General features: G+C 37.0%; 1 protein-coding gene, 1 long non-coding RNA gene and 1 pseudogene across 2 annotated transcripts in view; 2 read left to right on the forward strand and 1 right to left on the reverse strand.

Moving 5' to 3' along the window:
• Nucleotides 1-7,647: 7,647 nt before the first annotated feature.
• Nucleotides 7,648-9,390, forward strand: LOC122303444. The gene is made up of 2 exons (XR_006240682.1): nucleotides 7,648-8,346; nucleotides 8,975-9,390. It is a non-coding gene; the product is annotated as an uncharacterized LOC122303444 (long non-coding RNA).
• An 18,028-nt stretch (nucleotides 9,391-27,418) lies between these two features.
• On the reverse strand, nucleotides 27,419-32,200 carry LOC122304539 (annotated as a pseudogene).
• Nucleotides 32,201-71,902: 39,702 nt separating this feature from the next.
• Nucleotides 71,903-72,089, forward strand: part of LOC122304540 — a 2,809-nt gene continuing 2,622 nt past the window's right edge. The window contains exon 1 of the mRNA XM_043116812.1: nucleotides 71,903-72,089. This exon is cut by the window's right edge and continues 607 nt beyond it. Coding sequence (XP_042972746.1) covers nucleotides 71,903-72,089 — 187 coding nt within the window.

Raw genomic sequence — 72,089 nt, forward strand, 5'->3', positions numbered from 1 at the left:
AAAGAATTATTTTAGGAGTTTTAATTAAAATATGCTAGTTGGTTTTATGCAACAAAAGAATTATTTTAGAAGTTTTAATTAAATATGCTAGTTGGTTCCATACAGCAAAAGAATTGTTCTAGGAGTTCTCATTAAGTTTGTTACCTTAATTTATTGCAAGAAAGGTTTGGTTGTAAGCTTTTGTTTTTGTTTTTGATTTTTCTGAAACATGATACATGAGAGTAGAGCGAATTGAGCTTTTCATTCGTAAAGTGAAGTGAGTCAGTTTAGATTTATTTTTCTAGAGGAGATTTAGTTGGTTTGAATTATATTTTTTCAGAAAGTGAAGAAGAGAGCTTTTGTTTTTGTTTTAGTTGGGTAATTTATTTGTTGTTTACTTATTTCATGTTATTTATTTTTATTGTTTCTTTAAGCTTTCATTTAATAGTGATTACAATTGTTATGTGTTATTTTGAGAATTTGTAATTTAAATACAAAGACGAATTCTAGAATCTTGGTTTTATGCATTTTCAATTTTCAATGCATGTTTTGTCAATTACTTTCTAATTTAGTTTAATTCTTAATTTAGTCATATTAATTTCTGAGTTTAATCTATTAGTCCTTTACATTCCAATCCGACAATCAAAATCTAAAAACATAAATCTAGTCTATGACTAGTAATCTCTTCCATCCATTGCACATATCATCCTCTTGTTTTCTCTTTGTGAAGTTTCTCACATTTTTTAACGAGTTTAATTTTAAGTAACTTTTCCTGAGGAGACGATCTAGGAATTTATTCCTAATTATTACACGACATCCTCCTGCACTTGGGATAGCATTAGTGCTACTCATTTTTGAGTGAGTCATTGACGGCGGCAGTCTGGGCAGGACGAAAAACTGGCAGAGAGGGAGGTGGAGGGGGCTGGGTCGCGCAGCAGAGAAGCAGGGAAAAAGAAAGGAGAAAGAAAGAAAAGGAAGAAAAAGGAAAGAAGAAAAAGAGAAAAGAAAAAGAAGAGAAAAAGAAAAAGGAAAGGAAAGAAGTGAGATCCAGAAATTGATCCAACGAAAATAACTTAAAAGCTATAAATTGAATAAAATAATTTAAACACAACATCTAGGTAAAATATAACAAATAACTAGTAAAAACTAAACTAAATTTTAAATCTAAAAACAAATTAAAATAAATTAAATAGTAATTTAAAATCAAAACGATAATTAATATTAAGAAAGCTCTACAAAATAAATTTCACAACTAAATAAATCTAATTAAAATACGATAATTTAAAATAAAAGAACCAACATTTTAATTAAATTAAAATACTCCTTCAATAAAAACACATGCAAAAAGGGGATATCATAGTCTAAGCCTAAAATCCCATACAAAAGATTAAAGAAATCAAAACACAAAGTGATCATGGGTAAAAAGGGTTTATCCTTTCTAGCTTCGATAGAAAAATTCTTTTTATTATTATTATTGTTGTTTTTTTCATGTTCAAAACTCCAAAAGGTGCTTTTCCAACCACTAATTTCCACCGTGCAGTAGTCTGTAATTCTACTGCTTTACTACTGAATCTTGCAACTCAGTTTTATTTTGGTTTCAGCAATGTGGGTGAGTATTTTGATGTTGTCTCTATCTTGTTAATTGATGATTCTTGTGAACTCTTTCCTATATTCCTACAATCATTTTAGTGAGTAGTGTCCATTTGTGCTCAGTTTTAATAGGTTTTCTTGTTCGGCCTTTGAATTTGAGAAGTCTTTTACATTTAAGGGGCAATAGTCATGATTATTAAAAAAAAAAAAATAAAGTGGTGGGTTTAGTAGAGTGAGGTAAATAAGTTCTTTAGAATTCACCAGAAAAGTGGAGAATAGAAAATGAAAGGATGGTGGGTTTAGGAGTCTCCATCACTGATAGAAAATGTCAATTGAGCATAATATTCCAAAGGTGCTATATCTGGTTTGCAAGACACATGATGCAGCAATATCATGACCTATGGAAAAGGAAAATGCAATGGGTCCGACACAATGTCCAAACAATGTGTTCCGACTATTTGTTTTTTAATTTTTGCTTACGTAATGATTAAGGAAATGTTTTATAATGATGTTGTAATTTTTTTTTTTTAAAAAAAAAAGTTTTAGGGTAAGAAAAAGATGAATGAAAAAAAAAAAAAAAAAAAAAAAAAAAGCAAAACAAGAAGTGAAATACACTTCTTACTCATTGTATGGAAAATTCTCTTATTGCAATTACTCATTTCCCTTCATAGATTAACTAACTAGCTGCAATTTTCCTTCTTACTTGTAGTCCCACCAATTTTGTGAACTTCACTGTAACTTTATATAGCTTTGTACGCCTCGGTACTATATGATGTAATTGTATATTGAAAAAGTCTACTTACAACCGATGGGGAACTGTTAGACCCTCTAGAAAAGTGGCTTCGGGCCAAGCCACAACACGCTCACTGACATGCCTAGTCGGCACCACTGATGAGCTACCAGCATGCCATGGCCCATGCCATGGCAAGCCCACACAACAGCCAGCCAATGAGCCATGGGCCATTTTCAGCACGATCCAGCACCAATCAAGCGGTGGGCCCCACGGCCAGAATAATAATATTATTTAATTATTTTATGTTATTTCCTTATTTTAGTACTATTAGGAGTTATTTCCTTATTCTAGTATTTATATATTTCCTTATTTCCTTATTTTAGTACTACTAGGAATTATTTCCTTATGCTAGTATTACTAGGAATTATTTCCTTATTCAAGTATCATTAGGAGTCTCCCCATTGTAAGCCTATATAAAGGCCACCCTAGCCCCATTTTTATTATCTTTTGACAAATTCCTTTGTGGATGGCTTATTTGTTCATGAGATCTTCTTTGATGCTTGACATTTGGGCTATTTGGGTGCACCCAGTGTGAATCCCAAATAGAGATTCAACACCTTGATGTTTGTGGACAGGTGTTGATTCAATTATCAATATTATGAGCAAGTTTGTTTCTCTTTTCCATTATTGAGTTGCATTATTGTTATTTATTTGTTATTTGCATTATTCTTATTGTAATTGACACTATACATCAGACCCCATCCATTCCATTGATAGATCTACTATTCCAACACACGAGATCTACTTTTTCGAGAAGATTTAGCTTTGTTGGACTTTTCCCTTCACTTTTCCTTCACTTTCCTACCATCCAAACACTATATTAGCCTCCATACAACCTTCCATAATCCTAGATCTAATTCATTTAATCATAAAACCCTAGATCTAAACTAGATCTAGTGCCTCCATATTTCCTACACAAAGCCCTAGCCTCCATAAAGATTTCCTATATTTTAGAAAACCTTAAACCCTAGCCTCACTTCCATAATTACCAAATATCATCACCCAAGGGGCGCCTACCATAAACCCTAGATCTCACCATTCGGCCATCATCATCCCATACCCCATACCATTCCATCAAGATCCCAATTCACAAACCACAACACCAATCATCCATATTCACCAAATATCATCACTCAAGACTAGTACTCAAGTAAAAGGCAAGCAAGGCATAGTGTTTAGGGACTAGACCAAAGTCCCTAACATTAATTGGTTCTTTCATTGAGAGTCTTGCTTTGCTCGAAGATCAAGAGAAGTCCTTACCATGCAAGAGGGTACATCGTGGCCCGAGAGGCCAAGTGGTTCCCATAGGGACCGAATTGAAGTGCTTGAAGGACAAAATACATGGATCCATAGCATCCTTGATGAGGTCATGACTACCTTGGCCGAATTAAAGATGGCCATGAATGTGAGCAATCGAAACAATGAGGAAAATAGAAGGACCATTGAAAGTTTGAGAAGATAAAGGCATGAAGACATAGAAAGATTTGAAAGGGGATTAGCCGAAGGGCGTGGACAAGGACTACCACCTAATCCCAAAAAACCAAGGCACGATGCCTTTGTTGATGGGGTTGAGACAAGTGTTACCGAGTCCATGCATGAGCCACAAGGGGGCGAGTTTAGAAGAGGTGGTCGTGTTGAGAATGACCATTTAGTAGTTGAGAGATGGATCCTGAATCCAGAACAACGCACTAGATCCCCTAGTGTAAGAGAAGTACCACAAGATGTGAGATTTCAAGGGCCACAAAGAGAAGAAGGCCATAAGGCCGAATATGCTCATGAAAGAGAGAGGCCTTACGATCGTGGAGATCACCATGAGAGAAGACGTCATCACCATGATAGAGATAGAGGACATTACGGGAGACGATATGATAATGAGTATCATGATGATAGAAGAGGAAACCGGGCTTATGACTGGGGACCAAAGAGGCCAAAAGTGGACTTTTCCAAGTTTAATGGAGGAGATCCATATGAGTGGTTGGACAAGGTAGATCATTACTTCCGCTCCTATGAGGTACCTAAAGAAGAGAGGGTATCAACGGCTTGTTTCTATTTAGAAGGAAGAGCAAGCAAGTGGTGGCGTTGGATCTGGGATCAATATGAGAAAGAGAGGAAAAGATTGGGATGGACGGCTTTTGAAAGAGAATTCTTGATACAATTTGGTCCATCGCCCATCATCAACCATCATGGGCAACTTGCTAAGTTAAGGAAAGAAGGCAAAGTGCATAGTTACATTGAAGAGTTTAGGCAACTACAAACTCTTGTGAGAGGGTGGTCCAAGAAGGCCCTTGTGGGCACATTTATGGATGGGTTAAAGCCTTGGATAGCCAAGGAAATTAAGTTGAAGTAACCCTCTAAGATTCAAGAAGCTATGAGGATTACGAAGATCCTAGAAGAGAGCACTAATATAGAGAAACGTCAATCTAAGGAAATGGGGAGTAAGGTTACTATACCTTTGCAAACCAATGTTCCTTGGAAAGGCAATGAGGAAATGGGAACTGCTTTTAAATCTAAGCCACTTGAAGTAAAGAAGCTTTCAAGAGAAGAGGTATAAGATAGAATAAAAAAGGGCCTTTGTTTTAAGTGTGGAGAAAAATGGGGCATAGGGCACAAATGTAGGTTGGGGCAAGTGTACATGTTGATTGATGAGAGAAGTGAGGAAGAAGATGATGGTTATTTTGTGGAATCCTCTAGCCAATAGTACAACCAAGAGGAGACCAAACTGAATGAAAATTATAATGAGGCCGAGTTGTCCCTTAATACCTTGATGGGGACCCAAAAACATACCTCCATGAGGGTAATGGCATGGATAGGAACAATTCAAGTCCCTTTGTTGATAGATAGTGGCTCCACACACAACTTCATCAACTCCACCTTTGTTGCCAAGGTTGGGTTGAATCCAATTGCTATAGAGCCATTTGAGGTAAAGATGGCTAGTGAGGACAAAATGAAATGTGAAGGGTTAGTGAAAGAAGCAAAAATAAATGTGCAAGGAGTGTCAGTAGTGGCAGATTTACATATACTTCCTTTGGTAAAGCTTGATGTTGTATTGGGCAATTCATGGCTCAAGGGCCTGGGAAGGGTAGTGCTTGATTACAATAAAATGACCATGGAACTCAAGTTAGGGTCCAAGAAGAATGTATGAGTAACTTTAGCATCAAAGGATGCCAAGTCGAGTGAGGTCTCAATGATAGAAAAGTTGGGCAAAGGAGGGGCACATTGTTTTGCCATGGAGATGGCTAAGGAAGAGAATGAGGAGAAGGTATGGACATTTCCTCAATTTATCCTCGAGGGCAAGGATGTGCTTGAAGGGAGGGGGAATGTTAGACCCTCTAAAAAAGTGGCCCTGGGCCAAGCCTCGACATGCTCACTGACATGCCTAGTTGGCACCACTGATAAGCCACCAGCATGCCATGGCAAGCCCACGCAGCAGCCAACCAACACCCATGGCTCATGCCATGGGCCATTTTCAGCACGAGCCAGCACCAATCAAGCCGTGGGCCACCCATGGGCCCCACGGCCATAATAATATTATTATTTTATTATTTTATATTATTTCCTTATTTTAGTACTACTAGGAGTTATTTCTTTATTCCAGTATTTATATATTTCCTTATTTCCTTATTTTAGTACTACTAAGAATTATTTCCTTATGCTAGTATTACTAGGAATTATTTCCTTATTCAAGTGCCATTAGGAGTCTTTTCATTGTAAGCCTATATAAAGGCCACCCTAGCCTCATTTTTATTATCTTTTGACAAATTCTTTTGTGGACGGCTTATTTTTTCTTGAGATCTCCTTCCGTGCTTGACACTTAGGCTATTTGGGTGCAACTCGTGTGAATCCTAAATAGAGATTCAACACCTTGACGTTTGTGGACGGGTGTTGATTCAATTATCAATATTATGAAAAAAATTGTTTCTCTTTTCTATTATTGAGTTGCATTCTTGTTATTTATTTGTTATTTGCATTATTATTATTGCAATTGACACTATACATCACGCCCCATCCATTCCATTGATAGATCTACCATTTCAACACACTCGATCTACTTTTTCAAGAAGATCTAGCTTTATTGGACTTTTCCCTTCACTTTCCCTTCACTTTCCTATCATCCAAACACTATATTAGCCTCCGTACAACCTTACATAATCCTAGATTTAATTCCTTTCATCATAAAACCCTAGATCTAAACTAGATCTAGTGCCTCCATATTTCCTACACAATGTCCTAGACTCCATAATGATTTCCTATATTTTAGAAAACCTTAAACCCTAGCCTCACTTCCATAATTATCAAAATATCACCCAAGGGGCGCCTACCATAAACCCTAGATCTCACCATTCGGCCATCATCATCCCATACCCCATACCATTCCATCAAGATCCCAATTCACAAACCACAACACCAATCATCCATATTCATCAAATATCATCACTCAAGACTAGTACTCAAGTAAAAGACAAGCAATAATGATAGGCTCATCGGTCATAGTTGGGTGAAACGGATCTAGAGAACCATAATATTTAGGGACTAGACCGAGGTCCCTAACAGGAACCCCCGTGTCACCGTGTCCCACACAACGCCGTTTTTTCAGTTTAATTCAAACGAATTCACACGAGACCCTCATTATCAAATAATCCCATTCGCATCGTCTTTCCTCCCTCTTCCCCATTCCCCATTCCCATAGTCTTCCCTCTGAAAGCCAGCCTTCCTAGGGGTGTAACCGGTCCGGTTTGGTCCGGTTTTGAACAAAATTTAAGACCGAATCGGTATGTACCAGTTTTACATTTTTCAAAACCGATTACGCACTGGTTACCCTCCTAAACCGGTACTCCAATTTTACCGGTTTCCAGTCCGGTTCGGTTTGATTTTAATGTACTATATTATATATTATATATTATATAATATATATAATATAGTATATTATAGTATATTATAATATATATTATAATTGTATTATAGACTATAATGATATATTATAATATATAATATAATGATATATTATATTATATTATAATATAATATATAGTGATATAGTATAAGTATAACTATTAATATGCACTATATAATATTAGTATAACTATAAATACGATAAGCAAAATGATATAAGATTTTAAAATTTAATATTATATTAATTAGTAATTTATCATATAGTACAAAACTATTTTATATATAATTATATATTATATATAATATTTATATATAATATATATAATTAAAAAATATATATATATATATAAATCGATCCGGTTCGGTCCGGTTTTAAAAAAAAAAAAAAAATAGAACCGAATCGATTTTGACCGATTTTAAGAAAACTAAAATCGATACCAGACCAAACCAACTTCGAAACCGGACCGTTGCCACCGATTTGGTCCAGTCCGATCCGATTTACCGATTTATCGGTTCTTTTTTACACCCCTAAGCCTTCCATCCCCCTCCATCCCAGTCGAAACCATCATCCCCATTCCCAACCATTGTCGTCCCCAAGAACCCAGTGGCTTCTCTGACTGAGCTGGACAACGAAGCCAGTGATTGGTTGTGGTGATTCGTCGTGACAAATTTCTATACGAAGCCAGTAGCTATTCGTGTTCTCCACGAAGTCTCCGTGGGTCTTCGTCTTCTCCTCGAACCCAAGAGGCATGAACCATGCTCATGGGTTCCCAAGGGCCATTAACCCCATTTGAACCCACGAACCCCTTTCATCTTGTCCACCCAAATCGCACCGAAACCCTAGAAAAGCCTCAACGACCTTTCCTCATGTCTAGTTGTTTTCCTCCCTACCGTTTACTCCTTCCCCTCTCTCCCTCTCTCTGTGTTTCATGGAGACAATGAAGACTAGTCAAAACTTCCTTCCCTATGTGAATTCTTGCGAGGGGAAGTAGGTTTCTCAAATGGGTTGCTTTCTTGTTTGCTTTGGTCATACAAAAGATGGGAGGAAACAACGAAAATAGAGCCAGAACAAGTTTCATCCCCATGATGACGTAGTAAGTATTTTTTTCCAGCTTAGGTTCCAGTGTCCATTTCGTGTTTGTCCTTAACGCTTTGTTTGGTTGCTGAGGATACTCCAGAAAGGAACGAGAAAAGGGTTTCGGCATTTTGAAGCTTCCTTCGTTTACGTTTGTTTTTTGGGTCAAGGAAATATAAACAAGGCCATAATCAAAAGGAATCAATTTTATTGAAGCTTTTTTCTTGCTATTATTATTTTTTAATGGTCTTTCTTTTTGTTAATAAAGTAACACAGTTGAGTCTTTATGCTCATTTTCTTAAAGATTCAAAAGATTGGTTCCTTCTAATTTCCTATGTTTTCTCATCAGCCAAACGGAGCTAGAGTTGATAATTATTCTTGTTGAATGAAAAAAGAACTGAAATTGAATTCTGAATTTTTTTGGCAAAGAACTGTAGATTACAAACCCTTGCAATCTGCTATCTCTTTGATACAGGGCACCTCCGAAAATCCCAACACCAAACAGATTTCACCAGTTTGGTTGGTTATCAAATCCCAATTGTTTGGGTTTTACTGTTTCCCAATTGTTTCAATTTGATAGCAAAATAACTTTTTTGCGAATATTTCTTTTTGTATTTGATATTAGTTGTGATGGGGTTTGTTTGTAGGGGTAGGGGTGAGTCTGCAAAGGAGTTGAGCTTTAGGGCCAAAAGAAAGTAACATTTGACTCCAATGTCAAGACCCATGAACATGTTACCTGCAGAGAAGCTCCGGACCTTTTATTGCAAAGTGAAATCGGTGGGAAGGGGGAGGAACTTTTTTAGGCTCTTGTATTAAGGGAGGGGCATCTTGGAGTGTTGTCATTAAAAGATGGCATTAGTGTTGTGCCATCAGGTTGGCATTGGGATTGTCTGTCCTTGGAGTGTTGGTTTGATGTGGAGTTTGGGATTTTATGTACTTAGATCCATGGTCCCCTGAATATTATAAACTTATTGGGGGAGTATACTTTTGATATGTGTTGAATTTTGACTACTACTTCATTAACCTTGTATTGATTAATTTCTATTGGAGAACCCTTTTTTAATTTCTTTCTTTGTATTGAATTACTTTGGACGCACACCAAAATGACAACCTAGAGGTGATAGTTCATGACAATCCCAACCTGTCCCCTAAGCATTGTTAGCTGTTTGCTGAATTGGAATACTTTTATGCAATTATATGCTCCTCTCATCTTATGCTCCAGATTGGCAAGTGGTGCTTTTTCACAGGATTGTGGTTCTTAAGATATTTGAATGAACAGGCAGTTGAAATCAGTTATGTGACGGACCATTATACTCTTTTGAGTGATGGAGAGCAAGGGCAGAGGGATGCAGCAGTACATATTCATAGTGAGAAATTGGCAATTGCTTTTGGACTTCTTAGCCTATCCAATACAATTCTCGTACATGTGTTCAAGAATCTCTGAAAATGAATTCCATAATTGGATAAAGTACGTGTCTAACATTTCAAATCGAGCTATTGTAGAAAGGGATGCATAGAAGGTGGTATTTGTTCATGTAGAGATTACTGGTAAGTATGACTGCAGAAAATTGATCAAGAAAAGTGAAAATTCATTGGAGCCTACAAAGTAAATCTTTTGTTGGAGTATGACTGTGTAGACTCTTGTAAGAACTCCAACCACATTTTTTATTGCTACTTTGTACGGAGTTTTAAGGACTATGGCTCTGAGGTTTTTTCATCTAGAGGCCATAACTTCTCTAATGAGGTTTTACTGGACAAATTATCAAAATGCACGGCACCATAAATTGCCAAGAATATATATTCCCTGTACACCATCAAAAAATGCTTAATATTCCCAAATACATCTTGAATGAAGGCAAAATCTAAAATATATATTCCCTATACACCATCAAAAAACGCTTAATATTCTCAAATACATCTTGAATGAAGGCAACCACAACAATATATATTCTCTTTGTCATAAGCAGCAACCGCCAACCAGACACACCACGGCAACAACCTACAGGAAAAAAAAATACATTAGCACTTACTTCCATCTATATTTGAGCTCTATTCCGTCTCTTTTTCCTGCATACTTTAGCACTTAGTTCCTTCTCAAAAGATCTTTCCAGTGATAATGTTTCTCTTTTCTATAGAAAGAGGTTATGATTCAGTTTCCTAGCGAACAGAGCCAAGAAGCCCATAGAAATCATAATCACCACTCCAATTCTGGTTTTTCTAAATGGAAAAGTGAGCTATTCACTGAATAATCAGTTACATTTTGGTCACTCTGCACCAATCAAACAATTGGAAAAATAGAAACAAAGTTGTTTATTTCAGTTAAATTGTATTAGTAATCAATAGTAACATTGGATTATCTGTTTTGTTGCTGAGAAAATTCATCAAAGAGTATAAATGAACGATTTTTATAGAGAATCTCTGGTTATGGAACCAAAAATACACTCTTTGATTAAAGCAAGACAGAGACCTTGAAGCTGAAATTTGGTTTAAATTATTTTGGTGCATTATGCTGGTGAACTAATACAAATTTCCAGGAATATTTTGTTGGAATTGCTATGTTTGTTGACGTTTTGGTGGGAAAAATCTGTTATAAATGGTCAATTATATGGATTTTTCTGTACAGCAATGGCTAATTACTAAAGGGAGTGTGAATTAGAGTAGTAAGTCGCAAGGATATTAGAGTTATGCTGGAGAAAAAGTTTCTTTTTCCTTATATTATGAAGCAAACTCAGAGTTACAACATCTTTTTGATACCACTATTTCTTGTTGATTGCAAACAAGAAAAATATCGAAAATCAAAGGGAAGATTTTCCTATCAATTGGGATATTTAGCTAACTTGCCCCCAAGATATATAATGCCAATGACAATATTGTGTTTCAAACCATTTATCTGTCAGCTTGCATAAGTAGTTTAAATCAAGATCAATAATAAATTAATAGATGTAGGAGAAAAACTAGTAAGACACAGACGGAGACATGACTAGAAAAAATAAACCAATGTCTGGGACTCAACAAACCTTTTGAACCATTCAGCAATATTGACCATATATATAATAATCAACACTGCATGCAATTAACTAGGTAATTTCAGGTTGCAGTTAACTTTCTGTAGTGATGGTACATATGCAAGACAGAAAATTCAAAAAATCCATAACAACCTTTAGATCCGCACTGCCTTGTGGCTACAAAACTGGGATTGTGACAATTTCAGACAGCCACATCCCACATAGCAACAAGAAAATGTGTAGAAACTAATGGGAACAAGAAGTTGACTAGATGTGGTCTAAAAAACAGGATGTAAAGGAAAAACTATTAGAGAACATGATTAGACAAAATTAGTGCTTTCCAGCTTTGATATTTGCCAAAAAGACGTCGCATTTTTAGATCAATGTGTAACCAGCAAGTATTTTTAGATCAATATATAAGTACAAACTTGTAAAAAAAGAAACAAAGTTGACCCCCAACAACAAATAAAGAAATCTATTACGTACAGTTCAACTGGTGACATTTGTTTTCTTCCTATATTTCACAAATATAATGCATGATCTTGTCATGAAGAACAATGGCTCCACCAAAATATGTTCACCAGAACACTAATTAATGAACATGAGTTTGTAGCGTATAAAGAACATAAAAACAGCTTGCAGGTTCCATGTCATGTTTTGAAGTCTTTTAAGCTATAGTTGTCAAGAAGTTCATTTTTTTTGTAAGTATCAATGCAAAAGGAAAAACCATTAATTCATGATGTTTTTCAAACTTTATGAGTTTGCATAGCATCTGGGGAAAAAATTTACAAGATGAATGCATGCTAAATTTTTCAAAACCACTACACATAAATTAGCAAATGATTACAAGATGAATGCATTCTAAAGAAGCTTGATTTTGTTATCAGTTTTTGGTGTGAGGATCAATTTATTAATCAGCAAAGGTGATGACTATTTTATTCTAATGGCTGGAAAAAAAAAAAAAAAAAACAAGAAGTTAGCAATCCATGTTCATCTTCATGATAAGTACCCGAGTTGTCATGAAAGCAAATAGCAATTTCTTTATGGTTGAAATTCCCTACTGTGTGATCTGAAATAATCGTTTACAATAGATATATAGTTTCTCTTTAAATCATTGTCCCAAAAGAAATGGTTAGATATTGAGAATAACACAATATATAAATCCTACATCAAAATTCATATGAGAAGCAAATTTATAGCCAGGCTGTATTTATATTAAATAAGCCATAAATTCTGATGGAGAATTTGAAAAAATCTGGTTCTTCTTTGATATATAAATCATTATCGAGACATCAACTTAATTTACAAAATTAGACCATTAAGTTTATATTATTTTATAATCACCCCTCCACCATTTCAATTTTCAACAAAGTCTAGGAGAACTCTCCTTCAACTATAGCTTCTCTCCCTTGTGCCATGATGCTCTTTTTGCTGATAAATGATTGCAATCAGCATCAAGGTATGGAATTAACATTATCTTGCTGCTGATACCATTGTAGTTGTCTCTCAAAGCACCCCCAAACACTTTGTATTGAAAAATGGGTAGCATGCACACATAATTCATTTCACATTCCAATCTAATCACTTCTAAAAATATAACAAGCAAATTGCTATGTTTTATCCTAAATGAATACTATCTATTTCAGAATAAAAATGGTCATCCCAACACGATTGGCTTATGGCCAAGGATCAATTGTGTCAAACCAAGTTTTTGGTTTTATTTTTTAAAATTTTTTTAATTTTATTATTTTATTATTTTTTTGGTTTAAGGTTGTTTTGGATCAATTATATCAAACCAAGGTATAGGTCTCACATTTGTTTTAAACAGACTGGTTCTATAGAAAGAAATAGGTCTCACATAAGGCATGCATTTATCGCCATGGCAGACATGTTAACCAAGCATAAATTCAAACGTCTAACAAGAAAGACATAAATAGCAAAGCTCCATTATTTTGGTGCATGTCATTCAGGAGCAAAACATGAAGCAAACTTGATACTTTCAGTTCAATAGTCTATGAAAGCAATAGTTAACATAAGTCAAAAATCAATTAAAAGGAAAAGAAGAAACTATTCGAGTCTATAAATGTGACTAAAAAAGACAAAATTTAGAATAAAGAACAATATTTTCTTGTGTATTAACTAGTGGAGTATGTTCTTTTTATTTTTCTTTATCAAAAGGCTGTTGGAGTTTGGGATTGAAAAACCTCAATCCTTTTTCTGCATTTCTGTTTATAAACATAACTTATAATACCATATACTACCAAATGCCCTCAAGTTAGTTTATTTTTCCACTTTACTTGGGCATGCCCTAAATTTATAGCAGCAAATGAACAAACGGATGGGATCCACTTTCTTTTTCTTTTTATTTTTCCTCCACCGACAGACGAGATACCTTTACAACTAAACTCAAGCTTAAAAAACACCCCAGCAAAGGCAAAGATGTCAACCCAGAAAATGGTCTCTGTATAACAACAAACAATGTCTAGTAAAGAGCAAAAAAGAATAACCTAGAAATGAGCAACAAAAATGCGCAACAACCCAGAAATGAACAACAACCCATATATGCGAAAATGGTTCCACTAATGTCTAGTGCAAGAATAACAACAAACAAGAAAAGAGCTCCTGTTCTCTTACCCAGAAATACCGATGAAAGAACCCAGCTAAAACCAAGAAAAAATGTCGGCGACAACGACGGAAGAAGATTCCCCACCACGAGGTTTCTCTGGTTTTGGTGGTTTCTGCTCTGTTTCTTCAAAATGAACGAATTCCCTCCCATCCCGCATTTTTTTTTTCTCTATGTTACGGGACGGTTGTCCCTAGCACTATACTTCTATGAGTTTTGCTATATATAAGCACAGTCGCGTATTAATCTGTGTATCAATACTGATTCATTCATACTTCAAATTTAAATTAATACTATTTTTAATAAAATCTACTTTTTAACCAATTACATCACATTAGTACACAGATTAGTGTATAATTATGCTTGCAATTATATTTTTCCTACTTGTATATAACTCTATAATCCTATAGTTTTGTTTGTTTGCATATTCTTTTGTTGAGAACATTTGGGAGGTTAGAGAAAGAGAAAACAAAAAGATAATGCGAAAAATATGGTTCCTAATCAGTTGGCCTGGGTGACTAAAACCCCATTTGAGTACAAAACTCATCTCACTTCATTTCATATAATCATTATAATTTTTTTAAATTCTAAAATAATAATAATATTAAAAATAATATGTTATTCAATTTTCATATCAACTCACCATTCAAACCTCACTAAATAGTTTTAAGCACACACTAGTAAAACTTGTGAATCTGGCCTTTTTTTTTTTTTAGCTCACAAGCCCTATTACTTTTTGGACCTTTTGATATAAATAAAAATCAATATGCTAGCTACATGCATGTTTACAGAGTATAACACAATTTTCATTCATACACATATATGTATTAATAATATTCTAAATCGAGTAGTAATTATTGTTGTGGGATTAATTTTTGGTGTGTAAGAAGTGAGGAATCCTGGCCCAACCCATGTGCTGGTGAGCCCACAACAAAAGCAAGCCCAACCCCCTCTATTGTTAAACACTATGTTTTGGACTAAGGTTTTAACCCTAAGTCCATCTCTTTCTCTCCTCCCCTTTTGTGCGGCACAATGCCCCTCTCCCCTTTGAAAAAATTTTTTCTTTCATTTTCTCCCCTGCAGACCACAGCTTGCATTGTCACCCACCTCCTTCATCGAACCACCATAACGTTTGCACAAGCCTGAGCTCCTTGTCCTCCACCTACAACCACCATTTGGCTCGCCTAACCCGTGCGCCACCACGTTGTAAACCCGTAAGGCTTTCGGCATGGTAGCTGCGTTGCCGCCATCCATCACCAATGGGCCATCTCCACGTGTCGGCATGGTCCCCTTCCTCCAATATAAGCCTCCATTGTTGCCTCCCCCGTGAGTCTCGCTTCCCTCCTTTTATATTTTTCCTCTACTTGCCGCCGCCGCAGGCCAGTCGATGTTGGCCTCGTGTGCTCAACTTGGTCTTCCTCTACTACCCATATTCCCCAATCACAATTGTGGTTGCGTCCCCCGATCACTACCCCAGGGCCTATAAATAGGCCTTGCATCCCCTCGCTCAACTCACCTCCAAAGCATTCTCTTCCTCTCTCAAATCGTATCCTACCATCTTCCTCACCCTCAAATCTCCCTTCCATGGCCTTAGGAAAACTTCCCCTCTAGCGCTGCCACACGCCACCTCTCTCAGCCATTGTCACAACATACATGTCATCCTCTAATTTCTCCAAGTTGTAAATCTCATTGTTTTGACCAAAACTGCCACTGTCTCCGCCGTGCCACCACCGTTGCTGCCACCTTTCGATGTTCATGCATGTGCACTCACGGAATCTGTTTGACAACATGTGCAATCATCCAGAAATTTTGTTATCCATTGTAAGTAAAATTCTGGACAAACCTCAGATTTCTAACTCCGTGATAAATTGTCTTATGTAGCTTGGATGTGTTGGATTTGTGGGCTGAGGGCCCTGTGAAGTGTTGAAAAATTTCTATTATAGTTGGTGATAGAATTGTTGGCCAAGGGCCAGATGAAGCATCGGGAACCACGCGTAGTTGGAAAACTTTGTATTGGATGAATTTGAGACAATGGCGATATTTGTTTGTGAGCCGTGTGTTGTTTGTAAATTGTCATGCCATCCAATATTTGCATATTCACACATTTGCATTTTTATATTGATATTTTTTTTTTTGCATATTATTGATAAATGCTCTGCATTTTTTGTTGTGCTGTGAAATTGAAAAAATTGTGTTTTGGTGTAAAAGGATTAAGAAATTATTTTGTGGGTGCGTGCTTATTACAACCCCAAGCCTAGATGGGGTATTATCTTAGTGGAGCTCCTCTGGTCACTCGGGAGCATATAAAACTGAGTGATGTCCCCTAGGCTGTCGTTGAGCAACAGTAGGCTTGTACAAGATGATAATGCTCTTGGTATGACTCTATAGTCCCTTTGCTGGCTGGAGCTAGAGGATGTCTGGTTATATACATGCTAGGCACGGAGCTAGACATCGCTCGTTATGAAGTCACATGCACGGTAGTTACTCGTGGTGTGACAAAGGGAGCTAGAGTGTGCAGATGATCCCTAGGGGATGAGACCATGGTGCACATCGTAATCAAGTGTTTACTATCTAAATGGAAATGTGATTTTTGGCATGACTGGTTAAACTGCTGTCATTTTTTGTGTAAACTTATAAAAAAAAAAAAAAGGTATTTTGGCCTTTTTGCATTGTTGCTGTTCTTGTTGGTTGTATGCCTTGTGTTTGAAATGCTTGGTTGTGGACTGTGTTTTCTTACTGAGATTGTAAAATCTCATGTAGTATTTCCACCTACAGTTCCGTTTCATGGAACCGTACATTTCGATGCAGAGGGCGGATTTGAGTACGATGGACCGACCCCAACAGAGGAGTGACGACTTGGTGTATTCTTATTTTGTGATTTGAGAGATTTGCCTTTATTTTACTTAGATCAGTTGGATAACTATATTGACTTTGTGAGGATTTGCTTTCAATTGGGTTGTAGACTTTAACTTTTTGGTACTTAGGTTGAATCTGCCTTTAAATTTTTCCAATGCGTATATTTAACTTGTACACATATTGCATGTTTACAGACACTTTCACTCTGCGATGGGATGGGATGTGTGACCCATTTGGCCATCACCCCAGTATAGAAACTCTTACCAAATCACACGTGGGGGTCGAAGGCGCCACAGGTGGTATCAAAGCAATTCAGCTATGAGTAAAACCACAAGTCACTTAGGTGCAGTACCAAAAATTTAGGCTTTATTCTCCAAGCATGTTTGGGCTATGTTTTAGGAGTGGAGGAATGAGTTGGAATAATGGATTGCATTTGTGCAAGCGAAGATGGTGCGACCTAGCTTCCATCCTGACAACTCCTTTGGTCAAGCTCCTGAAGACGAACTACCACAGGGTGATGGAAACTATGCCATGGCCAGCGCATTGAACCGCATGATGGAATTTCTTTAGCAGAACTTCTAGCTCCAAGTCCAAAGAGAAACAACGAGGGTGCACCTATGAGTGTTTCCTTGCCCATAGGACCCCTGGTTTTACAGGTGAGGAAGACCCGCTCAGAGCTAGAAGATGGATAAAAGATCTAGAGAGCACTTTTGAGATTTACGGGTGCACCGAGACCCAAAAGTTTCTTTATGCAAGCTACATGCTGCAGGGGGAGGTTGCCACCTGGTGGGAGACTAAGTGGGAACTCCTTGAGTTGGAACTAGGATCCCTTACAGTAGTGACCTAGCAATGATTTTAGCAAGTGTTTAATGATCACTTCTTTCCTATCTCAGCGAGGCATCAGAAGGCCAGAGAGTTCAATAGCCTAGTGCAAGGTGACATGTCGGTAGAGTAATATGCCCTTAAATTTATGAAACTCGGTAGATTTACAACTCACCTCATTGCCATTAAGGAGATGCGGGCCGAACAGTTTCAGAAGGGGTTGTGCTAGTAGATTCTCCGGCAGGTCGCTTGTCTGCAAATCCATAACTTCTAGAGATTGGTTGAGGTGGCCTCTATAGCTAAGCAAGAGGATGGTAGCGTAGTAGGCTCCCCACCGGGCCAGAAAAGACATAGTTTTCCGAAGAAGGAAGCAGTTTTGGGTCACCGCAAAAAGTAGTTTTGTGTCAAGGACTGGGGCAAGACCACAGGCATCTAAAGGTATGCATATAGGGGGCCAAGCCCTAGTATGTGGAAGATGCAATAGATCTCACCAAGGTGACTATCACCAGGGTGGGACTTAGTGCTTCAAGGACCGGGCGAGACCACAGGCATCTAAGGGTGTCCGTATGGGGGGCCAAGCCCTAGTATGTGGAAGATGCAACAGATCTCATGAAGGTGACTGTCGCCAGGGTAGGACTCAATGCTTCAATGGTGATCAGGAAGGCCACTAGGCATGAGATTTCCCCAGTACTGTGCAAGGAGGTAAAGGAGGACAGCGTGAAGGAAGGCCAAACCAATGGCAGGCTGTGCAAGCTCGAGTGTATGCTCTGACACCCGAGAAAGTCGATGATGAGGCCCTAGAGACCCATGATGCAAGGGTCATCACAGGTATGAGCTTGATCCAACCTATTTGATTGTGGTGTGTTTTAAATTCTTGAAATTGCATTGAAGTAGTTGTCTCTTCGAGAGTTTGCTTGCATAAATTTTATGCTTACACCTTGTTTGATTCGAGGGCATCCTAATCCTTTGTATCCGCTACCTTTGCTCTTATGTGTAACTTAATCACAGAGCCCTTACTGCAGTCCATGGCCATAAGGTTACCGAACAGAGAGAGAGTATTATGTTTGAAAGTTTGCCTAGGCTGCCCATTAGATTTTGGAGAAAGGGTTCTTGATGCTGACTTGATAGTATTCAAAATGCTTGGATTTGACATTATTCTGGGAATGGATTGGCTATTCCAGCATTTTATGAGTATTAATTGTTGGAGTCGGGGTGGATAGTTTCCATCTACCTGGGGAAGATTATATATAATTTGCAAGTAGCAAGCTGAAGTCAAGACCTACGGTCATATTTGAGATCCAAGCGAAGAAGGATTTAGCAAGTGGGGCAAACATCTTTTTAGTTCAAGTGGTAACTAAACCAATAGGGAGGAAGTTTGTAGTAGGGATTCCTATTTTTGAAGAATTTCTTGACATTTTTGCAAATGACCTCCTTGGGTTACCTTCTGTTCGAGACGTCGAGTTTGCAATTAATCTAGAATCTAGAATGGCTCATGTGCATAAGGCTCCCTACATGTTGGCACTGACCAAGTTGAAGGAATTGAAGACTCAGTTGCAAGAACTGGTAGACAAAGGGTTTATCTAGCCCAATTCTTCACCTTGGGGAGCACCCATATTGTTTCTCAAAAAGAAGGACGGTACCCTCAGAATGTGCATTGATTATTAGGAACTTAACAAAGTGATTTTAAAGAACAAATATCCACTACCCTAGATTGAAGATTTATTCGATCAGCTTCAAGGCTTGGCTACATTTTTTAAGATTGACTTGAGACCGGGTTATTATTAGCTGAGGATAAAGGACAAACATGTACCAAAGACTAATTTCAAATCTAGGTATGGCCATTATGAGTTCAAAGTAATTCCTTTTAGACTAGCCAATGCACTTATAGCTTTCATGGACATCATGAATCGGGTGTTTCGGTCTTATTTGGATTCCTTTGTAGTAGTCTTCATTGATGATATTCTGGTACATTCCGAGATTTGGAGGATCATGCTAATCACCTACGGTTGGTACTGGGTAAGCTGCGAGAGCATCAGTTATAGGTTAAGCTCAGCAAATGTGAGTTCTGGCTTGATAAAGTCAGGTTCTTTGGGCATGTCATATCTCTAAACGTCTAGAGGGTGTGGTTGTAGATCCCAATAAGGTTGAAGTGGTGTTGGCCTGGCCGCATCCCACAACAATGCATGAGATACGAAGCTTCTTGTGACTTGTAGGTTACTATTGAAGATTTGTAAAGGGATTTTTTAAACAGTCTGGACCACTCACTGCTTTGACCAAGAAAGATGCCGAGTTCATTTGGACTGAGAAATGTGAAAGAAGCTACCAAGAGTTGAAAAAAATATTGGCTTTGGAACCTGTATTGACAATTCCAGAACCACATAAGCCGTATACCGTCTTCAGTGATGCTTCCAAGTTTGGTTAGGGGTGTGTTCTAATGTAAAAAGGGCAAGTCGTAGCTTACGCGTCCCACCAACTGAAGGATCATGAAAAGAACTATCCCACTCATGACCTGGAACTTGCAGCAGTGGTTTTCGCTTTAAAGATTTGGGGGCATTATCTGTATTGCAAGACCTACGAAGTTTACACAGATCATAAGAGCTTGAAGCATCTTTTCATGTAAAAGAATCTTATCATGACGCAAAGGAGATGGTTAGAGTTGATCAGTGATTATCAGTGCGAGATTAAGTATCATCCAGGGAAGGCAAACCAAGTTGCTAATGTGCAAAGTCAAAAATCCCACTTGGCGAATATGGCAAAATCATCTGAGATAGACTCTCTACTCTTTGAAATGAGGAGGCTTTTAGTGGAAAGCATGTAGCAGGAAGAGATCTTAACCTTCATGCACAAAGTCGAAACTGTGGACTTTGAGGAATTGAAGGTTCTTCAAAGGTAGGATCCGAAGTTCTTAGATATATGGCGGAAGGTTAGGAAGTTGAGAGGACCTGAGCATTTTAGTTTGAGTTGTGATGGGATTTTGTTATTCAAAGGTCGTAGGGTAATTCCTACCAGTTCAGAGGTTAAGGAGAAGATTTTGACTGAGATGTGTGTGACCCCTTACTCAGTTCACTCGGGTTGTACGGAGATGTACCAAGACCTGAAGAGAAAATTTTGGTGGGAAGGAATGAAGAAGGACATAGCCATGTTCGTTGAGAGATGTGCCACCTATTGCCAAGTTAAGGTAGAACATTAGAGATCTGCAGGTAACCTTCACCCCTCTCGATACCAAAGTAGAAATGGGATGACATTGCGATGGACTTTGTACTGGGTTTGCCGAGGACTCCCAGTGGGAAGAATTCTAATTGTTGACCATCTGACCAAAAGTGCCCATTTTTTGCTAGTCATGAACACAGACAACTTGGAAAAGTTGACATGACTGTATGTGAAAGAGATAGTCAAGTTGCATAGGATACCCAAGTCTATTGTATCAGATCGAGACCTGAGGTTTACATCCCACTTTTGGAAGAGTTTGCAAGCTGCAATGGGCACTAAGATGAAGTTTAGCAGTGCATATCACCCTTAGACTAACGGTCAATCTAAGCATACCAGTTAGACACTTGAAGATATGCCAAGGGCTTGTGCTTTGGATTTCAAAGGTAGTTGGGAAAATTACCTACCATTCATAGAGTTTGCATACAACAACAATTTTCAAATTTCTATTCATATGGCACCCTATGAGGCTCTATATGGGAGGAAATGCAGATCGCCATTGTACTGGGATGAGGTCAGTGAGAGCAAACTTTTTGGACCAAAAATAGTTCTAGACATGAAGGATCAGGTTAGAATTATAAGAGATAAGATGACAACAGTTCAGAGTCGTCAGAAGAGTTATGTTGACACTAGGAGAAAAGACCTGTCTTTTGAAGAAGGTGAATGGGTATATTTGAAAGTTTCACCCATGAAGGGCGTTAACAGGTTTGGAAAGAAAGGGAAGTTGAGCCCAAGATATATCGGTCCATTTCAAATATCATATAAGGTTGGTCATGTCAGTTACAAGATTGCATTACTGGAATATTTTTCAAATGTGCACGATGTGTTTCATGTGTCGGCACTGAAGAAAAGTTTTGAGCAAAAAGAGCCAAGGCTTGTCGACCCTGGTAGCATCTAACTACAGCCTAACCTTACCTATGAGGAAGCGCCAACTCAGATTCTGGATTGAAAGGAACAAAAGTTAAGGTCCAAGACAATACACTTGGTGAAGGTTTCATAGGGAGACCCGATGGCGAGTTCACTTGGGAGAGAGAAGAGGACATGAGAGACCAGTACCCACATTTTTTTTAGTATTATTGATTGTATCTCTTGTCTCAAACAAGTGTTGGGTTGTATTTTGTAACTGTTTTGCATTTATTGGATTAAGAATCCCAAGTTTCAAGGGAAAAATTTCTCTTAAGGGGGTGGTTGTGAGTACCAAAGTTTGTGTGTTTTTATTTAGTCGGATTTTTGTATTATTATTGTGGGTTTAATTTTTGGTGTGTAAGGAGTGAGGAATTCAGGCCCAACCCATGTGCTGGTGAGCCCATAGCGGAAGCAAGCAAAGATTTAAATATCATATTGTACCGGCCAGTATGGGTGGTATATGCCTTATCGGCCACTAGTCCGGTATAGGTATTATACCTATTTTGTACAGTCCCAAATACCGGCTGTACCATCCGATATTTCGACCTGTACTGGCCTATGTACAGACCCGTACAGGCCAGCATTTCGGCCTTTACTCTTTTTTTTTTCATTTCTTCAAACTGCAAACTCATTTTTTTATCCCCACTTCAAACCAGGCTATTTATAATATATATATATATATATATGTATTTATGTATAATTTTTTTCATATATAGACTATTATTTTAGAATATAATTTTTCTATAAATTTATTCATGTATCAACTATCTCGAAATGGTACACGAAACGATACCGATACCGAAATATTTCATTCCAGTGCCTTGACAAGTACAACATCCAGTACAGTATTCAAAACTTTGGAAGCAAGCCCAGCCCCTCTATTGTTAAACACTGGGTTTTGAACTGGGGTTTTAACCCAAAGTCCATCTCTTTCTCCTCTCCCCTCTTGCGCTGCGCAATGCCCCCCTTCCCTCTGAAAATTTTTCTTCTTCCGTTTTCTCCCATGCATACCACAGCCTACATCACCGTCCACCTTCTCCATCGAACCACCACCATATGTACGCTAGCCTGAGCTCCTTGTCCTCCACCTACCACCACCATCTCGCTTGCCCAACCCATGCCCAACCACGTTGCAAACTCGTGAGGCTTTCGGCATGGCAACTGTATTGCCTCCATCCACCACCAGTGGGCCACCTCCACATGTTGACATGGTCCCCTTCTCCTACCACCATCTGCAGCCACCTCCCCTTCCCCCAATCCAAGTCTCCATTGTTGCCTCCCCCATGAGTCTCACTTCCCTCCTTTTATATTTTTCCTCTGCTCGTCGTCGCCATGGGCTAGTCGGTGTTAGCCATGTGTGTTCAGCTTGGTCTTCCTCCACCGCCCATATTCCCCAATCGTAGTCATAGTTGTGTTCCCCGGTCACCACCCCACAACCTATAAATAGGCCTTGCATCCCCTTCACAACCTATAAATAGGTTGTGCATCCCCTCACTCAAGTCACTTCCAAAGCCTTCTCTCCTTCTTTCAAATCGTATCCTACCATCTTCCTCATCCTCAAATCTGCTTCCCGTGGCCTTAGGAAAATTTCCCCTCCAACGTCGCCACTTTTAGCCATGTTCCAGTGGTCATTTGACCAACCTCTGGGGCTCCCCCAACCCATTCCCGACTTCTTCTTCCCCGTTATTACCCAACTCGTGAGCTAGATCCCTTTATGGCTACTGCCGCGCCATGAAAATCCCCTCCTCCACCCACTATCACCACATACCTTCCGTCCTCTAACTTTTCCAGGTTGTAAATCTCACTATTTTGACCAAAACTACCATTGTCTCCACCATGTCGCCACCATCGCCACCACCTTTCGACGCTCACACGAGTGTGCTCGCGAGATCTGTTTGACGGCACATGTGATCATCTAGAAATTTCATTCTGCGTAGTAAGTAAAATTCTAAACTGACCTCGGATTTCTAACGCCGTGATAAATTGTCTTGTGCAATCTGGTTGTGTTGGATTTGTAGGCCAACGGTCTTGTAAAGTGTTAGAAAATTTCTATCATAGTTTGTGACTAGGGGTGTAACCGGTCCGGTCCGATCCGGTTTTAGACAAAATTTAGAACCAAACCAGTATGCATTAGTTTTATATTTTCCAAAACCGATTACATATTGGTTACCCTCCTAAACTGGTACTTCGGTTTTACTAGTTTTCGATTCGATTTTTCGATTTTAATGTAGTATATTATATAATATAGTATATTATAGTATATAATACTATAGTGATAATATATTGTAGTATATTATAATTGTATTATAGACTATAAAAATATATTATAATATATAATATATTGATGTATTTTAGTATATTATAATATATAGTGATATAGTATTAGTATAACTATTAATACAATAAACAAAATGATATAAGATTTTAAAATTTAATATTATATTAATTAGTAATTTATTATATAATACAAAACTACTTTATATATAATTATATATTATATATAAAAATTATATAAAATAGAAAAAATTAAAATATGAACTGGTCCGGTTCGATCCGATCCGGTTTTAGAAAAAGAAAAATAAAAACCAAACCGATTTTGATCGGTTTTAAGAAAAATAAAACTGGTACTGGACCGAACCAAATTCGAGACTGGACCGATCCCACCCGTTTGATCCGGTCCAGTCCGGTTTACCGGTTCACCGATTTTTTTTACACCCTTATTGGTGATGGAATTGTGGGCCAAGAGTCGAATGAAGTGTTGGGAATCACGCGTAGTTAGAAAACTGTGTATTGGTTGGATTTATGACAATGGAGATATTTGCGTGTGAGCAGTCATGTGTTGTTTGTAAATTGTCATGCCATCCAATATCTGCCTATTCACGCATCTATATTTTTGTATTGATATTTTTTTGGCATATTATTGATAAATGCTCTGCTTTTTGGATGTTCTGTGAAATTTGGGAAATTGTGTTTTGATGTAAAGGGATTTAGAAATTATTTTATGGATGTGTGCATATTACGACCCCAAGCCAAGATAAAGTATTATCTCAATGGAGCTCCTATGGTCACTCAGGAGCATATAAAACTGAGTAATGTCCCCTGGACTGTCGCTAGGCGATAGTAGGCCCATCCAAGACAGTAATGTTCTTGGTATGACTCTATAGTCCCTCTATTGGAGGGGCCTAGAGGATGTTTGGTTACCTATGTGCCAAGCACGGAGCTAGACATTGCTCATTACAAAGTCACACACACGGTCGTTACCTGTGCTATGACGAAGGGAGCCAAAGTGTGTCGATGGTCCTGAGGAGAGACCATGGTGCACACCATAATCAAATGTTTGTTTTCTAAAAGAAAATGTGATTTTTGGCATGAGTGGTTAAACTGATGTCCTTTTTTGTATAAAATTATAAAGAAATGGTATTTTGGTCTTTTCGCATTATTGTTGTTTTTGTTGGTTGTTTGCCTTGTGATTGAAATGCTTGGTTGTGGACTATGTTTTCTTGCTGAGATTGCAAAATCTCATGTGGTGTTTTCACTTGTGGTTTCATTTCAAGAAACCTTTGATGTAGAGGGCAGATTTGAACGAAGGACCGACCCCTCTAGAGGAGTGACGACTTGGTATATTCTTATTTTGTGATTTGAGAGATTTTCCTTTATTTTACTTCAATCAGTTAGATAATTGTATTAACTTTGTGAGGATTTTTTTTTATTGGGTTGTAAACATTAACTTTCTTGTACTTAGCTTGAATTTGCCTTTAAATTTTTCCACTGTGTATATTTAACTTATACACATATTGCATGTTTACACATAGTTGCACTCAGCGATGGAGTGTATGACCCGTGTGGCCATCACACCGGTGTCGCGACTCCCACCAAATCACACGTGGGGGATGAGGGTGACACAAGTAATTGTCTGATGCTTATGTATGATTTATTAAAAATTTGAATGAAGTCGATTGAAGATTACTTATTTGGTGATTATGAAGTTCCTTAATTATGGTGTTTCACAATTTTATTTAGAACTTTATTTGGCTGTTATCTTCTTTAACTTGATAATTTTTTCAGATAAATATGGATTTTTTTAGGTAAATGTTCTGGCTGTTATCTTCATGTTTGACGCTGGAAATGTCGTTTGTTTCCACTGCTGACTGCTACTGCTTTGTGGGACTTGATTACTTCAACCAATAAGTTGTGGATAAATGAGGTGGCAATATCAAACTAATACTTCAACCCTTTTTTGATGTGGCTGCAGTTGCTAGAAAGAAGGCGATCTTCATGAAGTTGGTTTTTGGTGGTAGGACCAGAATTTCCCTATAGGAACTATAGTTACGGAAAATAGTTATCTATTCAATATGCTATTGTTGACAGTAGATTTTACTTATTGTGTTTGTCAAAAGTATTGGACTGAGAGTAAGATAACCAAAGATCTCATGTTTTGTGTTGAACAGATACATCCACTTAATTAAGTGAAATTGAGAAGATCTTACTCTGATCATAACTGATGAGTTTGTGAATTGTGTCATCTTTACTCCTAGCTGCTACCCTTTTCGGGATGTGGGATGTTTGTATTGTTTGGTGCTTGTCCAAGTTCGGATATTTGGAATTGGTAAATTGTATTATGCAGCCTTTTCTTTAACTGTAATGATTCTTACAAACATCAGTCCATTCATAGGTAAATGCCACAACAAATTATTCATCTTGTCAAAAATATTATAATGGCCAACATGAGAGAATTCTCAAAGATTCCTAAATTGAAAGACATGTCATCTCAATTTAATCCATTAAAATTGCTTGTCACTCGCTAAACTAATCAATTCTAAGGATAAATTAAATTTCCACCAGCTAGCAGCTTTGTAATGGCTATATATGTTAGTACCATTTTTAAAGTTTTACACTCTAAATCAGAAAACAAAACTAGTCGAAAGGGAAGAAGAAAAGAAGTCGGTGTGATCTGTGCTTCATTTGCCATATTTTTGTATAGAATTATAATCAAAATTTTCTAGCATACTGATATTGAATTTATATCATCATCGTCGTCATCATAAAATTACTTTTAATAAATAAACGGTTTGGGTCGGAAGAACTGATTTTTCAGTGGTATATTCGATTCTCGTAGTAGGGTATTAATTCATCGGAAAGTGCCTTTCCCTATAATCTTATTTTCGGGTCGGGTAAGTCATTGGGCCCGGGTGAACAGGTCCTAGTTTTATTGATACAACTCATAGAGGCATCGTCGAGTACATGACATTGACAACAACCACTTTTACCATGCAGAATGGAAACTAAAACTAAGAATTAAGAAGAGAAAAATGCAACTAATCGCATGGAACAAGAAAAATGCAGCAATGAAAAGACTTGTGCATGTGACCTAGAAGTAAAACTTGTAGGAAAAGCTACACTTCAACGTAGAAACTACGAGGCAAAGTTCGTGAAATGCTACCCTAGACTAGATCACACTGAAAAAAGAAGTAGGGCTAGGAGGGGTTGGAATATCCACAGTTCCTTCCAGCATAAGTAGAACTTTCTTCATCGATGGCCGGAGTGATGGCTCATCCTGAATGCACCAAAGTCCTAATTTAACCATTCTCTCCAACTGTTTCTTGTCAACCTCATCATCTGGCCCGACTAATTTATCCAAATCGCTAGCCTCGAAACAGTGGTAGGCCCAGTCTTCAAGAACAGCTATATCCTCTGGTAGACTCCAATCCACACTCTTTCGTCGACTGATGATCTCCAACAACACAATTCCATGATGGCTCATCCTGAATGCACCAAAGTCCTAATTTAACCATTCTCTCCAACTGTTTCTTGTCAACCTCATCATCTGGCCCGACTAATTTATCCAAATCGCTAGCCTCGAAACAGTGGTAGGCCCAGTCTTCAAGAACAGCTATATCCTCTGGTAGACTCCAATCCACACTCTTTCGTCGACTGATGATCTCCAACAACACAATTCCATAGCTGTAAACATCTGCTTTGACTGTGATGGGTAGTTTCCGATGCCACTCCGGTGCAACATACCCCTTTGTCCCTCTAATGCCGGTAAAGATCCTGGTTTGGTCTGGTTTCAGCAGCTTTGCCAACCCAAAGTCACAGATTTTTGCACTCCCATAATCATCCACGAGAATGTTCTGGGGTTTTATGTCACAGTGAATGATTTGTCGCTCACACTCTTCGTGGAGATAAAGTATTCCTCTTGCTATGTCGCGAGCAATTCCCGTTCTTTCTTCCCAACAAGTTTGTTTTTTTGGCGGGAAGAGTATATCTGCGAGTGACCCATTGCTCATGTACTCGTATACTAAAAGTCTATGAGGTCCATCATGACAGTACCCGAGTAGACGGACCAGATTTCTTTGATGCATTCTCCCGATCACTTTCATCTCAGTCTGGAACTCTCTTTCCCCTTCAGCCAACACTCTCTCTAGCTTCTTGACTGCCACAATCTTTAGGCCATTCAATATTGCCCCTTTGTAAACTGTGCCAAATGATCCTCTTCCAACCTCTTCCCTAAAACCATCGGTCGCTTTCTCAAGTTCTAGATAAGTAAATGATCGCGGAGCGACATCGTCGCTCAGCTCCACATTTCAATTAACCGGGAGCTTTTTATACCAGAAATGATTTTTATAGAACACAATTCCAGAAATTACCAACATCATACCTCCAAAAGTAAGAAAGACAGCACCAATAATTAGAATTTCCAGTCTAAAGCCTTTCTGGTTGTCTTTTGGCATATCAGCAGGTGTCGATTTCCCTACCTTGATGAAAGCAATGCTTGAATCAGTCAACCGCCTTCTCCCGTATCTCAATGGGAGCCTTTGTTTTCTACACTCCCTGTCCTTGAATAGCGCAGCTTCACAGTTACAGTCCTCCAAGCAAGCTGTTTTGCAAGCTTCTTTGAGTGGAAATGACAAAAACAGAATACGGCATATCTTCCCAAACGGTATTAGCCAGCTCGCGCATGGTGTATGGATTGTATTCATCCTTACTATTGCAACCTGCAGCATTGAAACTTTTCTCACAGCCTGCAGTCCAGTTCCCCTGGTGTACCATCTCGAACCCTGGAAGACATTTGCATTCAACTTTATTGTCATTTAAAACACAATACCCGTTTAATCCACAGAGACCCTTGGGATCACACAAATCATTGGAAGATGACCATACATCTGACCAGTTTCCATTCTGTTTCAACTCATACGAGTACAGTCGAAATATCCCATCTGCATCGATTCTCATAAGATAAATAGTTTCCTTTGTAGGATATCCTCCATCGGTTAGATTCTTAATGTTAGCAGTTAACACCAGTAGCGTTAAGCAAGTAGAGATGGCCGTCAGGACTAAAGTTTAGCGTTACGTTATCTCCCCTTCCAGGTGTCCCAGATTCATAATAAGTATATGGAGTGATGTCGGGAGTGTCCAAGTCATAACAATCTTGAGAATTAGGTTGTAACTTGTGGGTTCAAGCATGCAGGACCGTTGACGGATTCAAAATCAGACATTATTACTTTAGTAACTAAATAAACTTTTAATTTCTTAAATTTGGAAAGAAAATCTAAAAAATATTATTAGAATATTTTTCCAGATTTTCGATATTTTAAGAAATTGAAAGCTACTATCCAACCAAGAAATTAAACCATGAAAACTACGTTCAGTCAATATTAAAATTTCAATGCAAAGAAATAGATCCAATGCTTAATAAATATTCAAGTCATTAGAAGAAAATACACTGATGTAAATTGTAAATTTTCAAAGTCAAAGTCTTTTGTAAATAAATACACTCATGATGTAAATTGTAAATACGCTGAGTCAATAGTCAAAGTCTTCCATGTAAATTGTAACGGAGGTCAGCAATCCAATCCTTGAGAGCCACGGTGATCAATCTGCTGGCTAAGCTAATTGTATGGGCCTTTTTGGTATTTAACTTTTACAAGAAATCTTTCATCTTATCGTGAAAAAATTATACTCATTATCTTTATATTACATATTAAATATATATATATATATATATATATGTGTGTATTTTGTTTCCTTATCAAATATATAGTTATTTAAATATATAGTGTATAAATAACGAGTAAAAAAATTCATTTAATTTTACAAGAATAAAATATAAATAAATAATCAAATATAGCGTGTGATATAGAAATGATGAGTTGAATGACTCTTGTTGGGTGATTGTCTATAATGGGATTGGATTGCCACTCATAAGGAAAGAATGTTCAATGTTGGATGTCTTTCACATGGTTGTATTTTTTGTCGAAAATTGAATGGTGTTCAAATTCTCAAATTGTATTACTGACAACAGACCCTCCATTTTAAAGCTGTAAATGAATCAGTATGTTCGATAACTCGCTCAATACTTGCATTTTTAAACTCGAATCGAACTCGACTCGGGAAAACAAAAAAGCTTACCCATAAAAGTAGATATCTGCTTGATTAGTAAATGACACATACTGACTAAACTCAACTCGATTAGGTCAAAGGTTGTTAAGGCCCGCTTGGTTGTACCCGAATCAATTCGTTAGCTAAACCCAATTAAAACTTATTCATATGTTGATAAATATATACACACGCCTATGTACACACATATATATATATTAGCTAGTAATATAAACATAACACTTTTATAATTAAATATATGATATGTAACCTAATTACTTATGTCTATATATTGAATATGTTTCATAGTTATATGTTATAATTTGTAAAATAGTTAATCAATAAGATTTAATAATTTTATATACTAATATGTAAGAACTACATATGAAATAGATATATGCTATCATATTATATGTATATATTAATAATTGATGTATGCATATAATATATTATTATTATGGATAAATATCAACTAGTTACATATTAATTATTTATAAATTTTTAAAATCTTATAATTCAATAGTGGTTATACTTGTTAGTTGTACAAATTCAATATTTGATTTTTTATTTTTTATTGATCTAATTTATTAATTATTAAGTTTTATTAAAATAACAACACCATCTAGACTTGACTCGAGCTCGCTTTTAATTCTAGCTCGAATTTGAGTTAGGAGTTTAGCTTATTGAGTCGAGTTCGAATAAAGGCTAAATAAAAATTTCGAGTTTGAGCTTGAATTTTTTGAGTTTAGTGGAACTCGGCAAGCCAAAAATTGGCTCTGCTCAAAAAATTAATCGAACCAATTTAATTGAGCTGAATTAGGCCAATTTGATCTGGTTCGGTCGAAATCGAAATTGATTGAAAATTGATACAATCATGATTTTCATGATTAAAAAATTGAATTGGACTGAATTGAATAAAAAATTATATATATTATATAAAATAGATATTATATGCTATGCATATTATACGTATTATAAAATTAATATGAAATAAATTCTTAGTTTTATTATTTATGCTTCCTTAATGTAACATATATTAATTTTATTAGTTTTATTAATATGAGATAAATATTAATATTAAGTTATGAATATGTTATTATTTATCCTTATATATTAAGTTATATACTTATATATATATATATATTAAGGTTAAATACATTTTTTATAAGTAAATTTTTTCACATTGTTTGTGGTTATATACATGGTATTTTTTAAAACAATGTTTCAGACTCTATCATACTTAGAATAAAAATAATTTCTCATTTGGATCTGGAAAATGAATTAACCTAACAAAAAACCTCAAAACTGAATTACACCTATAAAATTAAATCAAATCGGACCGAAATTGAAAAAATCGAAAGTTTTAATGTCCTGAATGAATCGGTCTATATCAATTCTAAAAACGAGTTAAACTGATTTGATTATAAAATATGTTTAAAATTGAATCAAACCGAACCGATTACACCCCTAATCATAAACAAATAGTACTAGATTATATCTCTTGACAATTATTTTCTGTACATGCTTTATTATTTCTTTAAAGGCACGCGACATATTTAAATTAATAAACTAGTTGTATATATGATTAGAGATGTATATATTCACTTCAGCAAACACTTAATTACAACTAAAGTCGTATACAAAAAAAAAAAGTTATATGCGGTCAAAGGATTGGTCTCACCATCCTCTATTTACTTGAATAAAGCAAAAGGGAAATCACCTAAAATATTGCCCATTGGTTTTGTTATCGTCCTACTTGTTAACTGTGAAAATCTACAATTTCTTTTAAAAAAAAATAATAAAAATGTCACTCAATTTTCTTCTTCCTTATCTCAATGGGAGCCTTTGTTTGTTGCACTTACCCTCTTTAAATAGTGCAACTTCACAGTTACAATCCTCTAGGCAGGCTTGTTTGCAATCTTCTTCGAGTAGAAACGACATAATAGAATACGGATCACGTTCCCATTGGTATTAGCCAGCTCCTCCATGGTGTACGTATTATATTCATTCTTGTTGTTGCAACCAGGAGCACTGAAACTTTTGTCACAGCCTCGAGTCCAATTCCCCGGGTGTACCATTTCAAACCCAGGAAGACATACACATTTAGCTTCTATATCATTCGAAACACAATAACCGTTTAGTCCGCAGATCGAGGCTTTTGGGATCACACAAATCTTTCGAAGACGACCATACAATTGACCAGTTTCCATTCTGTTTCAGCTTATATGAGTACAGTCGGAATATTTCATCTGCATCAATTCTCATAAGATAAATAGTTTCCTTTGTAGGATATCCTCCAACGGTTAGATTCTTAATGTTAGAACCATTATCGTCGAGCAAGTATAGATGGCCATCAGCACTAAGGTTTAGCGTCACGTTTTTTCCCATTCTAGAGGTAGCAGATGCATAATAAGCATGTTTAGCGGTGATTGTAGTGCCCAAAACCCATAGGTTAATGAACAAGGTTTCCATCCCGTTGCATTGCAAGAAAAAAGATTCCCGTTGAGTGGTCCTTTCTGAAAGACTAGCAAACAGTTCTTTACCTGCTAAGAGAGGTTGACCGGGTAAAAGGGAATAGTCGGGAACTCAAAACTCTGCCATAGTGCTTCTCGATCAGAATTATAGAGCACAAAATTCCCAGAATCAAGCATGGCAGCGGAAGTAGAACCAACAGAATCAGCTATCAGCTATGATGATTCCTGGCTCTGGTTTCGTTTGCAGGACAAGCTTGCCATCCGAGGCAAAATGCAAGGTAGCATTGCTGGGGACTGGAGGTTCGTCACGGGTTGCAGTCCAGACAACAGTTTTTTAAGGAATTCCAGCAAGAAAAATACTGATAGGCCACGATGATCTGAGAGGGGCCATAAGCCGAATCCCAAATATTTGGGATGAGCTTGTACCATGCATGCAACGTAGGAGGTGGATTGGTCCATTAAAGCATGTGAAAACAATCCAGGAATGGACTGGGTCGTGACAGTTTACGTGCAGAAGTAAATGGTCTTCCGTAGTTGCAAGTTTAACGCAACGCATCCGTAGTTGCGAGTTTTACGTCTGAAAAAGCAGTGGTTCTACACAACACTACACCTAGAGGGGGGGTGAATAGGTGTAATCTAATTTTTATGGCCTTTTTGAAAATTAATCAAACAAGCAGATAATAAATGAAACAAATAACACAAATAATCAACACATGATTTTGTTCACGGAGTGGAAACTCATTTGAAGAACCTCTTCAAAATCTAAAACCACTCCGGGTGTAAGACACCACCTCAAATCCACTATAGAAACTTTAGTTTGTTACAACCAATTTAGAACACTCACAAAACCTTTGTAGTAGCTAAACTTGGCTTGCAACACCACGAGTGACCCACTCGATCTCTACACGCATGTAGTGTCGGAACTCCGACCTTCCTATAGCTTCCCACGAGAACCTCTCGATCTCTGCATCAACGGCAGCTCCGGACTCTTCCGGCCAACAGCAATGTCCACTTCAATGGACTCAAATAAGAGTTGATTTTGAATGTGTTATGATGGAGTAATATTTTTCCAAGAGAGAATCAACCAAATGGGGGAGAGGTTGCTCTGAGAAGTTCTTGGAGGCCCTTAGGGTTTTTGCTCTGATTCTCCACCCCTAGAACAGAAGCTAACATGTTCTATTTATAGTTCCCATCAAATGAGGCGTTCAAAACCCTACATTGTAAGTGATCTGGAACATTGGCTCGAGCGAAGTGTCGAGCGAAGGTCGAGCGCCGAAATCTGCCTGAGTTCGCTCGAGCGCCATGTCGAGCGAGTATCGAGCGGTCGACTCTGCCTGAGTTCGCTCGAGCTCAGTGTCGAGCGAGGGTCGAGCGACACACTCTGCCTGGGTTCGCTTGAGCTCAGTGTCGAGCGAGGGTCGAGCGGTTGAATCTGCCTGAGTTCGCTCGAGCCGTATGTCGAGCGAGGGTCGAGCGGTTGAATCTGCCTGAGTTCGCTCGAGCCGTATGTCGAGCGATGGTCGAGCTGTTGAATCTGCCTGAGTTCGCTCGAGCGCTCTGTCGAGCGAGGGTCGAGCGAAGTCGCTTCTTTTGACCAATAATGAGCACACTTCAAGCCCACTTCAATCCTTCCGCAACAACACTTGTTACAACACCATTTTCCATAGGTTTTCACAAGAATATGCCAACACGCTCATTTTTCCCTCAACAATCTCCCCCTTTGGCATTTCTGTGACAAAACCTCTAACCTATACATATGATCTAATCCTAGCACACCCAATTAGATCCATATTCTTGAACATGTTGAAAATTTTCTGCACACGCTTAGCAAACGGTTAAACATACCCATTCACATATGCACAAAAACGTATTTGCAGTTCTCAAATCATAATTAGAAAAGAAATACTTTATTAAGCAACAAATCAGGAGTTCAAGAAACATTTGTCAAACAATCAGCAGCTAACAAGAAATATAAGTCAACAGAAATAACCAAAAGCTGCTGTTCCCCCAAAACAAAAAATAATGTGTTAGTACAAGTAACACTCCCCCTGAGTTAATACTGTACTACTCCCCCTCAACAATATCTCCCCCTCAACAATCAATCTCCCCCTTTTTGTCACAAGAAGCCAAGGGTCTCAATCATCACCATCGACATCCTCATCATCCTCATTGAGCTGCCTCTCGATGTCATTGAAGCGTTGAGTCACAAGTTGTTGCAGGTTGTCAACTTTCACCTCAAGACGGTCGAACCGGGCGTCAAGGCGAGCTAGATACTCAAGTACCTGCTGAAGACCGGGCTCCGACGAACCGGGGGCTGAGGAAGATGGCTGAGAGCTGGATGGGGCCGAGGTAGACGGCTGAGAACTAGATGGTCGAGAGCTCGAAGGCTGAGAGGAGGGAGCGGGAGGGTGCTCAACACGGATAGGCTGTGGAGTTGTGTGAGCACGACTCAGCTGAACCGTCCTACGACCAATAGGAGCCTTAAGAGCAATCCTAGGCTCCTGAGGATGGAAAGCAACAGATTGGGAGAGAGCTATTCGGGTGATCAAACACGGTAAGGGCAAACCAGTCCGTGTTTTGGAGGACCGATACGCCTCAACAATAACCCGACACAAAAGACTTCCTAGATCAATGGAGACACCATTGATCAAGGCATACAGCAGACGGGCACGGTCAAGACCCACATCACTATTATGACCAGTAGGATCTAAGTTCGTAAGAACAATCCTACTAAGAATGAGGTGATCGGGGGTAAAACGAGCAGTTGAAATAGGGGTTGTCCCTTCCCAACTACTAGGTTGGCCACAAAGACAAGTAGCAATGACTTGTGGACTTGGAGGAGATGTCCGTGAGTAGGGAAACTCAGGATAGAGCTCACGAGGGGCATTTAGCAGAGTCGCTATCATGCCCGGAGTGACTCGGAAAACAACATTCCTGAGACTGACTTCAAATGAGTCATCAACAGATATGTCATGAATATTGGAGTAAAACTCCCTAACCAACTCCACAGAAGGAGTGGGATGACCAGTGGTCAATGCTTGCCACTGACGAGACTCAAAAATACGGGGAATTATAGTCTCGGTAAGCTCACCTAATGTCACTTCACGCTCGACTATGGGAGTACGATGCGAGAAGTTCTGAGAATATAACTCTTGGGCTCGAGCACTATGGAATTGGGCTTGAGCGGGTGCAGGGGGGTTTTGGTGAGGACGAACACGTCGAGACATGGTTTCAGCTGTAGACAGAGTCAACGACGTTAGACAAGGCTAAGGCAATGCAAAGATGTGATGAATGCATGCATGCTGACGCAACAATGCCAACTAACAATGCAAGACTCGGTGCATGCCCGATGTCACTCCTCATTTTTCAAAACAATAACAAATGCATAGGTCAAATTGTCCCATATGCATACTAATGCCTACTCATGTGAAAGACCAACATGCATGCTAATGCCAACCACATTCATGACACATATGCAATGACAACTCAAGCCATTTACAAGCCAATTCCAACCCATTGGCAAGCGAGAGCCAAACCTCATGCATGACCCTTGTGCATGACTCTTATGCAATGACAAACCAAAACCAAAACCAAAACCAAAGCCAAAACACCTTCAAAACACAATGCAATCCTAGTTAAACGATGTCTCAAACCTAGGATAGACATGAAATAGGTGTGTGAACAAAGCTATGCCAATGCATGTTGAAAAACCAAAATCAAACTTCATTGAGGCATTTTGTCGAACACTTGGAGTGCATCCAAGTGTGAAACTCGGCCAAAACTCCATGGGAGTTTCAAAAAAACTCCTAAATACAACCAATCCCAACAATGGCTATACAATAGCCTCAATAAAACAAGATAAAAGACAAACAATCGAAGAAAGACTCTCAAACACCCAATCCGAAACCCAAATGCATAACAACACACGGAAAAACCCTAAAATAAAAGCAACAAATCACGAAAAACAAGAGAGAAAAGGATTTACCTTGGTTTGAGGATGATTTCGGGAGGAAAACACTTGTTTAAACGAAGAAATTTGAGAAAAGGAGGAAGAAAATCGCACGGGAGGGAGAAAGAGGCACTGTGCTCGAGCGGCTCGAGCGGCGCTGGTTTTTATACCAGGCGTTCGCTCGAGCAAACTTAAAACCCTCGAGCGGCTGTCGAGCGGTTGTCGCTCGAGCGGGGTCGAGCGAGTGTCGAGCAAGACCTCCAGAAAAACACATTTTGCCCATTTTTGAAGCACATAACACTCACATGACTTGGACAAATATTGGGAATGTCAATTTTCACACCAAGAGTACTTATCAAATGTAGAGAAGCATCATATTCCCATAAACACGCAATTTAAAACAAAGTATCACAAGTAATATAGACGTGCGTGTTTAAAGCGGTCCTTGCTCAATCAAGAAATTTCAACCGTAAGGCGTGAGTGGGGCTGGGCTGAACATGAAACCATAGGTGCTTGGGAAGCTCATTCAAGACACAGAAAGTCAAACCTAATGCTGCTAGGACCTGAATCTTTCTGTTTAAATACTTGTCACAGTATGTTCACGAAAACAGAAAACTTATTCTGTTTTTCACCCCTTTTTTTTTTTTTTTTTTTTTTTTTTTTTTTTTTTTTTTTTTTTTCAACTTCACTTTTTCTTTTCCTTTTGAGATACATATTTTTGCACAAATGAACCATGATGAGGTCATCTAGCCCGTGGTCAATTCTGTATGAAGATAGAGCTTCCTACCACTTTTGATTGCCTCCCCAATAAACTCACAAGTGGTGAAATGTCAATTGACCGAGTTTGGAGTGAAGTGTGTGATGCCAGTCACAGATTACATGAGATACTCATGTTCCAAATCTTTGTAAAATATAGAAATATGATACAAATCTCAAAAGACACATGCACTTAGATTTTAGAATTAACAACCCCACTATCATATAGCCCAATCATGAAGTGCATGTAGGGGCAGCAAACAACAACAAAGAAACTAGACAACAACAAACAAGAGAAATAAACAACAACAAAATAAAACAAAAATGCATGTAATGTATGTAATGCATGTAATGCATACATGTCAGTCTACAGCACCAAAACCATGTGTGGCTCGCGTCTTTCCCTTTTGGATGATCCACCTTGGTATCAATTTCTTTGAGAAAGGCTTTTCAATTTTCTTGGTGTGCCTCTTAAGCTCAAAACAGTTTGGTCGGATATGACCAATCTTACCACAATGATGACACACGGGGCTTGCTTTGTGAGCTCTTTGTCTCAAGAAGGTTGAGACATTCTTAGAGTCATTCATGTAACTCTTACCCCTTCCAGAGGGATAAGCAGTTCTACTATTAACAAAAGCAGGAGCATGCACAAAGTGACTCATTAATTTAAAACAGTTTGGTCTAATATGGCCTAGCTTCCCACAATGATGACATATGGGGCTCATGTTGCGAGCTCCTTGTCTTTTGGGATGAGGAACAGACTTTTGCACTTGCACAGGCTTCTTACCCTTTTCAGATGGATGAGCCTTCCTCTTCTCAGTCATTTCAGGAACAAACACTGTGGTTTTCACATTTTTACCGAAGGCTTTTGAGCTTGAAGGAGCATCAGGATTCTCTTCAAAATAGCCTAAACCACTTTTATCACTAGAGGACTTTCCTAAACTTAGGATTTTGTCAAGCTGGTTTGTCCCAATGGAGAATTTCTGCAACTTAGTATTTAACAAAGTTAGCTCATTTTCATGAGTTGTCACTTTATCTTCCAAAGTCACATTCCTCTTTTGCAACTCATCTGTTAGACCAATGGCTTCTCTCAGTTTGCTCTGAAGCCCTTCATTTTCTCTTTTGCATAAATCTATTTCCTCAATATGTGCTTTATTGAGTTTCCTCAATTTCACACATTCCTTGTACAACTTCTCATAGATTTCCTGCAAGTCATCTTCATCCCCGGATTCATTTTCAGAAACACTCTCAATTTCAACCACAGATTCACTGTTATGACTTTTTCCTGCAACAGAGGAAGTGAAAGCCATGTAGTTGAAATTTTTCTTCCTGGGAGAACTCTCTTGTGAGTCACTTGACTCAGACTCACTATCAGTCAAGGAAGCAGCATTCGCTTTCTCTTTGGCCCTTTTGTAATTTGCACACTCAAGTCGAATGTGACCAAAACCATGACATTCATGGCACTGAATATTGTCATTGACAGCTCTAGTTTCTCTCTTATACCTCCCTTCTCGGTTTTCTGAACTAGAACCTCCATTGATACCCTTGAACCTTCTCTTTTCTTGTCTTGGGTTTTTCTGGGCAAACATCTTCCTGAATTTTTTAGCATAAAATGCTATCTCCTTGTCACTCATGGCAAGTTCGTCAGAAGATTCACCAGACTCTTCTCTAATAGCTTTGAGGGCTATGGACTTGTTTTTCTTATCCATAGGAAGAGTATGTTCATAGGTTTGTAAGGAACCCACCAACTCTTCAACTCTCATGTTGTCCAAGTCTTTGCTTTCTTCTATAGCAGTGACTTTGGGACGAAACCTCTCAGGAAGAGATCTAAGGACTTTTCTCACAATTCTGTCCTCAGGAATTCTATCCCCTAAATTAAAACGAGAATTGACAATATCATTAAGTTTGCTATAGAAGACATCAAAAGTTTCATCATCCTTCATCCTAAGTTCTTCAAAGTTGGTGGTCAGCATTTGAAGTTTAGAATTTTTTACAGCCTTGGTACCTTCATGGGTAACCTCAAGAATGTCCCATGCCTCTTTGCAATTTTCACACATGGAGATTCTTTTGAACTCCTCCTGGGACACGGCCATGAATATCGCATTTAGGCCTTTGCTATTCCAACTACACTCGTTGACTTCATCCCTAGAGTAATTTTCCACACCCTTGGGGGTTTCGACTCCCTCAATGAATACAACCGGTTGTTTCCATCCCTTTGTTACAGAGGTCCACACTCGTTCATCCACAGACTTAAGGAAAGCTCTCATTCGAACCTTCCAATACGCATAGTTACTTCCATCAAAAAATGGTGGAGATGTGAGTGATTGAGACCTATCCATATAAACCACTACAGCAGGATCACACTCAGGAACTAAATCCTAGCGGAGTGAACCCGCTCTGATACCAATTGAAAAAGCAGTGGTTCTACACAACACTACACCTAGAGGGGGGGTGAATAGGTGTAATCTAATTTTTATGGCCTTTTTGAAAATTAATCAAACAAGCAGATAATAAATGAAACAAATAACACAAATAATCAACACATGATTTTGTTCACGGAGTGGAAACTCATTTGAAGAACCTCTTCAAAATCTAAAACCACTCCGGGTGTAAGACACCACCTCAAATCCACTATAGAAACTTTAGTTTGTTACAACCAATTTAGAACACTCACAAAACCTTTGTAGTAGCTAAACTTGGCTTGCAACACCACGAGTGACCCACTCGATCTCTACACGCATGTAGTGTCGGAACTCCGACCTTCCTATAGCTTCCCACGAGAACCTCTCGATCTCTGCATCAACGGCAGCTCCGGACTCTTCCGGCCAACAGCAATGTCCACTTCAATGGACTCAAATAAGAGTTGATTTTGAATGTGTTATGATGGAGTAATATTTTTCCAAGAGAGAATCAACCAAATGGGGGAGAGGTTGCTCTGAGAAGTTCTTGGAGGCCCTTAGGGTTTTTGCTCTGATTCTCCACCCCTAGAACAGAAGCTAACATGTTCTATTTATAGTTCCCATCAAATGAGGCGTTCAAAACCCTACATTGTAAGTGATCTGGAACATTGGCTCGAGCGAAGTGTCGAGCGAAGGTCGAGCGCCGAAATCTGCCTGAGTTCGCTCGAGCGCCATGTCGAGCGAGTATCGAGCGGTCGACTCTGCCTGAGTTCGCTCGAGCTCAGTGTCGAGCGAGGGTCGAGCGACACACTCTGCCTGGGTTCGCTTGAGCTCAGTGTCGAGCGAGGGTCGAGCGGTTGAATCTGCCTGAGTTCGCTCGAGCCGTATGTCGAGCGAGGGTCGAGCGGTTGAATCTGCCTGAGTTCGCTCGAGCCGTATGTCGAGCGATGGTCGAGCTGTTGAATCTGCCTGAGTTCGCTCGAGCGCTCTGTCGAGCGAGGGTCGAGCGAAGTCGCTTCTTTTGACCAATAATGAGCACACTTCAAGCCCACTTCAATCCTTCCGCAACAACACTTGTTACAACACCATTTTCCATAGGTTTTCACAAGAATATGCCAACACGCTCATTTTTCCCTCAACAACGTCATTTTATTTCCGTTTGTTATTTCTCTGTTTTACGTGTGTTGAATTTCAATTGTTAGTTGTTAAATTCCCTTTTATTACGGTCAGTTTGTACGTGGCTTCGCTTATTTAAGCAGCCAATGGTTGTCAATGAAAAGTCAAGTAATCATTTGTTATCCAACTTGCGGTACTTTCTCACCCAAAGAGAAACTAGATATCTAAGTGTGGTACGTTCTCACCCGAAGAGAACACAAGCTATCTCTAGCACTTATACACGCTGCGTTTGGGACCTATCAAATACCGACAGCATAGCCATTGCCTTGCATATAAAATCCAAAGGCAAAGAGACCAGAAAGTGACAACCACGTAGAGTTGATGCCACGTGTTAGATAAGAGCCTCGGATTACATTGGACTGTATTTTTTGAGCTGAAGAAATACAAAACGCAGAGAGAACGAGAAATACAGCGATAGAATCCATGAGGAGCAGAATGAGCTCTTGGCATCCTCTCTGTTCTCATCTGTTTTGTTTCCTTTCGCATGAAGTTGAGTCCAAATGTTGAAATCCCCCAAGTATGCATACCCTTATATGTAGCCACTGAAAGTCTTTTGTCATATTAGGACAAACAATTATCTGACAGCAATTTAAGACCAATTGCTACACCGAATGTTGAGAACTTGATGAATAGCAGAGAAAATTAAAAACAGAGGAAGGATTGTGTAATCTGATATGAATTAACTCGATACTTGATGATTAATACATGAAGGTCTATGTAATATTTATACTACACAGAGGAATAAATGTATAACAGAAATGTAACAGAAATAACTGTATTTTAAATCTTCTCCTTCTCTTTTTCTGCCTTTAGCTTTTCTTCTTTAGACTTCAACTCCATGCTGTCAATGTGAGAGGCTATACTCCAACACCCCCCCTCAAGATGAGCATGTATATTGATAATGTTCATCTTGCGCAAATTATGATGGAAAGGCAGTGATCCGAGAGGCTTGGTAAATATATCTGCTAGTTGTAATCTTGAGGGAATATAGAAAAGCTTTATAACATTCTGCTGCAATTTCTCCCTAACAAGATGACAATCGATTTGAATATGTTTAGTCCTCTCATGTTGTACTGGATTAGTTGCAATAGACAAAGCTGATTTGCTGTCAGTGTAAAGCATTGTAGGCTGAGAGTGATCAACACTGAGATCTTGAAGGGCATATAATAACCACTGCACCTCACAGGTTGTGGCAGCAAGAGCCCTATATTCTGCTTCTGCAGATGATCTGCTAACTGTGGCTTGTTTCTTTGATTTCCATGAGATTAAAGAATCTCCTAGAAAAATTGCATATCCTGTAACACTTCTCCTGGTGTCTAAGCAACCTGCCCAATCACTATCAGAAAAGGCTTTTAATTGAAAATCTGAAGATGAAGAGAAGAACAATCCTTGTCCAGGTGTAGCTTTTAAGTATCTAAGCACACGCATAGCAGCTTGATAATGAGAAACTGCTGGTTTAGCAAGAAACTGGCTAAGGACTTGAACAGAATAGGCCAAGTCAGGCCTTGTAACTGTCAAATATAGTAGCCTGCCAATTAACCTTCTGTAACCCGAGGCATCTTCATAGAGATTAGGATCATCTGTACTAAGTTTAAGAGTAGATTCCATTGGAAATGCAGCTGGCTTGGAACCTGTGAGACCTGCATCTTGAAGTATATCCAAAGTATACTTTCTTTGACAGAGAGAGATGCCAGATTTTGATCTGGCTACTTCCAATCCTAGGAAGTACTTCAATTGCCCCAAGTCCTTGATTGTGAACTTATCATGCAGAAATATCTTGAGTTGCTGAATCTCAATTAGATTATCACTAGCTAGTAGAACATCATCTACATATACTAGTAAAGTAATGAAAGAAGTGGCAGTTTTCTTGATAAAAAGTGAGCAATCAGAATTGCCTTGAGTAAAGCCATATTGAAGAAGAGCTTGAGAGAGTTTGGCAAACCATTGTCGAGATGCCTGCTTCAGGCCATAAAGACTCTTTAACAGTTTACAAACTACATTGGGATGTTTAACATCCAAACCAGGGGGCACTTCCATGTAAACTTCTTCATTTAATTCACCATGTAAAAAGGCATTATTTACATCTAATTGGTGAATATACCATCCCTTAATAGCAGCAACAGCTAATAATAACCGAATTGAAGTAAGTTTTGCCACTGGGGAAAAAGTATCAAAGAAGTCTAATCCTTCTTGTTGAGTGTAGCCTTTGGCTACCAACCTTGCTTTATGTCTTTCTATGGTTCCATCAGCCTTGTATTTCACTTTAAAAACCCATTTACAACCTATGGTCTTTTTATTTTTAGGTAAAGTAACAAGTTCCCAGGTTTTATTTAACTCTAAAGCAGTGAGTTCATTTCTCATAGCAACTTGCCATTCATGAGATTTTGCAGCTTGTTGATATGTTTTTGGTTCTTTGATAATAGAAATTGAAGCTAAGAAAGCTTTGTGTGAAGCTGAAAGTCTACTGACAGAAATAAAAGAGGATATAGGATAGGGATTACCTGTGTTAGAGGAACAACCAATGGAAGCAGATGAGTTGATTGCATGAGGAAACAATGAGGCAGTACCACAATAATAATCCTGCAAAAATTTTGGTGTTTGTTTAATCCTTGATGATTTTCTGACAGCAGGGATAGGATTTGCTAAGTCAGTTTGATGGTTGCTGTCAATATGAGATGAATCTGAACTTTCTAAGTCATTTTGGTGCATGCTGTCAATATGAGAGAAATCTGAACTTGCTAAGTCAGTATGATGGAAGCTGTCAATATGAGAGGAATCTGATTCATTAGGAATCAGTGATGTAATATTTTGATCAGAAGAGATAGGATTGTTTATATGAGAGGAATTATATTGGAATTCTGAAGGAGGAAACAGAAAATTAGGTATGGCAGAATTAACTGGAAGACTTTTGAATGGAAAGTTGGTTTCATGGAACACAACATTTCTGGAAATGATGATTCTATTAGTGTTTAAGTCCATAAGTTTGTAACCTTTGACAGCAGAAGGATATCCTAAAAATAGACATTTTGTTGCTCTTGGATCAAACTTTTGTCTGTGACTAGTAATTGTAGATGCAAAGCATAAGCATCCAAAAATTTTTAAATGAGAAAGATTTGGTGATTTGTGAAATAACATTTCAAAAGGTGTTTTATTTTGGAGAAGAGGAGTTGGAATTCGATTTATGATATGGGCTGCAGTCAATACACAATCACTCCAAAAAATTAAAGGTAAGTTTGCTTGAAACATCAAAGCTCTAGCTGTGTTTAATAAGTGTTGATGTTTTCTTTCAACCACTCCATTTTGTTGTGGAGTTTCTACACAACTTCTTTGATGTACAATTCCATTGTCACCATAAAATTTTGTAAGGAAAAATTCTGAACCATTGTCTGTTCTTATGGTTTTTACAGAGGTATTGAACTGCGTTTTAACCATGTTACAAAAATTTGGTAGTAAAGATGAAACCTCAGATTTAGTTTTAAGCATATACACCCAAGTGCATCTTGTAAAATCATCTACTATAGTGAGAAAGAATTTAAAACCAGAATATGATATAGTAGCAAAAGGACCCCATATATCACAATGAATCAATTCAAATTCTTTATTAGAAATACTTTGTGATACAGGGAAAGAAAGCTTTTTCTGCTTTGCTAGTGGACAAATTTCACAGACATTTGTACAATCAAATGTTATTGAATTGTCTATTTGTCTAAGAAAAGGTATTCTAGAATTTGAGACATGACCTAATCTGTAGTGCCAAAGGTTTGGCTGATTTCGAGTAATGATTGATGCAGAGATTGGTGTAGGATTAAGCTGATTGTGCTGACAAGAATTAGCTTTTGAAGAAGCTTGAGGTAGGTAATAAAGGCCTTGTTTCTCATAGGCAATCCCAATCATCTTCTTCATTGATTGGTCCTGTAAAAGGCAATGTGAATCAAAGAAAGATAGACAAAGATTAGATTCTTTGGTTAGTTTAGAAACAGATAATAGGTTGAATGAAAAGCTTGGAACACACAAGACATTATGCAAATGTAATGTGCTAGAAAGACTTACAGTTCCAATATATAATGCTGGAACAGTTTGACCATTAGGAAGATTTATGGAATTTGTAACTGGTTTAGGAGTAGAAGAATATAGTAGTGGTGAACAGATCATATGATCTGTTGCACCAGTATCTAGGATCCAAGAAAATTCAGATTTTAACTTGGTAGAAACAGAATTGCATTGACTGAAAAGATTACCAGAAAATTGAGTGGTGGCTAGATTTACTGCTGCTGTGGATGTATCAATGTTCTGAGTATTTGAACTCGAATTGGCAAGTGCTATGAGTTTATTGAATTCTTCAGCAGTTAGACTAAACCTTTGGCTCTCATTACTGTTTTTAATAAAGACCTCTTCAGTTGAAATGGCTGCATGTGCAGAAGGAAGATTTCTTTTTCCCTTAGGTCCAGTCCATCCAGGAGGATAGCCATGCAATTGAAAGCACTTGTCAATTGTATGACCATTATAACCACAGTGAGTACAATGCAGTGAGGATTTCTTCAGCTTGTCTTTGATGAACTTGGACTGAGTATTCTGATTGGACTGAGTATAATGCTTGGCCAACAAAGCATGTGTGTCATTACTTGTGAAGTTGGTCAATTGCCGTTGACTTTCTTCTTGAAGCAGCAAAGAAAACACTTTAGCCATGCTAGGCAATGGAACAGCAAGTAACAATTGACTTCTTACTGAAGCATAAGAATCATTCAATCCTACCAGAAATTTCAACACGTAATCTGACTGTTGCCTAAGAAGCAAGAAATTGAACAGATCACAGGTGCAAGAAGCCATCTTGCCACATGTACAAGTTGGAAGTGGCCTATAATTGACATACTCATCCCAAAGGGTCTTGAAAGCACTGAAATATTCTGTAATTGAGGATGAACCTTGGTTTATACAGCTTAGGGATTTTTCAAGATGAAAAACCCTTGGTCCATCACTTCTCAAATATCTTGTTTTTAACTCATTCCAGAGGTCTACAGCAGATGCAACATAGAGTAAACTATTTCTAATATCTTTAGAAATAGAATTCATGAGCCAAGAAAGTACCAAATTATTGGCACGAAGCCAAGCAGTATGATTAAGACGCTGAGTAGTAGGAGGAGCAGTAATTGAGCCATCAATGAAAGCTATCTTGTTCTTCACAGTGAGGGCAATGCTGATTGAACGACTCCAAGCAATGTAGTTGTCTCCTCCAAAGATTTCTGACACCAAGAGAGAACCCGGATTATCACTAGGATGAAGATAATATGGGCTAGAGGAATCATCTGAAGGATTAAGAATACGAGATGAAGCTGAAGAATTAGGGGAGTTTTCTTCTGCCATGTTTCCAAGAATTGGAAAGAAAGTGCAAGAATTGAGAAACAAGATTCTCGAGGAACAAGAATTAAAGATTCTTGAGCAGAAATATGTAATCGAAGTAGAAAGATTGTAATTGAAGTAGAAAGATCAGAGTGTGCAATGCAGATTGCAAGAATATGCGGAAGCAGTGTTTGTGAATTCTCAATCTGATACCATGTTGAGAACTTGATGAATAGCAGAGAAAATTAAAAACAGAGGAAGGATTGTGTAATCTGATATGAATTAACTCGATACTTGATGATTAATACATGAAGGTCTATGTAATATTTATACTACACAGAGGAATAAATGTATAACAGAAATGTAACAGAAATAACTGTATTTTAAATCTTCTCCTTCTCTTTTTCTGCCTTTAGCTTTTCTTCTTTAGACTTCAACTCCATGCTGTCAATGTGAGAGGCTATACTCCAACACCGAATTCTCTTGATCAGCAATTGCAAATGTTTGTCTGAAACTTTTCATATAAAAAAAAAAAAAAATAGCTCATTTATGTAAAATTGTGTTGACAAAAATCAGAAAAATAGAAGATATAAGACAGAAATTATTGAGTATTTGTAATATGAGACAGAAATTATTGAATATTTATAAATTAAACGTAAGTAAATTATTAAATCACTTAAATATCATCTTTTATAATTTTTAAACAGGCAAGAGGCGCAACACGAAAGGCATTTGAAGTTTAAAAATCAAATCCAACAACCAAGTTTACAAATAATTGTTTCCACCTTCAACGTCGACTTACGAGTCAACCGAGACAAGTCATAGCAATCTTGAGGACTGCGTTGTGGGTTCATGATGCACGCGGGGCCAGCGAGGTTTTGGATGAATTCAAACTGATACGATATCAGTTTGGAAAAGAAATAAATTAATATTATTTATCATTCCAATTCTAATTATTTTAAAATATTATATTAGATAATTAGTAATTAATTATTATATTTTATTTATAAATATATAATTTAATATCACATTATTAAATAATAAAAAGATGATATAAAAATAAATGGTGAATATGATTTTTAAATTTTTATCTCTTTTTATTTATTTTATTAATATGATTAGTTGCATCACTTTTTTTTAATATAAATAAATATTAAATTTTGTTATAATAATAGAATACGTAAAAAATATATTTAAAAAATATAAAAATAACTATACGATGCATAATTGAAGTCTTAATTAATTCTCTCCAACTGTTTCTTGTCAACCTCATCATCCCGCTCGACTAATTGATCCAAATCGCTAGCCTCGCAGCAATGGTAGCCTAGTCTTATTTAATAAATATTACTCAAACACAAAATTCAATACAATTTGAAAAACTCTTAAATAAAACATAAAAAAATAAAATAAATTTTTTAAATTTTAAAATAAAAATTATATTTAAACAATTTTTTAACTTTATAATATTTTTATTTAATCTTTTCTCTTTTAATTTTTTAAATCTAATAAAATATCTTAACTCAAATCATTTCACTATTATTTACAAACAACTTCATTAATATTTACTGATATATTCAATTATCCAAACAGCTCTAAAAATAAAATCCAAAGATCAAATTTCACAAATAGTTGTTTCCTCTTTTAACGTCGACTATTACGAGCCTACCGAGATAAATCATAACAATCTTGAGGACGACGTTGTAACTTGTGGTTTCATACACGCAGGACCGTTGACGGATTCAAAATAATACATTATTGCTTTAGTAAATAAATAAGTAAATATGATATTAAAAATATATATTTTTTTTAAACAAGCCGTGTTCTTGTAATCTTTTAATTTTAGTTTTTATTTTATATTCAGATTTGAAATCAATGGAGAGATGGAGAATCTCCTCTCTAGTTTGTCTCAAGGATTTTGTCTTGTGAGAGTCTAGAGGTGGTGTGAAATCCCTGCATGGTTCTAATCCTTTTTCAGTTTCAGTGGTCTTTGATCTACGATGGCAGGTTTGCATCAAACAGAGGTGAGTAGGAGAAGTGAATCATGGTCTTTGTTGACGTCTCTAAAAGTTCCTTCTAATATAGGATGGGTTCTTTTGGGAGATTTCAATGAGATTATGAGTAATGATGGAACGAATGGTAGAAGAGCTAAACCAGATAGGCAACTGAAGGCTTTTCGAGATGTCATTGAAGAATGTTAAGTGCATGATTTGGGTTTTAGAGGTAATTCATTTACATGATCTAATAGAAAGGAAAAGGGTCATAAAATTAGTGAAAGGCTAGACAGGTGCTTTTCTAATTTGAAATGGCATTCTCTTTATCCAATGACTGTTGTGATTCATGGTATAATTGCTTACTTTGATCATATGCCTATGATCCTAAAATTGTTTGAACAGGTGCAACAGGGTCCAAGATGTTGCAGATGGAGACAAAGAAGTAAACGGTGCATGGCTCACTGTTTACTATTTTGGCATATAAGGCACCGTTCGGTGCTTTTGTTAGGCACCTCCCCACCTCTTCCTAAAATCATGCAGCAATTTGCTGCATAGTACTGATATGCTCTCCTATAAATAGGAGAGCTTAAGTGAGTATCTGAGTGCAGCAAGCATGGAAGAGAGAAAACAGAGAGCTGTGTGTGTGCAGACAGTGTAGAGAGTGGGTGAGAGAGTTTTCTGTAAAAATCGTTTTATAGTGAAATTACAGCAGCTGTGGACGTAGGCAATTGCCGAACCACGTTAAATTTCGTCCCTCTTTTATTTAGAATCGTCTCTGAGTCAGAACAGCTCCCAACACAAGAAGGAAATTGTTTCTTTTTAAGGCAACGTGGGTGGAAGCTTCTAGCTGTAAACAAGTTGTTGATGGAGCATGGAAGGCAGTTGAAGGAATGAGATAACTGAATACTGTCATGAGGAAGCTTGAGCATCGCAAATGGTGCCACAAATGGTGGGACTCAATTCCGAAATGTATTTTCCAAGCTATTTGGGTTGATTCAAATTTGTAATATTTGAACTTTGATGAATAAAAGTTCTACTTTTTTATTTAAAGGAAAAAAAAAAATCTTTTAATTTTGAAAACAAATCTAAAACATCATTATTAGAATAAGAAATCTTAAAAAGACTAGTCCTTTCCTTTTCTATGAGGTTAAGGTGGGTGTCCTTTCCGAAAGGGTAAGTAGTGGTTCGTTTTTTCTCTGTAAAAGTTATCAACTTCAATACAAAATAAGGTTTCGAATATGGCAGAAGAGCTGGAAAGGTTATGGGAGGCTTTTAATTTAATTGAGGAAGAAAAAGAAACTATGAATTTGACAGAGGAAGAAACCTGTAGATCAAACAAAAGAGGTCAGAAATGTTTGTTTATGCTCATACTCACGGAAAAAGCTATAAACAAGGAAGCTTTTAAAGCTACTATGATTAAGATATGGAATCCAAAGGGATGGCTTCTCTTAAAAGAGGTAGGGCACAACAAATTTTTAGTTGAATTTCAAACACTGGTTGATATAGAAAGAGTTTTAAATGGTCGACCGCGGTCATTTGGTAAAAATTTGATCTGTATTCAACAGTATGAAAGTAATATTCCTCCAGACGAAATAAAATTTAACTATGAAGTGTTCTGGATCCAATTACATGGGCTGCCTTTTGTAGCTATGACCTATGAAGGGGGGAACATATAGGTTCAACAGTGGAGAAGGTTTTGACAGTTGATGTAGATGAAGATGGACTGGGATGGGGCAAATATCATATGTGTGCATCTCAGAGAAGGAAAACAAACTACATTAGCAGAGTCAATGATGAAGAGGGTCACAGTTACAATACTCCTCAAGGCATAAATCAGGTGATTCAAAGTTACTTTAATGCTTTGTTTGCAACTTCAAACCCTATTGGCAAAGCAAAATGCCTAGAAGAAATGCAACCTCAAGTTATAGAAGCAATGAATAACTGGTTACTTAAAGACTTTACAGCTACTGAGGTGAAAGAGTCAATTTTTAGTATGAGTTCCCCAGGCCAAGATGTTTCTCTGCTAGTTTCTATCAACAACATTGGGGTACTATAGGAGATGAAATATGTGAAGCTGTGACAATGGCACTAAACAGAAACTATTGGGACAGAACTATCAATGAAACCTATATAGTTCTTATTCCAAAAAGTAAAAGCCCAAACCTGGTTACAGAATATCGCCCAATCAGCTTGTGTAATGTAATTTACAAAGCTATCTCCAAGGTATTGGCCAACAGATTAAAAAGAATTCGGCCTAACCTAATATCCACTACACAGAGTGCATTTGTGCCAGGGAGAGTAATTGCTGGCAACATCGATGTGGCATTTGAAGTCCTACATTCCATGAAATGCAAAATGAGAGGAAAAACTGGTTACATGGCTCTCAAAATGGACATGCGTAAAGCATATGACAGATTGAGTTTTGTTGAAAGCGTTATGGAAAGAATGGGATTTACAAGAAGATGGATAGAGCTGATTCTCAATTGCATTAGATCAGTGTCTTATTCTATCCTATTGAATGGTAATCCTCAACCATCATTCAACCCTTCAAGGGGCATTAGACAAGGTGATCCAATATCACCATATCTTTTTATATTGTGCTTTGAGGCTTTCAGCCAACTTCTAAACAAGGCAGAGAGACAAAAAAGCATTACTGGTTTTCCTATGGATAGAGGATTGTTTTCATCTATTTTTTGCAGATGATAGCTTCTTTTTTGTCAAGCTTCCTCGATTCATTGGAGTAGGATGATGCATTTAATTGCAAGATATGAAAATGCTTCTGGTCAGAGATTGAATAAAGGGAAATTTTCAATATTTTTCAGTAAAAACACAAGGGCCTCTACTAGAGATAGTATACTTAGTGTAGCAGGAACCAGGTCTACAGCTACTTATGAGAATTATCTTGGATCACCAGCTTCAATGGGTAGATCCAGGATAAATGATTTTAGTAATATTCTTGACAAAGTTAGAGGCAAACTACAAAACTGGAAAATGAAGTTCTTGTCAAAGGTAGGTAAAGAAATTCTCCTCAAATCTGTAATTCAATCCATTCCAACTCACTCCATGGGAGTTTTTAAACTTCCGAAAGGGTTGGTAAGGGAGTTGAATAAAATGATGAAGGGGTATTGGTGGGTACAGATTAACCAAGAGAAAAAATTGAGTTGGGTCAACTGGAATCAAATGGGGAAATAAAAAATGGAAGGGGGTTTGGGATTTAGAGATTTTGAGAACTTCAACGAAGCTTTGCTTGCAAAACAATGTTGGAGAGTGATACAAAACCCATACTCACTTCCTTCACAAGTTTTAAGGCACAAATACTTTCCTCATACAGATTTTCTCAATGCAAAAATGGGCTCTAACCACTCTTATATTTGGAGAAGTCTTCTACATGCAAGGCCTTTACTTAAAGAAGGGCTTATATGGAGGGTGGCTATAAAGATTTGGACAGACAAATGGCTGCCAACACCAACAACTTTCACTCCTCAAAGTGGGCAGAATTATCTCAGCACAGAAACTAAAGTGGAGGAACTGATTAACCAAGAAACAAAGCAATGGAAGTTCAATATCATTAAAGAAGTTTTCTCACAGGAGGAGGCAGAAAAAATTAGTCAAATTCCCTTAAGTAGAGGTAACAGAGGATAAATTAGAGTGGAGAGGTATTCAAAAAAGCAGAACCTCATTTATGAGTTTTAAGGTTATGATACAAGATATGTTCAACAAACTGGACAGAAAAGAATTGGAAGAACTCATGTTGATTTTCTCGAATTTGTGAAGGAGAAGGAATGGATATGTTTTTAAAAACATATTAATTGACCCAAAGTTAGTGATTTCCAGGGTAAACCAGATGAAACAAGAAATGGTAGGTATACATCTCAGGTCCATAATTCAGACTGAACACAACAATAGAAGGAATATTAGATGGGTTTGTCCCCCACCAAATTATTGTAAAATAAACTGGGATGTAGCAATTGACAAAAAGCAACTCAAACTGCGAATTAGAATTGCAGTCAGAGATGAGGAAATTAAATTTCTAGCCACAATGAGAAAAAATGAAACTTATACTCCTAATCCAGCAATAGCAGAGGCTAAAGGAGCTCGCTCGTATAGCAGCAGAGTTTGGATTGCATTTGGGGATGAGAAGGGTAGTGCTTGAAGGAGACTCTAAGAGGGTTGTTTTGGCCATTCAGAAACAAGAGCAAGATGAAAGTTATTTTGGGATGATCATTGAACAAACCAGAGACAGTTTAGCATCTTTTGATAGTTGTCTTACTAAACATATATATAGAGAAGGTAATGTAGTTGCACATAAACTAGGTAAACTGGCTTTACTTATAACAGACTGTATAGTGGATTTGGAGGAAACTCCCCACTATCTTCAATGAGTCTTCTAAATCAGTGAATGAATGAAAAGGATCTATGTTAAAAAAATAAAAAATAAAAATAAAAATTATTAGAATAATTTACCGTATTTTAGTTATTTTTGTGGTCGATATTTCTTTAAATTATGAATATAAACGAGTCGAGTTCAATCCAGCAATAATTGGCAATCGTGAAGCTAATGGTATACATCCAAGGAATTATAGACAGCTACCGACAAACCAAAAAATAAAAACATGAAACTACAGCTTTTAATTATAAATTCAATGTATTTGGTGGGATCCCGGGGGTTGGGAGTGCATATATGGTCATAAATACTTAGGAAGACCCAGCAAAATTATGTTGTTGTGCCATGCAAATTTCAAAGCAAATAAATAAATTTTTAATCAAACATCTCTTATAAATCATGAAAATTCACTCGGATCTTAAAAGTTTCTAAACACTCATGCATACAGGGACACGCCATTGAAAAACCCTATAAGGATAACATTAAATATTGTAAATTCTACGTGATGCGTCCGTTTCTCTTTAGAATTTACTTATTTAATTGGGTCAAACAATTGAACAATATCTCTATATAATTAATAATTTTATTTAAGTTAATTCGTTTTGGTTGGTTCACCTTGTAGTAAGGCTTGCAACCCGAGCATGTCAAGTCGGGTTTAGACCCGATCCAGCCCGATATGATTATTATGAGCGTATTGCCGGTATATTCGGGTCGGGTCAGACCTTCTTTATTATAGAAAAGGAGACGTCTTTGGTTGGCTTGGAGCGATGTCATGCTGGTCGAGAGTTGGCTAAGATGGAGGGGGTGGAAGGGTGTGATGGACCCGATCTAGAAGCTGACTGATTTGAGAGAGTCACTCTCCAGAGATTAGGGTTAGAGGAAGAAGATGAGTTGCAGAGAAGGAGAAGACAGAAGTGAAGCAAATTCTCATTGGGACTTTCCCTCCAACCAACTATATTTATAGTGAATGGATTACAAACACACCATTTAATTGTTTACAAGTCTATTTCATTGGAGGAGTAAAACGACCACATTGGACTTATTGAAACTGAGATATAAAAGGAAATGACAACGTTCAGCTAAAAGCAAAAGGAATTAACATATGGCCTTTAAACCTTTGCTTCTTGCCTATCAATTCTATGCAGGATTGGTTCCTTTTCATCTTAAATCCAAAGAAAAAACTGGGTCTCAATTCCCAAGATGAACAACCATTCCGCTTATTTGCAATCTTGATTATGGATTTCATATGGAGACTCCGGAATGACTTAGTTCACAACAACAAAAGCCTCTCTCCACATATAGCCTCGCAACAACTAAACCACTCATATCAAGAAAATCTACATGCTTGGCAAGACAAACATATTTCTTCAGCTCAGAAGTCATGGCAGAAACCTCTCCAAAACCAAATTTGTATATCCTTTGATGCAGCTATTAGAAATAACTTCTCTATAGTCTCAGCAGTAAGCAGAAATGCAAAAGGAGAGCCTATAGAAATATGGACAGAGGAGAATCTCACCATGATTCCAATAATAGCAGAAGCTTTGGCAGCAAGACTAGCAATCCAAATGGCGGAACACATCAACCACCAACAAATTCTTATGGTAGGAGACTCTCAGTTAGTCATTTCCTCTATCTATAAGGAAGCAGCCATTTGGCAAATAGAGCAAATCTCGGAAGACATAGCAAAATCTCTGAAAACTCACAAAGATTGGAGCTTTAAAAAAATCGATAGAACTCAAAATCGATTTGCGCATTCAGTGGCGCAGTGGGCAACTACAAACTTGAAGTTTGGTAGCATTCCTATAGTTTGTATTCCAACTTGTATTTTGTATATTGATAGTGTGACGGACCCTCCTTATGGTTTGTAATTTCTTTTCCTATATATATAAATACAAGCTTGCTTAGAAAAAAAAAAAAAAAAAGGAATTAACATATACTAAAACGGCAACGTATCGATCTTTCCCTTAATAGCCAACAACCCATAACGACCCTTCCACTAAGATCCTGCTGAAAACATTGCACCTTGCCCATCCGCATGTCTCCACACCAGCACCTTCACCATCCATAACGAAGGGGTGAGAGGGAGGAGATATTACGTTCGAACGTGATATTTATGGACAAAAATTCAACTACAATAAAATTATCATTCAAACATGTACTAAATCACTTAATCATAAAAGAAATAATCATTCGAACAAATATTAGTCACGGAAGCTAAGTTAATAAATTTAGAGGGAAATTAACTTACCCTATCGAACAAGAAGCTACATGCGAGCGTGAAGAAGATATAAAGGATAAATATCCCTATCTCTTCCATTGAGGTCAAACTATTTTAAAGACGAGATTATTTTAATGAGTGAGAGTTGTAATACCCGAACCTATTAGGAAAATCCTATGCCAATAATTTATTTAAATTAAATTCTTTCTCCATGTATTTTAACTTAGGAGTCATCATTACCAATTGTTCCTCTGGTATTATTATTTTGGTCTTAAAAATTTTGCTCCTTTTAATCTCATCCATAGATAGATTTTCAAGGTTAGAGAAATATCTACTTATTTTACATCTCAATCACTCATTTTTATGAGTACAATAGATAAGTTCATCCCCATGCCATCACCCGATAAACCCATATACACTTCAAGTTTTTAAAAAAAAAAATTAAATAATCATGTAATCATTCAGTTTTTGCTTATGGCGTTCAGCTTCTTCTTGCTTCTCTTCAGCTCATCTTTCAGCCTCTTGGAGTGGAATCTTAGCTTAGATCTCCTCTAGAAGAAGACTAAAATCATGTAAGTTCCTATTGTTGATTCATTTTCCCTAGAGATTTTTGTTCGACACACAATAAATAGCAACCAAGGTTATATTATTTGAAATTGAGGACTACTATAGCCATAAAGAGATTACACAAAAATAATATTACAAATTGATATGGATTCATGTGATCCGTTAGATTTACTTTACAATAAAAGTAACTTTACAATCTAACGAATTATATGAAACCAGATCAATTAGTAAAATTACTTTTGTGTAATCTATTTGTGGCTAAAATATTTCTCTTTGAAATTTTTGCAAGTTCTAGGCAAGAACCTCTTCACTCCATTTCTTTTAGCTCACACCTCTATCTTTTTGCTTTTGACACTTCAGTTAATGCCCTTAGGAAGAAGACTAAATCAGGTAAAAATCTAGTTCCAAATCCTTTGTTTGTTAGGTCTATCCTTAGCACAAAACAAGTCGATTTCTGAAAATCCTACTTCCATCCGAATTTGCTTAGTTACTTCCAGCTTCAAATTTTCTCACATATTGCTTCTAATACTTGTTTAGTTGGGTGTATAAAAAAGTAGAGGAAAGGTAGGTTGCAGATTGAAGATGTGAGATGATTTTCTACCCTGTTTTGTTCCAAGTTATACAATTTCTACAAACAATTCTGCAATCGCCTTAACTCTTCTTCTTCCTCTATTTGAATCAATTTTTAATTATGTTTAAGCCTCCAATTTTATGTGTTAAGCAAGTACTAGACATTAGTATGTATTTTTAACCTTTTCCTCAAGTTTTCTCTTAGAATTTTCTGGTTTATCAAGAACTATCTTTGTTGCTTTGTGCCATGTTTACACAAAAATGAGGTTTCTTTTCAATTATCTTCAAAACTAGTATCATTTGTTTTATGTAGTTGGATAATGATTAAGTGAAGGGAGTTTTAAAGCAAGAATATAACCAAGTTGTTGGTTGTACAAGTTAGTGCAGAAATTTTCTGCTATGCATTATCTTTTAGTTAAAACCAGTCCATTTTCATTTTTCAGTTCTAAACTAAAGTTACTTATTTGAGAAAAAAAACTACTGAAAAACAAGGGCAAAACCAACCATCAAGAAAGCCTTAGTTCTTCACACTTCTTGGTTCCAACAACGTTACCAAAAGCTGTCAAATATCCATTTTGGTGAAATTTCCAGATTTGATACCTTCTCGTTCCCTTCAATTCCCATCAAATTCCTATCATCTATACATTCTTAATCCATGATTTTCACCTATCTTCATATAGAAAACTCAATAGCCTTTATTTGGACAGCAAGCATGTTATTAAACGTGTCTATGAATTTCGTATTAATACTTGAAATGAGGAGTTTGAAATGGATTGACTTCGTGCTAAGTATGGAAGTATTACATGAAATTGTTATACCTTAAAGAAATGGACGGTGAGAAAGAGAGTATAAAATTTAATCAACTTGATTTCTTGTTGAGCTGATTTGATATGGAAGGAAGTTGAAAGGATAGAGATTGTGCCTTGTAGTTGACTTTCTCTAAGTGAAGAGGAAGTTAAGGAAATTGCTTTACTTCCTTCTTGGATTTAAAGTAAACAACTAGCTAAGAGTATAGTTAGGAAAGCTTAATATGAAATGCGTATTGTCATGTTGTTCCATTTCATTGAATAGGATTTATTGAAGTGCAAGAGGAAACAAAGGTTGAGCTTGGAGGTAAGTAATTATGACCATGTTTCTTACACAATATTTTTCTTCTACTAAATACTCTATTTTTCTTCAAATGCTTTATTTTAATGAAAGCGTGAATGTATATAATGTATAAACCTTCTTGGTAGCCCATGTTAAGCATCCTTTTTGAATATAAATGTGTGTATAAGTATGATGTAAAACATTCACATTCAAGGTTGAGATCATGAAATTTATCATGCACATGTTTTCTTAAAAACTAGTGATTTTCTTTATATAAAGTTATAACATGAAATGTATTTTTTTATATAAAAAAGTGCATACTGCATTGGACTAACAAAGACAATGAAAATCTTACGAAAGGAAAAATGAAAGATAAAGAAAATGAAGGCTTTATATATAAAAATACACAATGGCCAACGACGAAATGATGATGGTACCAAATGAGTGGGACTGATTGTAATGCTGGGTCAGTTCCATTAGTAGTGCACCTAGTGGTGCCATCGTGACTGAGAGATTCACAACCCTCGGCCACGGACGAAATCGGGTCTAAAAGAATGCTAATCCTAACACACAAGGCATAATAGTGTATGCCAGCCAAAGGAAAGTAACAATTGATTCAGAATGTTTAATTGAAATGTATTAAACTTGTATGACTTTTCAAAAGAAATGCGTAACTGTGATATTTTAACTATATGTTGTAACTAATTACTAAGTATTAGACTCACTTTTATGTTTAATGTTTTAAACACTCATATAATGACGTAGATTAAGCTGCAGAGCAAGATGCTACTTAGGAAGGATAGAAGGATGCTTAGTAGCCTTTTGTTGGGTCTTGATAATGAAGTTTTAGTTTTCGGTTGGTTTTGAGAAACTGTTTGGACTATATATTTTGAGAAAGCAAGCATTTGTAAATAGGGAAGATGTTCATACTATGTAAATAGTTACGGTTTTTAATATGTAACAAATATGAAAGTTTTATATTTTGAGTTTTGAAGTTATGAGAAAATAAATTGAGAAAATCCCTTTTAATAAATTGTTAATATATTATTTACGTATTAAAACAAGTAGGATGAAACATAGTAGCTAATTCCATCTCTAGGGAGGGGTGTTACAAGTTTGGTATCAGAGCAAAAGGTTAATGAGTTTTGTAGACTTTGAGAGGTAAACTAGGTTGAAGTCTCTCTCTAGAGTATGCCAAGCCCTATAGCAGGTTGAAAATGGTATTTTTTTATTATGTATCATGACTTTATGTTAGAATGATAGTAAGTTATGCATTTTAATTTTATATGAAGCCATTGCTAATGTCATTGTCATGCACGTTCTAGTATGGCACCACCGAACAATAATAAGCAGCACAAACGTCGGGGGCGACCCTCTAGCCAAAATGTAGAGAATCAACAAGAGACCCCAAGAGACACAGGGGAACTCATAAATGCAGCTACACTCTTAATAAGGGCATTTACAAATGGAAGAAGCCTATGTATAGTAATGCGCCGAGACCGATTTAGACAATAGCCCCCATCCATAGCGTAACATGGTAGCACCTTGTCCCATTTGCCAAAACTGTAGCAAACTTCATTCTGGAAATTGTTTAATGGGAACCAATACTTGCTTCAAGTGTGGGAAAGCAGGTCACAGGGCGTGAGAATGTCCCACGTTTGTTGCTCCTCTTCCTCAAGTGGCTAGCTCTAGATAGAAGAAGCTGGCTTCGGCTCGAGTCTTTTCTTTTACAATGGACAATGCTTATGCATCCAATGATGTGGTGACAAGTATCCTTTCCCTGTTCTCATATTATGTGTTAGCATTGTTTGATTCTAGATCTACACAATATCTTGTACTTATGCTTGTTTGAGTGTGAAAACACCAGAACCTTAGAGTGTATGATATCTATTTCTACATCGTTAGGAGAAAATGTAAATTGTTAGTCTATGCTTATGAATTGTGCAATTGAGATACAGGGCCAACATCTTAATGTTGTTTTTTTAGTATTTGGCATGGAAGGATTTGATGTGATACTAGGTATGGATTGGTTGGAATGATATCATGTTTGCATGGAGTGTTTTAAGAAAGCGACAGTCTTTAGACCTCCAGGTGAAGTAGAATTTCAATTTAGTGTCATGTGTAAAAGCTCTACTCTAAAAATGATTTCCGCTATGAAGGCTACAACGATGTTAAAGAAGGGTTGTATGGGTTTTTTGGCTAGTTTGGTGATGTCACAATTGAATGAGCCAAAGTTGCAAGACATTGTAGTGGTGAAGGAGTTCCCTATTATTTTTCCAAATGATCTACCAGGATTACCTCTAGATAGAGAAATTGAGTTTACTATAGAATTCATTTTGGGAACGACACCAATCTCTAAATCACCATTCCAGATGGCACTTGTAGAACTTAAGGAACTTAAAGATTAGTTGCAAGAATTATTAAAAAAAGGTTTTTATTTGCCTAAATCTATCACCCTGGGGTGCACCGATTCTCTTTGTAATGAAGAAGAATGGCTCAATGTGGCTTTGCATTGATTATTGATAACTAAACCGAGTGACTATTAAGAATAGGTATTCAATGTCGCAAATTGATGATTTGTTTAATCAACTACAGAAAGCTCAAGTATTCTCCAAAATAGATCTTTGCTCTAGTTACCATCAAGATAAGATCAAAGCAAGGAATGCTTCGAAGACTACTTTTAGAAAAACTTATGGGTACAAAAAGTAATGTCGTTTGGATTAACACTCCAACAGCTTTCATGGACTTAATGAACCACATATTATGGGAATGAGTAATGCTACATACACTCGTGGAGTGTGCAAACGCCGCGTAATCGTTTTGAAACAGAGTGGGGTCCATGATTAAAAAATTAGTTTTTTTTTTATGTGGTCCCATATTGATTCACTTTTTTCAAAGAGACTGTACGACGTTTGCACAACTACAACTGCAAATATCATTTCTCTCTGGGAATACATCAATCAGTTTGTGATAGTATTCATTAATGATATCCTCATGTATTCAAGAAGCCTGGAAGAACATACAAAACATTTGAAAGTTGTTTTGTAGATTTTGAGAGAGAAGAAGTTGTATGACAAACTAAAAAAATATTTTGACTACAAGAAATTATTTTTTTGTGGACCCTGCTAAAGTCAAGGCCGTAGTAGAGTGGCCTAGGCCCAAGATTGTTCAAGAAATTAGAGGTTTCCTTGGACTAGCTCGATACCACAAAAGACTTGTCAAGGGATTCTCATGCATTGTAGTTCCTATGACTAAGCTGGCCAGGAAGAATGTTTCTACGTAACAATCCGTTTAAACATATTCAAATTCGATCGGCCAATTAGCCAATGTGTTCGAACATAGAGATACAGTTGAACACAATGAACTAAAAATTTGAAAGTATATTTGGGATGAAATTTAATCGTCCCAGAAAAATCATTACATTCGAAGGCCATCAAACAGTTTCGCTCGGTTTTGTCCCAAAAAATATTTTTTGGGATGAAATTCAAATTTTCTTCTCAAAGCATCTTTTGAGAAAGTGATACTGGGACAACATTGAGACAATTCTTTTCATCCCAAAAAAAAGTTTTTGTTGTAGTGTGATGGCTTGGGTGGCATTGCACTATGCTGTCACTACAAGAAATTTGGCATTTAGCCACGATTTTCCTTCCCATGACAGCCACTGGTGGGGAATAGATGGCTTATGGCACAAAAAGTCATCAACGCAATAAAATTAATAAAATGTCACGAGATTCCGTGCGGCAAGCATTAAACCGTGCCAAACAGTTGCCTTTAACGACGAGTTCTCTGTCGTGTTAAAAGGTTTTGCACATTGCCTTTTAGATCAGTGGCCAATAAACACAAATTTTTCACCCGGTCAGTGTGAAACTCCTTCGTTTACAACATACATGCCGAGTTGGGACCTGCGATTTTTGGTGGGAGGTCGAATATTCTCAGATTGTCCGAGGAAACGACGGTGGTTTCCTTGCGACGCCCCCCTTCGGAGTCCACGAGCTCCCCACAGTTGCCGGTACGTTCCTCACTTGCCGCCAGGTGACGCCAGTAACGAGTAGGGCGTTCATCTCTCTTCTTGAAATCGAGCATCTCTCCCTCTCCCCTTGGGTTGATTTAATGCCTATTTCTGACTCTTCTCTGTGTTAACTGAACACGATTGTGGTTGAGCCCGGTTTCATCTTCACAATTTTGTGGGAGTATTTGTTTAGCCCCAAATAGACATAATTAGGTCGAGGTTTCATGCCAAATCGAAAATGCAATTACCTTTCTTTTAGCTAGATCTATCCGCATGCTAGAAACGTGTTCGAACAACCCATCATGATCAGTATGCTAATGTATTGGGATGAGAATTTTCCCTAGTTGTCCTAAATTTGTCAATCTATGTAAACACCTGCTGCTGGCACATTCTTGAGGTCTTCACCCTGCGAAGGCCAGTTTTTTCCCCAAATTCCTCATGAATTCCTTGTTACAGACGAGGAAAACTTCATTTATTAGCAAATTAATGAAGTTTTTGGAGCTAGAAACATGTATAGATATTGAGATTGGTAGGCACAGTTGAGACTCATGCATAAACTGGATGAGAAAATCTGTTGCAATGTCTTCCCTTAGATCTGTAGGGATTTTGATCCAAATTACCCTGCATGTTTACATTAAGTGCAATAACATGTTTGTTATTACATATACATATATATTAATACATATACACATATATTTGTGGCTATATGTGTATATGTAATAGGTGGGACAAGTTGGTTCCAACACGGAGTATATCTATACAGTTTTCCGGGCGAAATGCCTTAGGTCAGTTTTTTGTTGCTGTTTATTTAGCCAAGAAATCTGTTAGAGACAATTACTCCACTGAGATCTTAATTGAGAACTTTAATCATAATGCACATAATGGAAAAATTCTGTGCATTATCACAATTTTCATCCCTTTGTGGTTATTAAATGGGAAACCTTCTTAGATATAGTGGCTTATCTGATTTTTTCCCATGAGTATTTCGGCCAGCAAGAAAACAGTGTAGACCCTTGTTGTTATTGTTTAGATGTTCGAATAAGTATTTCACCCCTGTGTAATCCCAACTATGTATTTAAATAATATAGCATGTTGCTATCTTTCCAAGTGGTCTGCACTCAAATATTCTTGGGTTTTCATTTAATGCCTCAACTTTTTGGGCTTTACAGGATGTTGCTGTATCCATTCCTCTTTAAAAACACAACACAATGGTGAGTATCATATCCTGCACCTTTGCTGTTTGGTTTTAAAACTAATGTATTGCTGATTTATCTATGCCATATATGCACTCTTTTATTCTCGATTTCTAATTTTTTTGACTATGTTGCATTTCATAAACTAACCCATGCATTGTTTATCATCATCAATATGAACATATTTTGACATTATCAGTCAAGTATCAATATGTGTTTAAACTGAGCAGTGGAAATCATCACTTCAACCATCAACGTTGGATAGTGTGATGAGTTGTGGACATGGTTATTTTCATTACCTGGGAGTCAGGGGTGAAATAATTAAACTGATTTCTAGTTACAAAGTTATAGAATGTCGACCATCTTAAACTTGGATTAACCAATTGCACAACTCTGGTTGTGCAATGCAGGATGCTGGTGGGGTTGGTTAGAGCCTCTCTATGGTATGCTGGAAAGATTTTGTGAATGACTTCTAGGAATTTGTTATTATTTTGTGCTTAGTTTTTAGGTTGAAATGGTAAAATGGTCCCTTACCATTTTATGCTAGTCCATGTACTTCACATCCAAAGTTCCCCTTCATCTCTATGGTTGCATAGAGATAGACGTGAATGACTTCTAGGAATTTGTTATTATTTTGTGCTTAGTTTTTAGTTTGAAATGGTAAAATGGTCCCTTACCTTAGTATGCTAGTCCATGTACTTCACATCCAAAGTTCCCCTTCATGAACCTAAAAACTGTCAGAGGTTTATATTTGTGTCCATCAAATATATATGTGGCCCTGAAATAGATTGCAGAATTTTTATCCATTTCATCTAGATTCTCTGTTTTGCACTTTGCAGAACTCTATAACTGCTTTTGACTTGCCCAATAAATCATGGTAATAATTCTATATGTCATCAATATGGCCGAAATCCCTGTGTTTTTGGTTGACTTATCAGAATTTGGTGTATGTGACGATAATAGTCATAATGAAGTATAGTTCACCTGCAATTTACCCACGATAATTAGTTGATTTAACATGTTTATTAACTTGACTTTTCCATAGTCATACCGTCGATTACACACTGTTGGACATCAACCTATTGCCTATGTCACAGCTATCGCCAGCCCAAATTAAATCATCACCCTATTCTTGGCAGGAATAATATCGATCTATTCGACGTTGAAAAGAACATTAAAACAAGTGAAATATTCTTATTTATTTAATTTCTAATCATATATTGTTAATGAAAAAGAATTCCTTTATTAACTTTTTTATATCTATTTTATAACTCTATGTAAAATTGAAGATAGTTTTAAAACTTTATGAAATTAAATAATTTATATATTTCACTATTATTTACAAATTTATAATATCATCATGAAATCGAACAACTCCTGATTTTCTTTATTTGATTAGGGTACTATAGCTAAACTAGTTAGATATTTCTCTCTTGTTGTGTAAAGTTGGAAATTGAGTCCTTTGTTAAGAAAATAGATCACATCCTAAATCATGACCTAATAAATTTAACTATAAACAGTATTTTAATTTATTTGATTTTATTTTTTTCCTTTCTTGATGGTGATCTCATTGATTCAAATATAAAGAATACGGTAAAAGAAAATGGTGAACACCTTTCTCAATTATTATACTATGAATTTATTAAAATAATAAGGAGTGCAACTACTTTTGTCTTTAGTGTGGAAAATTCTTCGGCCGAAATCCCTGTGTTTTTGGTTGACTTATCAGAATTTGGTGTATGTGATGATAATAGTCATAATGAGATATAGTTCACCTGCAATTTACCCACGATAATTAGTTGATTTAACATGTTTATTAACTTGACTTTTCCATAGTCATACCGTCGATTACACACTGTTGGACATCAACCTATTGCCTATGTCATAGCTATTGCCAGCCCAAATTAAATCATCACCCTATTCTTGGCAGAAATAATATGCTTACCACTAGTCCATTGTGGTTGCTGTGTCCTTGGGTGTTATATTTGTAGGAATGGAAGACTGATTTTAACATGCTATACAAGCCTATACAAGGTCTCAATATCTAAATCTGAAACTATGTGAAAACTTTAATCTAAGTTTAAAGCCCCTTGAAGCTGAGATTAATGTATTCTGGGTGACATGTACTGCACTAGCCCTTGATGTAAGTTTATGAAATGTATATGGGTTGCGTTGCTAATTTCAGCTTTCATCTACAAGGGTCTTTTTATGTGTCTATGCAGCCTCCAAAACTATACTTTTTTGTGTTTCTGTTGAACCCTATCACTTCCCAAGCAGTGATAGTCCTGAAATTCAAAGACTGTCCATCTGTGAACAAACCCTCTTTTACCACCATTGGTCTATCATGGACTTTATGTATTGCCTAGTTAAAAACTTTATGAAATTTGATTACTATAATGCTGGAAAAAAATAGAGATATTAAGTCTATTTTACTGGTATAAACTTTTTGTTCAAATTGGGCTTCTCAGAATCTGCAATGAAAACCAATTTCCCTAACTGGTTTTCGATTGTATTCCATTTGGTTCTCAAATCACACTTAAGAGCCCCTTGGGAATTGTCATATCTTGTTGAATTTTTTAATACGTCTAAATATGGTTGTGAATAAACATTGGTTATTTACTACTTGCACATGCAAGTTGCTTAATTATTATTAAGCAACTTGCATATAGCTTGCCATGATCAATAATTAGATGTACACTAAAAAGCTAGATGCGGCTTCTCTTAATTGATTTCATTATCTATAGTTGTTCATAGATCTACTCTTACTTTTCTTTTAATTGTCATACATATACATACATATTTGTATATATATATATGTATGTTATATATATACATGTGGCGTTTGGTAATTACTACACTAAAGGCTATATCATGTTGTATTCATTGACATTCCCGTCTCTCTTTTTTACTACATGAAGAATAAATTACCAAACGCCCAGTTCACAATAATAGGGAAATAATGGACCAAATATTCGAGGTTATATCATCAACTAAAATATGTACCCCCTAAATTCATAACTAGACTTCCCAGGTCATATGACACCACCCTTTCAAACAACCATATCAAATGTCATGATTGTTCAATGACAAAGGTTTATGCCCACATTCAATAACAGTTCCTGACAGATATAAATCCCTAATATGGACGATTGTCGATCAATCCACGACATTGATCCAACTTATTTCCTTCGATTTACAATGCTTGTTGAAGTTCAACTTGTTTCGCAATAAACCATCACAACTTTCCTTTATGTCCACTGTGTAACAAGAATTTCCTCATACCCTTGTTAACTTGTACATTTCCTTCTCACTCAACCAGATGGATAAGGCTTGGATCTACATTGAAGATAGATTGCGTTCCAGCGATTATGCTGAAGGCGTTAAACACTTCATAGATATGGCGAAGGCTCATGCCCCCGGTAGAGACTGCCTTAGGTGTCCATGTAGGAGATGCCGAAATCGTACTTTCCATCCCATTGCAGTGGTTCAGGATCACTTGTTCATCGTAGGTATTGATCCCTCTTATACCTCATGGATATTCCATGGCGAGGAGGTGACTCGTCTCGAGAATGTGCTTCCAAGTGCAGAAGTGTCAAGTTGTATCAAGGATAAGTCCAGGATCGTATTCCACAGGGACAATGGGTTATCAAAGCATTTATGAGATTTTTTTGGTTTTTGGGTAACATGGTGTCGATTATAAGAGGTGAAAATAAAATTAAAAAGAAATGCAAAAAGACAATCGAAACTGAAATTGGAGTTTCTGAAAAACAAATTAACAAACACTTGGGTTGGGTTTGAGATTCTCTTTATTTCGGATTCTAGATAAATTTTCTCGATTACCAATCCAGTCAAGGCATTGATAAACGGAAGATAAAACGGTTAAGCTCAAGTTGTGCAATATTTTCCTAAGGGATTTTCTATTTTACTAGCCGTTACACGCGTTAACAAACAAACGAGAGAAACCTTGATAATTTCAAGCTTTTGTTGTGCCTTACGTCAACAACAAAACAAGAGCAAGAGCTTCAATCCCTTTTTTTTGAATCCAAACAAATCACGTCCCGTTAAAGCTTTTGTTGTGCCTTACGTCAACAACAAAACAAGAGCGAGAACCGTAATCTATTTTTAATTTAAATCCGGCTAGTAATATAGTGAAATCAACAATCAATCACAAAATATTGCATCGATCTAGGATCTAAAATAAATTAAGTCTCATTCCACAACCCAAGTTTTAGAATTTAGCTACACATGATGTTTTTAACAAAAATTAATCTTAACAAAGCCATATTAAAATCTGTGAGAACGTATTCAAATGAGATGAAAAATAATATTAACCGAACGAAAGATAAAGGAACAAGTATAAAAACTACAATAAGCAACGTAAACGAAAAGGTAAAGGTAACAGAAAATAAATTCCAGCCATCTCTTAAACTCTAAACTAACAAGAACGAAAAGAAAACATAACCAAAGCTAAGAACAAAATTCTGCTGCTGCCACTTGAAAACAGAAAACAAAAAGAAAACAACTGAAAATAAACTGCCCGACTCAAGGTCTAAACGAAAACAAAATAAGAAAACAAAGACTTCAAGCTCCTACTGCTCCTATGCCGAACGAGAATACAAAGCAACTGAAAAACAACAAAACTTAGCTAGTAGCCGAATGAGAATAAAATGAAAAAAACAACAAATTCAACTACTACTAAACTCCTACAGCTATCCCGAAGGATTCAACCAAAAGCCCTACAGCCTTCCTCCTCCGGGTTCCAGCCCTCTCTTAAATCCAAAACAGCACTCCCTTTAACTCATTTGTGCCTCCGTATGAAAGCAAGGCCAGCCCCCACTCGGTCTCCACTTCAAGCGAAAAAGAATTCCACTCAAAGCAAAGCAAGCCATCATTCGGTCCACTCAAGGTAAGCATCATTTCTCCACTCAAAAGTAAAGTCCACCATCAAAGCAAAAGCAAGCTCCACCCAAGCTGTCCGAAGTTCCATCTCGGCTGCACACTTTATTCTCCCTCTCTACTCATTACTCTCCCTCTTGATGAGCCGAAGCTACTCATTACTCTCCTTGATGAGCTGCTTTCTTTTCTTTAATGCGAAAAGTATGTGGTTTGTGTGAGTGGTTGTCCATGCAAATTGAATGAGTAACCGGAACCCTTGCGGACCCGAAAGCTGTGTAGGGCAGACTCCTTTAGAGGAAAGTGCTGCTTCCATGTTTCCAGAAGTAAACAGCCGATACTTGATCGGATGGTTATTAAGAAAGCACGCCAACAAAAGAGTGGAGGGAGAAATTGCCTCGGGATCCAAGAGAAAGCAAGAATGGACCCAAGGAAGCATTGGTGAGTGGAGTGTAGTCGATAATGCTAAATTCCTCAATTCCGAACACCCCTTCATCTCGGCTCCTTTATTCCTTTTCTTTACTTCCACTCATTACTCTTCTCACCCTTTCTATATTCAATGGTTCTCCTCCTCAACGGTCAGCTAATTCCAGCCCCCACTTCTTTATCCAACTCCCCACTACGTTACCATCACCAGCTATGTTTTTGCTCTCAACCCGTGGCCATATTGGAATTGCTATCATCCATGTATGGTGTGAGTCATGTGTGCTGTCCGAGTGAATGTGATGCATGGTCCGAATGATCTCATTGCATGTGTGTGGTTTTGGCATGTTTGCTTCGTGTGAGTTGCATTTGGCATGTGCATGGTCTAGGTTGCTGCACTTTGTCATTCTCTTATTCAATTTCTCTATCTCTTTCAATTTCAGATATCTTTCCGTCCTTTCCGGCTATAGTCTTCTCCAAAGTCTCAACAACCGAAGCCTTCTTTGCAACTTCTTCCCTCAACCCATTCATCGTTGCTTCAAGCTGAGAAACCTCAGTGACAATCTCATAATTCCTCTGCTCCATCTATTTGATGTGGAGTAAACTCTAGCTCAAAATCAGCATCATTATCTTCATCTTCATCATCAAAATTTTCGTTCTCTTGATTTGGCTGATCATCACCATCTCCATCATGTAGAACAGAAGCAAGAAATTGTCAACAGTTCCAATTGGATTTATTTGAACTGAAAATAAAAATAACACTCAAAAAAAATAAATTAAAAGAAAAATAGATTATCACAAATAAACTATATATGTGAGGAAATATTGTCCCATTAAATTATAGTTATAAAATTAAGCATAAGCTCATGCTTTTAATCAATTTAAATCATAACTCGTATTTATGCTTATTAACTATTTTTCCATCTAAAACCAATAATAATGTCATGATGAATTTAAAAAACATTGGTTTTAAATAGCTAAAATATGCAATATTCTAGCTCAATCACACCCCCCAACTAGCATTTTGCTAATCCTTGAGCAAAATAGTGAAAATTAATTGAGATGAATATTGCATAAAGCTCGAAATTCAAACAAAAACAATCAAACATAATTCTGAATTCTCACAAAAAATCGATTCATGACTACTCAACACCAGGAGTTATATCCACAAAGAAAGTCTCAGTAATTGTTCACATAGAATTGGAGCAAATGTATCAGAACTCGAATATGTGTGTGTGGCTACACCTCTGTATGTTCCTCACTAATAAACATGATTTATCATAGGATTTTTCAACCTTAAGATTAATCATTTTTTATTCTAACTACCTCAAAGCCAAAGGGACTAGCAGTTTTCACGCCAACTCTGTTTAAAGGTTGATCATTCAACCCCCAAAGTTTTGGGTAACTGTTTCTAGCCCTTTATTTAAGAAAACTTACACGATTTTTCTTTTTTTTTTTTTTTTTTTTTTTTCGTTTTCTTTTCTTTTCGTTTCTTTTTTTTTTCTTTTTTTCTTTTTTTTTCTTTTTTTTTTTCTTTTTTTATATAAGGCTCGGTAGTCCTGCAGTTTACTTCTCCTGTTTTAAATCAATGAACATTAATAAGGAACACTACAAGTGTAAGCATGTGCAAAATGTTCTTTCAAAAACTTGCCCTTCATTCTATATAAATTATACTAATTCTCATTTTTGTAAATATCGCATCCCGGTGTTTCAAGTCACTCCTCAACAAAATATGATGCATCATAAGTCATGTTCTATGCTTAAGGTTGAAAATAAATCTTCACAAAATAATTCCGCTCAACTACTCCACCAAGATACTCAAATCTAACAAAAATACCAGAAGTGTGTGTTAATCGTGCACCTCACAAATTTTATTTTAATTTTTTTTTTTTTTTTTCTATTTTCATTTTCTTTTTTTTTTTTTTTTTTTTTAAAGGAATTTAACACAATTAACAGAAAACCCTCCCCCCAACTAAATGTGACATTGTCCTCAATGTTCAGCAATGAATATCCGATGATGTATGTTATACAATCATGATTAAACAGAGAGGAAACAAATTCACTTGAGATATTTGAGTGCACAAAAGGAGTAGATTTCTGTCAAAGTTAAAAACATAACAGAAAACAAAAGAAGGAAAAACAAAACAAGACATATGGTATATACAATGATGATTCAGAAATTAATTCTGATACACAGGATCCTCCAAAGTAGTGGACCCAAAACAAAATAAACAAAATACAAAACAAGCAAGAAAGAAAAATTTTTTTTTTTTTTTTTTTTTTACATAAACTTGAGGTTTTTAGCCTCAAGTTTGAGACGCTCATGCTCTTCATACAGCATCAGGTCATCCTTAGCCATGGGAGCTGGCAAGCGAAATGAAGAATCTAAAAGAGACTTCAAATGTCTATTCTTCTGCCGTTCGATTCCTTCCCTTATGTGGGCCTCTTGAGAAATTCGTTGAAGTACAACGATTTGTTCTTTCAGCCTTTCAACCTCATTGTTTTTGGCTTGTACCCTTTGAGAAAAAACCACAATGGAGGATGAGTAGCGAGTCCCAAGACTCACCAGGTCGTAGATAGCATCTGTGTCCGACCTATTAGCCATACTATTATTTTCCAGTTGCAGCATGGCACTAATGGTGGCTGCGGAAAGAACAGGAGATTGGGATGCAGAAGGCCTCATGGATTGATCTAGAGGAATGTTTGAGGAATGAGCCATTGACAGAAGACTAGAAACTTAAAAATGAGAAAGTTGGAAGAATGCAGATGAGTTTATGGAGATGAGAATGAAAACTTGATGCGGATTTGATGAAGTTCAGGACTGATTTTATAGAGGTAGTACAAAGAACTAGACGAGTTATCATCCACGTCAAAAAGCAATGTGATTTCGGTGAAATGACAACTCGGAGCCTCAAATCCCGTTTTTTAACAACATCAGGTGATTTCAAATCTCCAGACACTCTTGTCAGATCACGGACGGATCCAACTATTCTTTTAACTTTCAAATCTCCAGCCACTTGTCAGATCACGGACGGATTATTATTCTTTTCAACTATCTACAGTCACACTTGTCGGATCACGGACGGATCCAACTTTTATTTATTATTTTTTTTATTTTTTTATTTTTTTTATATTTTTTTTATTTTTTTATTTTTATTTTTTACTAACACTCTCCCCAAAGTGGACCAACATTGGGCAAAACAACTAACAGAAGAACCGAAAATTTGAAGAAAAACTGAAGGAAAAAGGAGAAAAAAAAAAAAGCACCTGGATAGCTTTGAAAGGAATGCAGCCAAAATAAAAATAAAAACTGAAGAACAAAACAAAACAGTGAAAAAAAATGGATAGATCAAGAACCATCAATTAGGATCAATCAAATGTAGAGTAGATTCCTCAGGTGCAAAGTTAGAAATAAAAGGTTTGAGCCTTTGACCATTAACCTTAAAAATGTTACCATTGAGAGGATTCATTATCTCTATAGCACCATGAGGAAAAACAGTTTGTACCACATAAGGCCCACTCCATCGAGACCTTAACTTACCAGGGAACAAGTGTAACCGAGAGTTGTACAATAACACTTTTTGATTAGGCTCAAAAGTCTTACGTTGGATGTGTTTGTCATGGAAGTTCTTCATTCTTTCTTTGGACAACTTAGAGTTGTTGTAGGCATCCTTCCTCAACTCATCCAACTCAGACAACTGCAATTTTCTCACACAACCAGCTTTATCAATGTTAAAATTGCATTGTTTAATGGCCCAATACGCTCTATGTTCCAACTCTACAGGCAAATGACAAGCCTTACCATACACTAGTCTATATGGAGACATGCCCAAAATGGTTTTAAAGGCTGTTCTATAAGCCCACAAGGCATCAGACAATCTCAAAGACCAATCCTTCCTGTTCGGGTTAACTGTTTTTTCAAGAATGTTTTTAATCTCCCTATTTGCTAATTCAGCTTGTCCATTGGTTTGAGGATGATAGGGGGTAGAAATTTTGTGATGGATACCATACTTCTTCATTAAGGCCGAGAAATGCTTGTTACAAAAGTGGGTGCCATTATCACTGATTATGGCTTTAGGCATGCCAAATCTTGCAAAAATGTTTTCCCTCATGCACTGTTCCCTGCTTCATACCACGATGCTCGCCGCCTACAGCAGGGTTTGGGTTTTAGTTACAGAAAAATACATGCATGCCCAAATGATTGTGTCTTGTTTTGGAAGGAGCATGCTGATAAAGATCACTGCCCTAAATGTAATGCATCTAGGTGGGCCTCAATTCCATCTAACCAACAGAGGATACCCCAAAAGATCCTCCGATATTTCCCGTTGAAGCCGCGGTTGCAAAGGCTGTTTATGTCAAAGAAGACTGCCCAATCCATGAGATGGCATGCAGAAGAGCGTGTTGTTGATCCTAACTTCATGAGACATCCAGCTGATTCCACTGTATGGAAAGACTTCGATGACAAACATGCTTTGTTTGCCCAGGATCCTCGTAATGTCAGACTTGGTCTAGCGAGTGATGGGTTCAACCCATTCAATA

The sequence above is a fragment of the Carya illinoinensis genome, chromosome 3 (genome assembly GCF_018687715.1).
Source record: "Carya illinoinensis cultivar Pawnee chromosome 3, C.illinoinensisPawnee_v1, whole genome shotgun sequence".
Taxonomy (NCBI): domain Eukaryota; kingdom Viridiplantae; phylum Streptophyta; class Magnoliopsida; order Fagales; family Juglandaceae; genus Carya; species Carya illinoinensis.